Source organism: Erythranthe guttata, chromosome 5, assembly GCF_056151865.1.
Source record: "Erythranthe guttata isolate IM_541 chromosome 5, IM_541, whole genome shotgun sequence".
Lineage (NCBI taxonomy): Eukaryota > Viridiplantae > Streptophyta > Magnoliopsida > Lamiales > Phrymaceae > Erythranthe > Erythranthe guttata.
Genome location: NC_142537.1, coordinates 14,996,704 through 15,057,651, shown reverse-complemented (window position 1 = coordinate 15,057,651; position 60,948 = coordinate 14,996,704). Strand labels below are relative to the sequence as shown.

Sequence of the window (60,948 nt, the reverse complement as noted above, 5' to 3'; positions counted from 1 at the left end):
CTATTGAGGAGGCTAAAGATACATCATCTCTACGGCTGGACGAATTAATTGGTAGTCTCAAGTCCAGAGAGATGAACTTCGAAGATCAAAGAAAGGAGAAAGGAAAGGCTATCTCAAATGCACTCCAGGCAGAATTAGAAAAGGAAGATGTTGCTCTGGAATATGATGATGATGCAGAAGAATGTCTCAACAATGTGGCATTTCAAATTCAGAAATTCAATAGGGCGTACAGACGAAGTGGAATCAAGCCCAGACAATTATTTCCAGAAGGCTCTCCACAAAATCGACAAACTCAGCCCCGGAACAGATCTATTCCACAGAGAACATTTCCTCAAACATCTTCTCAAAACAATTCAAAAAATTCTTCATTTATTCGTTCAAATTCTGAACCACCTAACTTGGATCATATTAAATGCAGGGCATGTTCAGGATTTGGACATTATGCGAATGAATGTGCAAATACCTTGAGAAGAAGATGAATGAGTCTGATTTGTGCAGTCAGCGATGATGAGGAAGAGCAACCTGAACAGACAAAGGAACAGCAATCCTCTAAACAAGCTCTTTCTGTCAGATATCTCACAGAAAATGCCTCTGAAACAGAATCACAAGGAGTTCCTCTGGATGGTGCAACACTTTCTGAAACACTTTCAGTAACTGAAATTTCGGAGTTTAATACTGATCATTATACATGTTTAAACTCTATTTCTTTGAATGCAGCAGAATCCAGTAATGAAGCAGTTAGTGATGAGGAAGATATGTGTAAGAAGCTGATCTACAACTTGGAGAAGAAGACTCAAGCTCTAGATGCAGCCAACAAGGAAAATTCTTCCCTTAAAGAAACAATCACTCATTTGGAGGTTGGTATCACCAAGAAGGATCTTGAACTGGCAAAGGTGAAAGATGAACTCAAAGAAGCAACTCTAGCAATCAAGAGGATGAACACCGGCACAACTAAACTCGAAGAGATTGTGTCACTGGAAAAGTACAACAAAAAGGAAGGTCTAGGGTTCAAGAAACAAGTGAAGAAACACAAGCCAGTGAAGAAGAAAGAAATTGTATTTGTCAAAGAAAAGGGGTCAGATGGCAAGGAATCTAGGAATTTCACAGTCACCACTTCAGAGTCCAGAATAAGGGGATACATTTGTCATTATTGTTTCTCACCAGGACATATTCATCCATTTTGTGAAAAACTCAGTAGTGACAAAATGTTGTACAAAATGTGCAACATCACTCCAGAGAACACCTCAAAGAAAAAGGTAGAATTTACCAAAAAGGAATGTAAAATCTGGACTCCCAAAGGTAAACTTTTGTGCAAGGCAGTATACACCTCTTTAAATGCTAACATTTCAGGTTCATGGTACTTTGATAGTGGATGCTCTAGGCACATGACTGGAACAAAGGAATTTCTGTCAAACTACCACACACTTAATGGAGGACGTGTAACCTATGGAGGAGGAGCTAAAGGCAAAGTGGTTGGACGTGGAACACTCAGTATTGAGGGACTCCCAAAACTTTCAAATGTCCTACATGTTGAAGGATTGGGGTCAAACCTCATCAGTATCAGTCAATTGTGTGATGATGATCTACGTGTAGAATTTGATAAATACTGTTGTTCTGTGTTTGATAATCAAAATCATTGTGTACTTACAGGTTCCAGATCAATGGATAATTGCTATCAAACAGGTGAAACCATCTCATGTAAGAGCTCAAGAGTAAGTGAAGTAGAGCTGTGGCACCAGAAACTCGGGCACACAAACTTCAAAAATCTGAAGCTGCTCAACAAATACAATGCCATAAGAGGTGTACCAGATCTCAAGATCAAGGATATCCCTATATGTGGAATGTGCCAGAAGGGAAAGCAAACCAGAGTACCACACAAAGTGCTGCAACACGTTGGTACCACTATGTGTTTTGAACTTGTACATATGGACCTTATGGGTCCTATAGAGGTAGAAAGTCTAGGTGGTAAAAAATATGTCTTTGTATGTGTTGATGATTTTTCAAGGTATACTTGGGTGTATTTTTTAAGAGAAAAATCAGACACTTTTGAAGTGTTCAGAAATCTGTACAGGTTTGTGAAAACTCAATTTCTAGTTTCTGTTCGTAGAATTAGATCTGATCATGGAAAAGAATTTGAGAATGCTTTATTTCTTGCATTTTGTAATAAAAAGGGTATAAAGCATGAATTTTCTGCTCCAAAAACTCCTCAGCAAAATGGCATTGCTGAAAGAAAAAACCGAACCATCCAAGAAATGGCTAGGGTGATGATGAGTGCAAAAAATCTGTCTAAAAGGTTTTGGGCTGAGGCTGTCAACACAGCTTGTCACATCTCAAATCGTGTGGATCTAAGATTAGGATCTATGATGACTTCATATGAAATTCTTTATGGTAAGAAACCTAATCTAGAATGCATGCATGTGTTTGGATGTGTCTGCTATGTTCTAAATGATAGAGATCATCTAGCTAAATTTGATTCAAAAAGTGATTTGAGTTTGTTTATGGGATACTCTAACAACAGTCATGCTTATAGAGTATATAATCTAAGAACTCGAACCATTATTGAATCTGTAAATGTGGTATTTGATGATTTTGCTGATCTTCGCAGTAAAACAGCTGAAGATGAAGTTGATGATTTAATTGCTGAAAGAGAAACAACCGAAGAAGTCATTTCTACCACAGATGATCCAGATACAGACAGTCCAGGTCCAAGAGAAGAAGGTGCTGAGCCAAATGTTACCACATCGGACTCAGCACACCATCCAGAAACTGAATTGCAGCCAACCCTTGATGTTTGCAGAAAGGAACCCTCAAGTAGAATTCAGAAAAATCACCCATCTACTCAAGTAGTGGGAGATATCTTTGATGGAATGAGGACCAGAAGAAAAGAGAGAGTAAACTACAGAGATATGGTAAGATTTGCAAATTTATCTTCTGAATGTGCACTAACTGGAACCACTTGTTTTGTGTCCTCAGTAGAACCAAGAAATATTGCAGAAGCTCTGAAGGATGAATTCTGGGTAAATGCAATGCATGAAGAGTTGAATCAGTTCATCAGAAATGATGTTTGGTACTTAGTTCCCAGACCAAATCATGTAAATGTGATAGGAACTAAGTGGATCTTCAAAAACAAAACTGATGAAAAAGGTACAGTGGTTAGAAATAAGGCTAGGTTAGTAGCACAAGGTTATACCCAAATTGAGGGTATAGACTTTGATGAGACTTTTGCTCCAGTAGCTAGAATTGAATCTATTAGATTACTTCTTGCTATAGCCTGCTTTCTTAAAATCAAACTGTATCAGATGGATATCAAAAGTGCATTTCTGAATGGGGTTCTGAATGAGGAAGCATATGTTGAACAACCCAAGGGTTTTGAAGATTCTGCCAAGCCTAATCATGTTTTCAAGCTTAAGAAGGCACTCTATGGTCTTAAACAAGCTCCTAGATCTTGGTATCAAAGACTCACTGACTTCTTACTTGACATACAATTCAATAGAGGAGAGGCAGATAGAACTCTATTTATTAGAAGAACAAATAATCATATCATTATTGTTCAGATATATGTTGATGATATTGTTTTTGGCTCTACTTGTGCTAATCTTTTACAGTCTTTTGTAGATTCTATGTCTCACACTTTTGAAATGAGCATGGTAGGGGAGTTGAATTACTTCTTAGGACTCCAAATCAAACAAACAGGTGAAGGAATGTTTGTAAATCAAAAGAAGTATGCTCTCAATCTGGTCAAAAGATTTGAGTTGGAGTCAGCCAAGCACATGAAAACTCCAATGGGTTCCAGTCAAAAACTGTCCAAGGATGATGTTGCAGAAGATATTGACAGCACTCTATACAGAAGCATGATTGGAAGCCTTCTGTATCTAACAGCAAGCAGGCCTGACATTATGTTTAGTGTTTGTGTGTGTGCCAGGTATCAAGCTAATCCGAAAGTCACTCATCTTAAAGCTGTGAAGAGGATTATTAGGTATGTTGCAGGTACAGTAGATTTAGGGATTCAGTTTTTCAAAGACACAAACACAAACTTGATAGGTTTTAGTGATTCTGATTGGGCTGGGGATATTAGTGACAGAAAAAGCACTTCAGGTGCATGTTTCTTTTTGGGGAATAATCTGGTTTCTTGGTTTAGTAGAAAGCAAAATTGTGTATCTCTATCAACAGCTGAATCAGAATATGTAGCTGCTGGAGGGTGTTGTGGTCAACTAATTTGCATGAAACAAATGTTGGGAGATTACGGGTTGACCAGTGATACCCTGACCATATATTGTGATAATTCAAGTGCTATTGACATTTCAAAAAATCCTGTTCAACACTCACGAACTAAACACATAGATATTAAACATCATTTTATTCGTGATATAGTTGAGAAAAACATAGTGTGGTTAAAGTACATTCCTACAGAAGATCAGCTGGCTGATATCTTTACAAAGGCATTAGATTATGAGAGGTTTTCTAAACTCAGAAAATCTCTCGGGATGTGTACTCAATAACCATGTCCTGAACAATGTTGCAGCACCTCATCAAATATCTTAAGCTGCAACATAATTTATTGAAGCTTAGCTTCTTTAAATAATGACTTCAGTGTGATGAATTATTTTTCTAAATAAGTAACTGGAAGTCTTTCACCTTGAAACGTGATCATGCTTCATGTAAACATTTAGGGAATAATTACACTCACATAAGTCAAACTCCTCTATTTTGATAGTCATATCTTAGTAACTGAGGAACCTTCAAACTGAACACTTGATCATGTTCCATGTGAATTGTTTGACTTGAAAATAAGAGTTTATATATATATATATTTAAAAAAAAAAAAATATATATATATATATATATATATATATATATATATATATATATATATATATAATACAATCTATGCCTGTTAGCCAATTTTTTCTCATACTATTAATCATTAATAAATCGGTTTTTCTATTTTTGTGAAAATTTCGTGAGTGACAAATATTATTTTTATTATTTATATTGAATTATCACTATTTATATGGGTCATGGGGTTCATGGGTTAGTCTTTTATTTTCCACTAAGTCCACTCCTTATTGTGCCATGTGTCACGTTTTGTTTTAAACTGCCAAAGGAAGTGTTATTCTCCTTAATCACACTTTCTCCAAGGAAAACGCACCCCACTTCTTCATCTTCTCCACTTCGATTTTTCTCAGCAAAAATTAGGGCTTATAAATTTCGTGCTTAATCTTTCAAAAATTCACACCTTCAAATCAAAAGCACAAAGAAGAAACTTTCATCTACTGTATCATGGCATCTCCACCTAGAAATCCCCTTCCAGCCGAAGATGATGTCCACAACAATGCTGCAGCACCTGAACCGGCAGACCCAAATCTGGCCATCATTGTTCATCCGGTCAACCTTGATGCTCTTCCTATCAGCTACATTGAGCCGGGAGACGAGCTGAATCCGATTGACCCAGACAACTTCGATTTCGTGGGTCCCTCTTCCACTGCCGGAAGATTTCCAACTCGCCGGTCCAAGCGCATGAACCCCTTCCCAGATCATGCAGACCCTCTGGAAACCCTGGCAGAAGCAGCAGTTCAAGCAGATACATCTCCTCCTCAAGCTGAACAACCTGAGAAAAGTGATGACAGCTGGGAGGTTCCTCTAGCTGCATTTCGCAAAAATTTGCCATCTTCAGATTCAGACAGTGAATCTTCTGAAGACTCTTCTCAGCAGGAAGAAGATGCTGTCCCACCTGCTGCATCACCTGAACCAGCATACATTCCAGATGAACTGGAAGATTCAGAAGATGAAGACACCTCAGAAGAAGAAGAACCAGACTTGGATGGGAAGAATTTGTCAACCCCTTTTGAGGTAAACAATGCCTTCAGTCCTAATTTTTATTTTGAATCTGATTCCATGTTGAGTCCTCAAGTCATGAATTGTTAATTCATTGAGGAAAAGAAAATTTCCAAGGAAGAGTTTGATAGGCATAGAATCACAACTTTTCTTCATCAAAGAAATATTCTTAGCCTAATTGAGATTGCCTGCTCCTATGATCCCACTGTTGTGAAGGAGTTTTATGCCAACTTGCAAACCTCTTTTTTAAAGAAAAACTCTCCAAACTTTGGCAAAGTTTTTGTTAGAATTCAATTTTCTCTTTCTCTCCCAAAATTATCAACTCTCATTTACAAACTCCTACTGTGATAGATGAGGATAATTATGGTGATTTTAATGAGGTTTGTAAAGTTATCTCTGGAAACCGTTGGAGAAATTGGCCTGCACACCCCAGAAAATTTAAGGTTTCTCAACTCACTGCTTTTTACTCTGTCCTGTTTAGACTCACAGTGACAAATTGGATTCCATCCAAAAATGTCTCTGTGGTAACTAAACCTCATGCAGTACTCATGTACAAATTGGGGATGGGATTACCAGTTGATTTTGGCAAACTCTTCTTCAATACTATAGGTCATCTTGCCCAGAAAATTTCACCTTCTACTCATCTTCCTTATCCTTCTCTCATCTATTCCATTTTACTCTCTCAAAACTTGGGCCAAGATGACTCTGAGTATCTTCACACTCCACAAGGCATGATCACTGTATCACAAAATTTTCTAAGAGCTCCTCATGTCCAGGATCTTCCCTGGAATGGAGATAATTATCTCTCAAGTGAATCAGGTCAAAATAATCTGGGTACTGAAGGTGTTGCTCCCAATGTTGACAACACTTCTAACATTCTTGTGTCTGTTCCTAGAGATCTTCTGTTACAGCAGCTTACTCACTCTCTAGCTCAGATTACCTATCACCAAACCATGGTGGACATGCTCCAAAGAGCTCTTTCTGATCAAAAAGGGGGATAAAAAGGTCATGAAGCTGAAGCAGGAACTTCTCACCCTTTGGATGCCAGAGGCAGAGGGCAAGGAGGAGTTAATGAAGAGGGAGCAAAGAATGAGGGTGAAGATCAAGAAGTAGAGGAGAGCAGTGGATCCAGTGCTGATGATGGAGGAGCAGCAGCTGACACTGAAGAGACTTTGGACATTTTGCTTTAAATTGTTTTTCATGAACAATATTTTGATTTTGTTTGATTTTGTTCTGTTCTTTTTATCTTTCCCCTGAACTTTTAATAGGACTGCACTGTGGTTATTTCTTGTTTTAAGTTTTGTTGGACTATCTTGCTGAATTTGTTTTGAATTGTTATTTCTATATTATTTTTGGTATTTTCAAATTCAGGGGGAGTTCAAGAAATATCTCAGGGGGAGTTCTATCTAAAATTTAGTTTTGATCAGAAAGTTAAAAAGGGGGAGTTTGAAACACGTTGTTATTTTTACAAATGTGTTTTAACTCTCGTCTTTTAAACTAAATTTTAGTTATTACTTAGTGGGCTAAGTGTTATGACTTAGTGGGTTTAGTAAATGATTAGTGGATTTAATTGTGGGTTTATTCTAACTTCCTAACTAACCCACTAACCCATTATCTTGAGTGCTCTTGTGGTTGGTTTTCTTGCAGATCATGGGCTGAGGAGTGGAAGCTTGGCAAGTCTATAAATACCAAACTCAAAACTCAAGAATGATGCAGATTTCGAGAACACAAAATAGAGAGCTGAAGTATTTATCTTGAGAATTTTAGAGTGTTTCTAGGATCTGTTGTACGTGCTCTTTATGAGTACATGATTTGAAATCTAGAATTTTTAATATTTTTCTTTTAGTATCTAGATTTGATTGTAAGCATGATCTTGAAAAAGATTCATTCATAAGGAAGAAGTTTTCGCACCTCTTCTGTTTGTATTCTTGGAATACTGATTTTAATATATTTTTCCGTCCTGTAAAGGGCAAGTTCGCAAGTCTTTACTTGTGAACATTTTTTAATTCTGAGCGTTGTCTTTTAATCTTTATATTTCCGCTGCATGTTGTCTCAAGTGTCATAACATTTCAGACAGCATCTCTGTATAATACGAATTCGTGACCATAAATTCTTTCAACTTGCAATACTTGTTGAAGCTAATGTACCGTAATGAAAAATATATTTTGTTACAAACATAATACATCGGTAACGACCGACAAAATTTGTCGGCGAAACTTTTGGAGTTAGGCTTTAGAGGACAAACGAGGGTAGCGAACCTTTAGTTTTTTTCCAAGTATTGCATATTTGAGAATTATTAGTTTGGTGGCTCCATTTTTATAAAAAAAAAATGCTTAATTTGTGTTGAAGGATTAGAGGCTAATCTTAGATAATGCTTCCTAATTAATTGAATTCAGAATTCATGGAATAGCTATATCAATTAGGGTTTTTTTCTAAGATCTTTTTTCCTAGATCTCATATTCTAGTGATCCAGAAGATACATCAACCTTCTTCAAGAGTCTATTACCGTCACCGGTATCGCCGATTGCCATGAGTTGTCTCGTCTGGAATTGCCGAGGGTTGGGGGGCTTACGTACTTTTCACACGCTCAGAGATTTGATCCGAGCAAACAACCCAAAACTCATTTTTCTAAGGATATTACTGTATGACGTTTTTGTGTATGACGATGACGCAACTATTGACTGGAGGTTTACGGGTTTCTACGGCGACCCTGACGATACAATGAGATATAAATCGTGGGAATTACTACGACGGCTTTCTAGGCTCTCAAGAAAACCTTGGTTATGTGCTGGAGTTTTTAACGCCATGCTCGCAAGTTCAGAAAAGAATGGCGGCAGACCAATCCCATTGAAAGATATATATGAGTTTAGTGCGTATCTCCGGGACTCGGGTTTGATGGATCTGGGGTTTTGGGGTTACCCCTTTACTTGGACAAATAATAGAAACATCCAAATACAATAAGAGAGCGGATAGACCGAGCTTGTGCTACAGACGAGTGGAAGAACGAGTTTCCGAACTATCGTGTGGTCCACCTTGAGGCCCTCAATTCTGACAATTCTCCAATCCGTATCGACTTAAAGAGCAGTAGCAAAGTGGGGAGTCGCCGGAGAAGACGTGGTTTCAAGTTTGAAGCAATGTGGTTAAAGTTCGATGACTGCACTAAAGTCATCGAAGAATCCTGGACAGCTAACTCACCTTCGATTGATAATCAAGGTCAGTCGAGTAATCTAGAGCAGTGTAAATGGGGTTTGTTAAATTGGAGTAAACACTCGTTTGGAGGGATAACCAAACGGATCAACAAATTGAAGGAAAGGCTCAATTTTCTTAAAAAGTGTTTAATGACGGATGAAGTCTGCAAACAAATACGTGATTTTTCGTCTGAGCTAGAGGCATTATTGGATAAAGAAGAGATGATGTTGAGGCAACGTGCTAAAGCTCATTGGATGAAGGAAGGGGATAAAAATACTAAATATTTCCATGCTAAGGCATCTTCACGTAGAAAGAAAAATACGATCTTGGGACTTCGGAACGCAACAGGGGAGTGGTGTGAAGACGATGTTGGATTGGAACGTATAGTTACAGAGTATTTTTGAGCAATATTTACATCACAAAATCCATCGGAAGAACAGTTGAATGAGGTACTGACAACCATTGAACCGAGGGTAAGCCAAGAGATGAATGAGGAGTTAACTTGGGAATATACAGCTATAGAGGTCAAACAAGCACTCGACTGTATGCATCCACTAAAATCTCTGAGGTGCAGATGGCTTTCCTGTTATCTTTTTCCAACGTTTTTGGCACATAGTAGGGAATGATGTAACCCGATGGATATTACGTTTTTTTTAACCATATGGAGTTTCCCTCGACATGCAATTTTACGCATATTTGTCTTATACCTAAATGTACTAGTCCCGAAAATATGGCCCAATTCCGCCCAATCAGCCTTAGTAACGTGGTGTATAAAATAGCCTTTAAGGTTATCACCACTCGATTGAAGCCTTTTATGGATAGGATTATCTCAGATTCGCAGTCCGCTTTTGTTCCGTCGAGAGTTATCTCGGATAATATTCTTGTGGCATACGAAGTTTCACATTATATGAAAAGAAGTGTGGTGGATCACATGGCTATTAAACTTGATATGAGTAAATCCTGTGATCGTATAGAATGGTGGTTTTGGGAGAAGGTTATGTTGAAACTAGGTCTTGATGCCCGACTGGTCGAATTGATCATGAGATGTATGACAACAGTGACATATTATTTCATTTTAAATGGAAGTGCGTTTGGTTTTCTTTCACCCAAGAGAGGTATTCGACAAGGCGATCCATTATCGCCTTACTTGTTTTTATTTTGCGCAGAGGCTTTGAGTGCGCTATTCCGACGAGAAGAAAACAATGGTAATATATCGGGCCTTGCAATTTGTAGAGGCGCTCCAAAAGTCTCTCACCTCCTTTTCGCCGACGATACGATGATATTCTGCAAAGCTAATGAAAACTCAGCAAAATGTATCAAAAAAATCCTTCAAAAGTACGGAGATGCTTCAGGCTAGGAAGTAAATTTTCACAAATCAAGTATTGTGTTTAGTAAAAGTAAAAACTTACAAATAATTGATAGGATTCGAGAATTCCTGCCTATGGTTGTGGTGAAAAAGCATGAAAAATACCTTGGTCTACCCTCGGTTGTCGGTAAATCAAAGAGGGAGGTCTTTACTAATGTTCGAGAGAAAATTTGTTCGCGGCTTCGAGGGTGGAAAGAGAAATGGCTCTCTAAAGGGGGTAAGGAGATTCTGATCAAAGCAGTAGTCCAAGCAATTCCGACATATGCAATGAGTTGTTTTACACTACCTGTCACCTTTTGTAAGGAGATCGAAAGCTATATGGCAAAATTTTGGTGGGAAAGTTTGCATGGCAGAGGCATACATTGAGCCACATGGAAGGAGTTGTGCAAAAGTAAGTATTTCGGTGGAATTGGTTTTAGAGATTTGGAATTTTTTAATAAGGCTCTCCTTGCCAAACAAGTGTGGCGTTTGCTAGAAAAGCCTGATAGTCTACTGAGTAAGCTTCTTAAAGCTCGTTATTACCCGAATACAAACGTTCTTGGTGCTCATTTGGGTTCAAATCCATCCTATACTTGGAGGAGCTTGTGGGGCTCGATAAAACTTCTTAAAACAAGTATTCGTTGGCGCATCGGTAATGGGAGACTAGTTAAAGTGTGGGGTGATAAATGGCTCCCGAGAGAAAGTACTTTTCAGGTCTTTACACCAAGAGGTGATTGGTCGTTGACTATGAAAGCTTGTGAACTTATCGACGAAGGAACGGGAAATTGGAAATCAGACATCATTCATGATATGTTCTTCGATGAAGATTGCAAAGCCATTCTGGCCATTCCCCTTGGTAATCAATTGCACTCGGATCGATACATTTGGCATTACAATAAGAATGGTATTTTTTCGGTTAGGAGCGCTTACCACCTGGCTGCTAAAAATGAACAAGACGAACATGGCTGGTTAGGTAATAGTTCGAACTCCTCGAATAGAAATAATTGAAAATGGATTTGGGACCTTAACCTCCCTAGCAAGATCAAAATCTTTCTTTGGAGAGCCTGTAAAAATCTTCTACCTACGGCTAAAAATTTGAAGAACCGAAGGATACTGGAGGACTGCTGTTGCGTAACATGTGGTGAGAGGGAAGAAAGTGTTTTACACAATTTGTTCTATTGCTCTTTCACACGTCAAGTTTGGGCACTAAGTGACCTCCCTCGGGCGATCTATCATACGTTGGAAATATAAGTATATAAGTGGTTGCAAGGCGTTAGAAAGAAAGCTGATTCCAAAATGTTTGAAAAAATTGTCCTATTATGCTGGGCTATTTGACATGCTCGAAATAAATGAATCTTTAAAAGGAAGCAAACTGAAGTAGTAAAAATTGTAGCGTTCGCGGAGAAGTACTGGAAAGAACTTCATGCTGCCACATCCGTAGTGTTGCAGACGTGTGTTCGAAGTGATAGAAACTTGGTGCGTTGGGAACCCCAGGAAAATGATGTGGTGAAAATCAACTTCGATGCAACAGTTAATTGTGTGGATGGAGTTTGTGGATTAGGAGCTATCGATAGATCGAGTTCGGGTGTATACTTAAGGTGGTTAACCCTGTGTGTGACACAACCTCTAGATCCTACTTCGGCGGAAGCCAAAACTGTTTTTTTGGCGGTCCATTTAGCTCGCGAAAGGAATTTGTCGAAGATCATCATAGAGGGCGATTCTTCTGTGGTTATCTCTGCCATAAAGGGACCTTCTGATTCTCGAGCGGGATATGGAATTATCATAATGGATATTAAACGCATTAGCGAAGATTTTGAAGAATTTAGAGTCCAACATATACTCCAAGAAGGGAACTAGGTGGCTCACGAAGTAGCATCTCTGTCAAAACAGGGCCAGTGTCTTTTATTCGATCTTCCTCCACTAATACATTATGTAATCTCTCTTGAAATGTGTTAGAGAATGAAAATTGATTTTGTTTCAAAAAAAAAAAAAAACCTTTTTGTTTAATTAATTAATTTAGTTAATATACAAACATACCATATAAATCTTCTAGATCTAAAGGTCATAGATTATGTTAGTTTCTTTGTGGCCCCGACTCTAGTTATACATGTTCTATTAATTCCTATTTTTCCATTTTTACAAGAATTGTATATCTAGTAACAATTTCTCAGCTAAAATTTCACAACTATGCATTATATTGCACATTCGATAATTATTAATTTGATAATTATTAATTTGATAATTATTAATTTAAATTTTATTTCATTTCTGCATGTTTGGAGAGTAATTAAAGGACATTTAGCGAATAAATAATTTAACAAATTACTCAAATATTAAATATTATTGTATCATTTTCCTTATTTTAATTCCAATATTAGCTAATTTTTCTTCATAAATTAAGTTTGAGGCAAAGAAAATAAGTTCAAAAGGGACGGTTGAAATTGACGAAGACTTGAACATTCAGCAATATAATAACTGGGTGTTTTTCTTCGTCGATATATCTTTGAAGCAAAAACCCTAAATAAATGCAAAAGGTACTGTTGAAATTGACCAAAACTTAAAAAACCAACAATATAATAATGAGCTTATGCATTTACTATCCCTGTGAAAATTGCAATTGCGCGATTCCCCCTTCATAAAAGAAATAGCAAATACCACATGTCCACTAACTGCGCGATTCTCCTTAATAAACGAAATAGCAAATACCACATGTCCAACGGTCGCCTGGAATGCCAGGCATACGGCCAGCCCCCAGCACCCTGACGGAGTACGCTATGAATCAGTTCAACAACTTGGACTTCCTCGACATTTCTTTAGTGGACAGGTTCTATATCCCGATGGAGTTCAGTCGCACGAGCAATGGTTTTCGTAGCATGAGGTGCACGACCCTCATGAACGAACAGTGTCCGAATGAGCGGCAGGCCCCGAGGATGCAACAACTCGTGCACCGTCTTTCACACCAATGACTACTGCTGCACTAACAGCCAAAGAAGTTGTGGGCCCACAGGATATTCGAGGTTTTTTAAGAAGAGGTGCCCCGATGCTTATAGCTACACCCAGAGTGGCCCGACGAGCACTTTCACTTGCCCAGGTGGTACCAACTACACAGTTGTCTTCTGCCCATGATCAATAACTACTACTATAGTTCATATATATATATATATATATATATATATATATATATATATATATATATATATATATATATATATATATATATATATATATATATATATATATATATATATATATATATATATATATATGTTGGCGCCATATTTCCGGCTATTGAAGATCGAGGAAATCCGCCAAGTTTTGGAATTAAAAGATTGGCAAAGATTTGTCTTCCATATTTATTTTGGAATTTATTAGAGTACTTAGATTTATTTCCATGTATTTTATTCTAGTTAGGTATCTTTTGTACTTATCTAGAATAGATGTAGAAATCAACTAGGATTCTATTACCTAGTTAAATAGATTTCTTGGGGTTCAAGTTAGGTCTTTGGGCTTATTTTCGTGGCTATATAAGCCTCCAAGACATACAAGAACCGTGGGCATTATTTGGGAGAAAAACCACTTCATAGCATCAAAGTTTTGCCAAGGCGTTCTGCGGAGCAGGACTGTGCCATCGTTGCACTGTGCCAACATATACAGATTTGCTGTATAGATCTCAAGGGAGATCAGCCGCGTTTTCTGAAGGGAGTTCATGTTTGAAGAAATTTCAAGGCACGCGGAGTGGAGCTGCTAGAGAGAGACACAGAGTTCAAGTTGTGTACAAGAACGGCATATTACATAAATAGGGAGTCTTTAGTGTTTTTAATAAGTCCTATTAATGTACACTGTAAATCTGAACTAGTGAAATCGTGTTTGCAGGTCCACGTGGATGTAGGGCACATTTGTGTCTGAACCACATTAATTTCTTGTGTTCATTTATTTGCTTTAAGTAGTTTATAACTGTGTTAACACAAGAATTATAGTTGTAACTGAATACTGTTTCCACAACTTAACTGTTACAACTTAGGTTAATTGATTTCTATAGGCATATAAATCAACAATTGGCATCAAGAGCCTCTCACTAGATAAACATAGTGTGTGATTTTGGGAATTTGATTTATTTGCCATTTATCTTCCATAGGAACTATGTATGCTCATATGGAAGGCGGTTCCACGACTCGCCCACCACTGCTTACTGGAACAAATTACTCTTATTGGAAGACCAAGATGAAGATGTCCATCAAGTCAATGGATGAAGATGCATGGCGCACAGTTCTGACTGGCTGGAAACGACCTGTTGCCACTGATGAAAAAGTAATTCAAACTGAGAAACATGAAAAAGACTGGAGCAAAACTGAACAGATTGCCGCAAATATGAATTCCAAAGCATTGAATGCCATATTCAATGGAATTGATATCAATCAATTCAAAATCATCTCAGCATGTGAGTGTGCCAAAGAAGCATGGGAAAAATTACAAACAGCTTATGAGGGGACAACCTCTGTTCGATTATCAAAACTTCAGATGCTCGCTACTCGCTTTGAGGATCTTCGAATGGAAGAGAATGAAACAGTAAGCGATTTTAATTCGAAACTATGCGATATCTCGAATGAAGCTCATGAGCTTGGTGAAACCTATCTTGAAGTCAAGCTTGTTCGTAAAGTGTTGAGATCAATGCCAGACCGATTCGCATACAAGGTCACAGCTATTGAGGAAGCAAGTGATGTGGACTCATTGCGACTTGAAGATTTGATGGGAAATTTGGAGACATTTGAGAACAAGTTGAACATCAGCAAAATAGATAAAGAAAGAAAAATTGCTCTACAAACAGTCGCTGTGACAACTTCATCAGTGCCCCCAGTTCCCATGACAGCACTCGAAGTCAAGCTAACAAAATCCATGTCTCTAATAGCTAAAAACATCGGAAAACTCGTGAATATGAATGGACATCCTACAAGTTTTGAAAGAAAACCCAGAAGTCCTACAAATAAGCAAGAAGTGAGGAAGGGGATTCGATGTAGAGAATGTCGCGGCTATGGTCATATTCAAGCTGAATGTGCAAACACTCTAAAGAAGCAAGGAAAATCACTTGCCACAACCTGGAGTGACAATAACTCTGAATCTGATGATGACAGTGAAGCAAGTGATGCTGAAACGAGTATTGACTTCTGTGGTACATGCAGGGTTACTTGTGTGACACAAGATGATGTCACATGCACTGAGCCACCACACCTCAGGTATGCTACTCGTAATCTCGAGAATCATAGAAATTTAAACACAATTTTTTTGCCCACAGGAGAAGAAGATTCAGAGGATGATGAAGAATGCTCCATCGAGATGATTCAACAGCAACTGAATGATCTTCTAAAGCAATGTCATGAGGTTGGTGATGAAAACAAGCGTTAGAAGGAGAAAGTAAAGGAACTGAAAGATATTGACAATCTAAAAGAATTGCTGAGACATTTGCGAAACAACGATTGCAATAAGACAAGGCAGATCAAGAAAAATCCTCCTCCAATGAAAAATGCTGAACCCTGCCTCAACCTGAAGTGTGACAACTCCCCTGTCGCAACAACGTTAGAGGCGTCAGTCAGTAAGTTAAATCGCACTACGATTCTTCCTTCGAACATGTTAGATGAAATTTTAAATGCTCATCCCTCAAATCCTGATAAACTTGGTCTTGGCTATATTGGGAGTAAGTTCGATGGTAAACCTAATCCAAATCGAAAAATTAATTTTGTGAAAAATACTGTCAAACCTACTCCACAACATGTTGCCTCACAGTCTTATACCAAAAAGTTTGTGCCAACTTGTCATTTCTGTCACAAAGTAGGACATGTTAGGCCAAAATGCTTTAAAAGATGGAAATTGATAAATAAGAGTTTAGCATATCAATCATCCAATTCCGCTGCATGGGATCACAATTCCCAAAGAAGATACTCTGATAATAAATGGATGAATAAGTATAATGCAAACTGCTTTCCTGCTATTCTTTCTTTAAAAGCATGTACTACGAACTCCTGGTATTTTGATAGTGGTTGCTCCAAGCATATGACAGGTGTACCTAATTACTTAAAGAACCTGCATAATGTGTCTGGTGGACAAGTTACTCTTGGTGATGGAAACAAGGCCTTTGTGAAAGGAGAAGGTAACTTGGATGTTGGAGGATTACCTAACCTTGACAACGTTCTGTATGTAGAGGGTTTGAAATCAAACCTACTCATCGTAAGTTAGCTATGTGATCTATACGACTCAGTGTTGTTCACCAAGCGTAAGTGCGAAGTGTTTGATCGAAACCACAGGTGTGTTCTATCTGGTTATAGATCCTCTGATAATTGTTATAAAATTGATCAAACTGACCAAGTTGAACAGTGTCCCCTCGCCACCTCTGATATCACAGATATGTGTTGTCATCGATTGGGGAATTTGAATTTTCAGGATCTAACACGAAATATCAATGCAGGTTGTGTGAAAGGTGTTCCCCAACTAAATTCCAATACACCAGATTTATGTGGCGAATTTCTAATTGGGAAACAAATTGAGAGTATTGGAACAGAAATACCAGAAGACAACATCACAGAAGTATCAGTGCCGACATCTTATGTCACAACTGAAGATGTTACCACTGGTAAAAAAGGTATGAAAACTTGCAATAAGCCCAAGGTTGACTACCAGGAAATGGTCAGGTATGTCTATCTCGCTTCCACTGTTGAACCAAAAAACATCAAAGAAGCAATTCTTGATGAATTTTGGGTGTTAGCCAAGCTTGATGAACTTGAGCAGTTTTCTCGAAATGACATGTGGGAACTGGTTCTGAGCAATGACAAGGTAAAGTAACTAGATGATGATATATTTATCTCACAGAGCAAATATGCCAAGAACGTGGTAAGTAAATTTGGGTTGAAAAAGGCAAAGCCTTTAACAACACCAATGACCTCAATTGAGAAGTTATGACGAGATTGTGACGGCACAGACGTTGATTCCACACTATACAGGAGCTTGATAGGAAATTTGGTTTATCTTTCTGCTAGTAGATATGATATTTGTTTCAGCGTAGGTATTTGTGCTAGGTACCAAGCAAGCCCTAAAGAGAGTCATTTGAGTGCTGTAAAGCGCATTATCCTATATGTTAGTAGAACACCCGAATTGAGAAAATGGTATTCAAAAGATACTAACAATTGTCTTGCAGGGAACAGTGATGCTGACTGGACTGGAGATGTGGATGACAGAAGAAGCATCACAGGAGGTTGTGTCTACATGGGTAACAATTTGGTATCTTGGTACAGTAAGAAACAAAATTCCATTTCCTTATCTAATGTTGCGTACATAGCTGCAGGTAGTTGTTGCACTCAACTTCTTTGGATGCAACATATGTTAAATGACTATGGCTTTCATGAAAAACTCTTGCATATCTTCTATGATAATGAAAGGGCTATAAATATCTCAAAAAACCCTGTCCAGCATTCTCGAACCAAACACATAGATTTTCGACACCATTTCATCAAGCAATTAGTTGAGCCGAAACGTGTGACTATAGATTATGTGTCCACAGACAATCAACTAGCTGATATTTTCACAAAGCCTCTTGATTTTCTTAGGTTTGATTCCTTGCGTAAAGCGCTTGGAATTTGCCATGTGCAAAACTGAATTTTCTATGATAGTGCTATTAATACTTGTGTCCGGATTGCACTTGATTTTTTTTCGGACATTATATGTGTCACCTGCTCATGTGACATCATTTTTTTTGGGAACAATAATGATGGGAGTTTTCATTTTGACTAATGGTTGTGTGTTAGTTTTTGTGAATTAATTTGTGTTTCCACAGTAAGCCATGATAGAAGTGTGCTGCCCCCTCTATCGGGAGTGATCAATGTCTATGACCTCATTCATCTCAAAGATCATACCTCTATTGGGAGAATTATGCTACCGCATATGCATCCCTGACTTCTATTTAAAAGCTATGTGGATTCTTAAGGAGGTTGCCCTCCTAATGTTTGCTTGAACATCATATCAACAAAAAAAGGGGGAGGAGAAGAAAAATAGTTCGAATTCAAAAAAAAAAAAGGGAGGAGGAGAAGAAAAATAGTCCAAAAAAAAAAAAAAAAAAAGGAGAGGGAAAAGTTGGGATGATATTCAAGCATATATTAGGAAATTCTCCTTGAAGTACACGATCGAATTGCTGTGCTAATTGCATACGCATTCATAACCCTAATAATATTACCTAAATTATTGTTTCTTGAGTATGGTCATGGGGTTATAGTTATATCGTGCATCCAAGAGCTTGCTCGGTGGCCTTCTATTGTGATTCTCTTTAAGATTATAAAATTAATTCATGAAAACCAAGCCCTCAACTTTTAATCTTGTGATCTTCTTGATTTTCTTTTCCTTAAAAGATGTGATTTTTTAAAAAAAAAAAAAATTTGATTTTTTTATGGGCTTTGTGAAATTTTTGGCTCCTAGTTGTCTCTCGCCACGTGGCTATGGCGATGTCATCTGCCTTCTCTATTTTTTGATGTTTCGTGTGGAGAATATCTTGTTTGTTATTGGTCACGGATTTTGTGGGATCTTCTTCTGATTTGAAAATATCCGGTATTTGAAGAGTCCTCTCTTTTTCTGCCTCTTTTCTCGATCCCTGTGCTTTAAATATCTGCCCCTTCTAGGATTTCTGAGTTTATTGTGGCCTCTGGCTGACTGTTGACACATGACTGTCTTGATACGTGATATGTTCGAATCTCTGAAGAAGCGTTTGGGAATATACTTCTGTTTTATCATGATGTTTGTGGGATCTGTTATCATCCTATCTTTTGGGCTTCTATGATTTCTCAATATTTCTTATACTCGACCTCTCTCTCCAATATCTCTCTATGTTTTTCAAAAGCTACTCGTCTCTTCTCTTCTCTGTGCTCCACAGATTTACTATGGAAAGAGACAAATCAGTCGAGGAGTCTGAAATGAGGAAGCACAAACAACCGTGCATCGCCATCCGACAAGAAGTCTGGAAAAACGTCAAGGTCTGTGACGACAACAGTGGTCTCTGTAGTTCCCATCTCTCTCGTGGCAACAATACCGGAGCCCATACACATGTGCAGTCACCAGCCCCAAGCTCCAAATAAGGTGTTGTCTCTGATCCGCTGGACAATATTCTGGTTGAAAGTGATCCTTCCATGTTTAAGCCAGAAGATGTTGGTGGTGAAGACCATGTTGCAATTGAAGAAGCTACTTTCAGCGCCCATGCGCAGCTTCCCCGGCCTCAAAGGAAGTTTGAGAGCAATTATGGTCTTGAGGATGAGTCATATGCTTCGAGTGGCCACCAATCTCTTTCTGAGCAGACCTATGCTACCTTTACTGCCGTACATCCAACTAGATCTGAGTCATCAGAATCTTCACCAGAGTTCTAACTTTCTGTTGATTCTCCATTGTTGGGTCTCGCGGTTACTTGCGAAGGGAAATTTTTCAATGTGGCTCCTGAATTGAATAAAGTTTTTTACTGGTGTAAGAATCAAATCACTGATAAGCCATTTGTGTCAATGACACCATAGCTGTTGTGATCACTATATGCTGGGTTTCTCTGAAGCGTCACTCATGCTGTTTTTATCAACATTGGGGAGTACATCTTTGCTCAAAATGGAGCTCTTGCTAACTCTCGCAGAAAAAGTTGGAGTGATTCCTACCTTTTCCCTCGTTGATCTAACATACCTTGTCACCACATTTCTTAGAGGTTGCTCTCAAGGCGAAGAAGAGTTCACTTAATGAATCTGGACCCATGACATATGGTTGCTCCTGAAATTGGTTGTATCAATGAGAATTTTACGAAACTTCTCGTGAGCATTACATCTATAACTCTTGCCTTGATCAATGACGTTTATAAGTGTCCAAACGGGGTTACTTCCAAACTTCTGTTTCTAAAGATACTCTGGCCTCTATTCTCACTGCCAAAGTGTTGAAAAAAGTGGCCTGGTCCGAAATCTGCTTTTCATGTCTTTAAGCTGGCTCAGCTGTATTCGGTCCTGTTCAAGATAGGCATTTCGAACTGGTTTCCCACTAACCACAATGTCACTCTCAATCCCACCCAAGCTGAATTTTTATGGTGCATCACTCATGACCATAAAATCAATATTGGTGATTTGATTTTCAATCAAATTGGTGTGTTAGCCAATTCCCGAACCGAGCATGAGCATCTACTGTTTCCTTCTCTGATCTATCAGCTCTTGATCAAACAAGGCCTGCCCACTCGTGATGCCACTCTGTTGGATCCTCCTGGCCGTCCTATCACTATCCATGGAGTCTATCCAGGCTCAGCTTGCTCAGGGATTTGCGTCTATTCAGGAACAGCTGCTTAAGACTTTGGCACAGTCTGGTCAGAAAGGGGGAGTAGCAACAACTCCAGATGCACCAGCAAAAACTGCCATACACAAGGGATAAACTTCAATGATGAAGCAGCAGTCCACAACCGCAAGGCAAAGCGTCCAGCAGTTCTCATGATAATGATCAGCTCTCCGACTATGATTACTAAGGGAAGTTTCCTTAGTAAAACCTTTTTGTTGTCCTTTTTGAACTGCTTAAATTTATGTCTTATTTAGGACTGTTATAGTTATGATTTATTTCCTGCCTTTTGGATATCACCTTGGTTATCTTTACGTTATGCCTTGGGCTTGTTTTGGATAACTTTGTGTTGCAGGATATTTTTCTGTTACAACATCTATGTGTTGAAACTTCTATTGTACTAACAGTATGTGATGCAGGGGGAGTTAATCATTTTTGCAAAGAGAGAAAATCTCATATGCAGGGGGAGTTCTTGTTAAATATGGATTCTGACCAATCTATGCCAAAGGGAGAGATTGCTGGCGCCATATTTCCGGCTATTGAAGATCGAGGAAATCCGCCAAGTTTTGGAATTAAAAGATTGGCAAAGATTTGTCTTCCATATTTATTTTGGAATTTATAAGAGTCCTATTCTTATAATACTTCTATTAGGACTTAGATTTATTTCCATGTATTTTATTCTACTTAGGTATCTTTTGTACTTATCTAGAATAGATGTAGAAATCAACTAGGATTCTATTACCTAGTTAAATAGATTTCTTGGGGTTCAAGTTAGGTCTTTGGGCTTATTTTCGTGGCTATATAAGCCTCCAAGACATACAAGAACCGTGGGCATTATTTGGGAGAAAAACCACTTCATAGCATCGAAGTTTTGCCAAGGCGTTCTGCGGAGCAGGACTGTGCCATCGTTGCACTGTGCCAACATATACAGATTTGCTGTATAGATCTCAAGGGAGATCAGCCGCGTTTTCTGAAGGGAGTTCATGCTTGAAGAAAGTTCAAGGCACGCGGAGTGGAGCTGCTAGAGAGAGACACGGAGTTCGAGTTGTGTACAAGAACGGCATATTACATAAAGAGGGAGTCTTTAGTGTTTTTAATAAGTCCTATTAATGTACACTGTAAATCTGAACTAGTGAAATCGTGTTTGCAGGTCCACGTGGATGTAGGGCACATTTGTGTCTGAACCACATTAATTCCTTGTGTTCATTTATTTGCTTTAAGTAGTTTATAACTGTGTTAACACAAGAATTATAGTTGTAACTGAATACTGTTTCCACAACTTAACTGTTACAACTTAGGTTAATTGATTTCTATAGGCATATAAATCAACAATATATATATATATATATATATATATATATATATATATATATATATATATATATATATATATATATATATATATATATATTGTCTAAATAAATTATGCAAGGACATTATATATAAATAATTTGTTTAAGAGACGATATATTGTTGTCGTTAAATGTAGTGCAAGAGAAATATAGTTGTAACGTACCTTATATATATAGTGGGGCTTGTTTATAATAAAATTGTTGAAGTACTCATTTCGAACTGTTGGAAATTTAGATATAATCAATTATGTTCGGGTAACTGATCTACCTTTTGTATTGGTAAAATGTAATATTGTATCAAATTAAAGTTGTTATTGAAGGGCTTTCCAATTGCTTAAAAATGTAATGTTCAAACTGTGTGATGAGAATATTATTTAATGAAATGAGATTATAATTTTCTGTTCCAATATCAATTTTCAAGCCATACCATAACTTTTGTCTTAACAATTTGGGGGAGTTAGATACTACACCTACTTATTTATATTAGACATGGATACTACCCACTAAGTATATATAGACATGGATGTATGTGTAATTATGTGTTTGTTTGGGATCCAAGAAGCCTATTGCAGGCTTCGAAGACAAATTTCACTCCGTATTGATGTGCGTACGAATATCTTACAAACTCGGATGATCTGCCAAGAAGTTCGTGATCAAAGTATTATCTACCTAACGATTTAATTGATTTGATTTCATGTTTGAATATGTTGACTTCACATGTTGACTTTCTTGTCAACAACAGTTATAATAGCCTTGTCCTTTTTTTTGACATTTTTACCCCTATGTTGATTATATATATTGTGTAAGGATTTAAAGCTTATATGTGGCTCATTATTTCATTCGGTTGTATTTTTTGCTTATTTTTCTTCTTAATTTCTCTATAATGTTGAACTCTAGGTGTCATCATGAGCCCAATTTCAAATGACAATCCTAACCAAACCACATTAGTAACTGAATGTCTAATTTCATTAGTTAAACCAAATACCTCAAAATAGGGCATCACATCAGCGTAAGCATCTCTCTCAATCTAAGTTACCGAATATCTAGTTTCTTTAGTTAAACCAGTTATCTCAAAATACACATCAAACAGGTTAAACATCTCTCAATGTAAGCCAAACCCGCAACATATTCAAACTCTGTAAATATGCCTCCATAATGGATTTTAATTATAAAAAATGATTTGCCATTATAACCTACAAAGAAATTATGCTCAAGTTAGTAAAATATTAAAATAAGCTAAACAACTGCATAAATAGTCATCCAAGGATTATACACATCATAAGGAGATAGTAAATTTGTACTTTTTATTTTGGCTGAAATATTTCTAAGTACTACAACTTCACACACACGCACACACACACACAAACACACACACACACACACACACACACACACACACACACACATATATATATATATATATATATATATATATATATATATATATATATATATATATATATATATAGGGTGGGGACTGCAAAATATACAACGACGAGTAAAGCTAATCGACCAAGTAGTATCGGATAATAAGATGTTCGGATGTAAATATTTAAAGTGACTCATGTCTTAAAATAATATGAATTGAATCCCCCTATATTTAAAGAAATTAAGAGTAATGATATCTAGTACTATATTCAAACATATTTTTGCACATCACATCACATCACATTATCATACTTAATATTTCAAATATCTCTCTACAAAATATCACTGAATTAATATTAAAGAATGTCACATTCCTTTTATTTTGAATCATCATTACTTGCTGAAAATGTTCGCTTAGAAAAATAAGAATGAATTTGCACGTATAATCACATAACATGCACGAGATTTGTACGCGATTTGCACTTGAATTCGGTTGGGACAATTGAAGGCCTCTTGAACGACGAAAACTAACCATATATATATATATAGACACACACACACACACACACACACACATAAACAATGGAGACACGAAGGTTCGGCTGCTTATGATGCCAAATTAAAGACAAATAATAGGGACCAAGATAATCGTGTCATGATTTACATGGTCAAATTGAAGGCTCGGCTACTTACGATGTGCTCAAGAACTTTGAGCAACGGTGGAAAAAAGTGACTGAATGCTCTGAGTTTACAAAACTTTGCAAATAAATACTAGGTCGGCATGATTATAATTTAGTTGTTGTCGAACACATTCCACAAATAGCTAGTCCTTGCGGCACTATTTCGAATAACCACCAATTATTGTGGATCTCTAAGGAAGATGATACTAAAAAAATGGCATATTCAGGTGATGCACGTCTTACTACTGTATAAAAATTCTCTATTCAAAACTAGGTGATTTAAACTTGATCTTGTGTGTTACATTGATTTGAACAGATTTTTCGATCTGTGGATTCAAAATCGGAGGAAGAGTTCCCAAAATATGTCATGGCAAAGGAACCAAGTTTTCAAATTTATCAATTGCTAGAATTGTTTAACTTCTCTGTAGTCTTCTACAAATAAATTTATAAATATTTTATTGATTGTAGAAATTTTGTTTGGAAAAAATGGGCAACGGATAGGAGCATTCAAATGATGTATATCAATGCAATAAGATCTGATCACGCTTCATATTCGATCATCTTTCACACATCTTATACAAAGCAGATAGAGTGCCTCTAAATATATTTATCTTCAGCTGATTATACAAATAATACACCCTTGTGTTATATAATATTAATCGATTTGAATTCCATTAACATGTATGTTTTAGATAATCACACGAAGAAACAATTAGATTGCTCTCTTTTAACAACAATAGTAGACTTGAGGTAAGTTGCTAATATATGTTATTAGCAAGACATTTCAATAGTATTTGGCCTAAATTTCCATTTGAACCTAACTTTGGCGCTGTAATATGAACTCGACGAAAATATTTGTTAACTTTTTTGCCTAATAACTTTCTTTTAACTAACAACTTTTTGAGCTCTTTCTATTGCATCAATGTTACATAAATGTACCACAACTGTTATTGTCAGGTGCTAATAATTTAATCCCAATAGAACTAGCTTTAAAGATTGCCAGCAAAATAAGGGCAACTGAGAAATTCGTTGTTTATATTATCATCCACATGTGGCCGGAGGGTAAACCTTATTCCCACTGTACAAAAATTTCTTTATTGACAGGTATTTCAGTTTAGAGAAAGAAGTGCATCAAGTGTCTGCTCATCAATATTTTAAATATAAAACATGTTTGGAGAACTAATTGATTCGTTACTTTTTTGCATTATGTTGAATCTTTTATTGTCAATGTTCTACGTGTACATTATTTTATGTAATTGTTCACTGTTGCAAAGTCAAACAATGCAAATGATGTATAATATTATTACTCAAGAGCTCAAATCTATCAATCTCAAGAATTCACATCCAACCGACTATCTGAATTTCTACTGTCTTGATAATCGAGAGGAAAGCCATAAAGAAGAAACGTCTAGCATAAATGTAAATAATGTAATTGTTCTTCAATTTAATGTATTATGTTTGCATAAGTATTTTGTATGTTCCGTTTGAACTGAAGTGACACGAAACACTTACACAAACACAAATCCCTTATTTTACATACTGATACGTTTATCGATATAATTTGTTTTATTGAAAAATCAAAGGTGTTACCATTGATTGAACGAGAGATCATCAAACATGTTTATACCATGGAACTAATATACATGTCTCCAATTTTTTATTTTTTTTTGGTTCAAACATTTTTATCTGTTTTCAAGTTCAGGAATTTAAATTTTCAATAATATATATTTAAGCACCATTATAAAATTGCAAGATTCGACTTCAGGATCAATTAGACGATCTATGTTATATATGCATTCCAAATGAATGATAGTAGATGATGAGTATGTGATTATTGGTTCGGCCAACATCAATCAACGGTCCGTGGCGAGATATATGGATACATAGGTTGTTATGGGAGCTTATCAGCCCCATTATACATGGACCAACGCGAAAAAACACCCACTTGGTCGAGTTAGTCTTTTCTTTCTTCTTATTTTTATTTCTTTTATATCAAATATAAACGAAGATCCAAAATTTTGAAAAACAATATTGACAATTGTAGGAAATTTATTCTTTTAAAAATAATATTGACAATTTTGAAATCTCATGTGCAACATCGGACTCTAACAATCCTGTTCTAGGGTGGAATATATCTTTGGTAGGGGAAGAAAACCCCTTCATTTACGAGATTACTTCCACAGAGCTTAGGAGCAGTTTATTGAGGATAGTCCATATTTCGACGAGCACATTCTAAATAAGTATTTGTAACTTAGTTATGTCATCCACATGTTAGCCTTGATAGAACAATGTTCGTTAATTTTCATTTGCACGTCGAGAAGAGCTGTCGACCCATAATCATCTAGACCGTCAATCTCTTTGAACATTTGATCCCGTTCATTATCGTTCGCCAAAGTACTGAACAATATGCCCTTCTTTTTTAACTCGTTAACATCCTCTGTATTCTCAATTAATGTTTTCATGAAAGTAATATACGATGCCACGGCATAGTCGGTATTGGATTCTGAGGACATTTCGAAGGCTATAGTGTTGGAGAAGAACACTTTTGAATTGCTAGGGACATGTAGAATAGGAAGACAAAGCTCCCCATATAAGAAGTTAGAATTAAACCTGATGTCTTTCAAGCAATTAGAGCTCGGGCTAAAGTGGATGCCCTTTGCTTTAAGTTCAGTCACTGAATGGCGTGGGCTACTTTGAATTTTAAAAACAACTCTTCGACTATAGTTATTTTGCCGGCCGATATTTTGTGATCTACTATTAGCACGGATCTCCACTTTGACAAGAGTAATGCGATGGGCTTAAATAAGATGCAAAGGTTCTTCCCCTTCTTTCCATGGAACTTCTGTGATTCTATAGTCCGCAAAATTTCTATCACTCAAGAATGTGCATAGCAGTTCGTCCCCATCCTCAACTGTTAAGTTGATTAGGAGCTTGATTATCCAAAACGGGATCTGATTCTCCAACATTAAGAAATCACGAAGCATGGACACAACTGTTGTGCGTCCCAGCCGAAGAACTAATAAGTCGACCTCTTTTACATCGAACTTGATAATGTGCAAGACGCAACAAGCGTCACGAAGCATCATTTGAGCCAATGCATCATCGAACTCATGTGTCGAAATTCCACCGTAGAAGTATCTGACCTCATCAATCCGCTCGAGGATTTTGCGACGGAACAAATCTTTGTCATTTGAGTTCAACGTCAGATTAACGATCTTCTCCTTGAGTTGCTCGGTCTCTTGGAACCCTGACGACTGGCCGTGGTGATATGGGCTGATGGAAAGAACCATGGGATCTGATATGCATCTTGTTTTCTCGCACATGATGTGGCACTCTGTGCAATATTGTTTGCCTATTTGATACTTTATTGAGGATAGTCCAAATTTCGACGAGCACATTCTAAAAATTAGAGCTGAGCTTCAGTGTATTCTTTGAGCTGAGAGAGAAGAGAAAACAACAAAAAATGAAACACGAGGATGGTAGATCTTGTTTAGATTTAGATCTTGCAAATTTAGTTAATTACTCTTTAGCATGCTTATTAATAGGGGTGTGCACGGCTCGATTCGGTTCGATTTTTGGCTAAAATCGAACATGAACCGTGTAACGCCCCGCAATTTAATAAGCATTTTACATGAAATTATATTGAGTAAATTGATAATTTTCATTTCATGAATTGACTAGTAAATATTTATTGCATCCTAACTGTTTATGTGATCTATAATATTTGATTAAATGTGATTAACTCGATTTGATTGAATGATTTAGTAATTTTATTTATGTGATTAAATGAATTATGTGCTTTAAATGAATAATTAATATATGATAATAATGATATTATTTTTAGATAATATTGATTTGTCTCTTATGTACATGCTTAACTATACCAATAAGTGACGCGTGCATTGCACGTGGTTTATGATTTTTGTTAATTATTTATATATTTATTAATAATTTATTTTGTTAAAATTAAGCTATATTTAAAATAAATATTTAATAAATTAGTGATATGAATTAGTATTATGTTAATGGATTTTTATGAATAAGTTTATGACTAACCATTTTTATTATTCTAGTTCAAGTGTTATATCTCTTTCGTACTGTTAATGTCAGTACAATTACTGTGAACCACAACAATATTATTATTTTTTGGATTTTTTTGATTTTGTTTGATTTGTTGACAAGTCAACGTAATTATGTTATTTTCGTTGATGGTAAAATTGTTGTAAACACAATAATATTACTGTCCACCAGATCAATATTATTTTTTAGCCTTTTTGCTTTACTTGATTTGTTGGCCGATTAACGTAATGTTATTACTGTCTATTATTGCAATATTACTATAAACACAGTAATATTATTGTGGTTGAGAGTAATATTACTATCATTACAGTAATATTACTGTCAACCACATCAATATTAATTCTTTTGGCTTTTTATGATACATGCCTTTGTTGAACAGTCAACATATTAATATTACTCTATTACACATAATAATGATTTTTGTTGTGCTAATATTACTGTGGTTGAGAGTAATATATCAATATTACTGTGTTAAATTGTAGTATAGTTAATATTATTGTGTTAAACAGTAATATAGTTAATATGACAGTCAACCACAACAATATTACTTTTTAAACAGGCAAAAAATTGTTGAAGAAAAAAAAAAAGTCTACGCCGCCGGAGACCGGCGTTAACAGCCGGTCAGCCGCGACAGAAAGAAGAAAAATAAGAGAAAATCGAAAAAGTCAACGCCGGAGACCGTGGAAAAAGCAAGAGAAAAAAAGAAAAGAAAAAAAAAGTCAACGACGGAGATGTTAGAGTAGGTGACCAACAAGCCAACTTGTGGTTGTGGTCTTTCCATTTATTCTTGTAATAAATAATTATTTTTCGTATTAATGATAAAAACACCTTGACATTCTATCCCTTTGTCTCAAACATAGATATAGTCCTTACAGTTATTACAAGTACTAGTAATTGATCTTTTAGGATTGTGAGATATTTACTTTAGTATTATAACTGTTAAACGTGTTCCTAGTCAAAGGATTACGCCACCAATGAGGATATCGGCATTTCCCATTAAGAGACCTATAAATTATGTATTTATGGGCCGATCGTCGCCGGTGTTGGCCCACGCGCCTAAAATACTATCGGTAGTATTTTTCTCTTATTTTATTCTTCCATTTTTCTGAATTTTACGTGTCTAGTGCCACGTAGTTAGTTGATTTCGGTATACGAGGTGAAATCCGAGAGGAAGAAGATCAAGGAGTCAATCATCGAGAAGCAACCGCCGAGCAGACGTCGCATCCGCCGCAGTCGCTTCACCACCGCCGCTCCCGACTGCACGGATTGGTTTCCGTGCCAGTTTTGCTTCGATCCGAGTGCTTGCCTCACGCCTCAAGAGCTAAATTTTCGAATCCGATATTCTTTGGGTGCTAATTTAATTAGATTAAATTATATGTGTTTGTATTCGCAGTACGTTTTTGTGAATTAATATATGTTTCGTGTTTATATGAAATTCATGATTTACTGCGAGCATGCTATGTGATTTATTGTCGAATAAATTAATACGCATGATTGTTTTTAATTATCGCTAGAGGCGAAAAAGTACGCAATTAATTGTTTTAATACGAATCGAGCATGTGATTATGTGAATTAAATTGTTTATTTCACAAAAAAAAAAAAAAAAAAAATTCCGCTGCGTACACGTGCCCAATTCCCAACAGGAGACCGGCGGTCAATAGCGGTGACGGATGAAATTGTACTCAAAATTGAGTTTCTGGTCAAAATTGAGTAATTTGTGAAATTTGGTGTCAATTGAGATTAAATTGAATTAAACGATGAAATTGGAGCATATTAAAATGTGATGGGTATTTTAGTCTTTTACACACTTCTGGATAATATTTGAACTTTTTTGTAAAAGATTTTTTTTATCTGAACCTCTTATGAATAAGTATCCCATGATGGACTCATTTGTAATGTAGCCTTATGTTATTGTAGATTTCCGATCATATTGATTGTGCTTGATCTTGATGTAGCTGAGTGCATAACAAAATATTCATATTCACTACTTAAAAGAAAAATCAATCTTTTCTTTTTCTGGAGGGGCGACTCCCGCTTTTGGTGCCTTAATTAGTTACGCCCCCGCTTTCATCTACCTTAAACAATAAGAGATTTACTTTTAAATATCATCTTTTAATTTAATATATAAATTTATTGAGGGCAAATTTCACTTTTTCACTTCGTCCTCTGACCTCGAATCACTTTATCCCCTCGTAGTCTCAATTTCATCGATTTATCCCGTGCACTTTTACAACTGTCCCAATGTAACCATCTACATCAATTTTCACGGTTTTGACATTGAAGCCGTTAGTCAAGGTCTGGAAATTACAAGAATGGTGAATTCTTTGTTCAAGTTCTTTTGTTTTTAGTCTCAATTCTAAACTTTTTTCCTTCAGTTCCTCATTTGCATGTGAAAAGTGTTCAACCATTTGTTGAAGCTCTTCGTTTTTTCTTAAGCTCTAACATCCTTTTGTTGATAACAACCACAACCTCGAGCTCGTTCACACAAAGGATGATCGACCCATTTGAAAAAATCACAGTAACTCTCTCGATAATTGCAGGACGTGCATATTATTTGTGAAAGCATATTGAACCTTAAAAAACTTATCATAGCAATTGATTCTATTTTCATTAAAATTAGTGGATGAGTTCCCGCTTATGCATCTTCTTCTCATGTTACTTGAGCCCATACTTTATGACTGTGGTGAACTATTTCCAGCCATACCTTTGTTGTGGAAGAAAACAACCAAAAATCACGAAGAAAGCTGCTGGTTTTTTCTAGGGAAAGTGATTTGGGAATTTGATGGAAGAAGGAGTGGAAAAACGATGCAAACTATTTAATTCAGGGTAAGTGGGCGTTTCTAAAATTTTCAGACCTTGCCCAAACAGCCTCAATGTTAAAATCCTGAAAATTGATGGAGAAGGTTGCCTTAGGCAAATTATGGGGGGGGGGGGGGGGGTGTAAATCGATGCAATTAAGAATATGAGGGGTAAAGTGATTCGAGGTTAGAGTATAAGGGTGAAATGGAATTTGCCCATTTATATATGTTTTATCCTTAAATTTACTGTAGATATAATTAATAGAATTAAAAATATTCCACAAATTAATTATTTTGATCTAAACAATATCATTACTTGTATCAAATTCTCCAAAGTTTAATCAAAATCAAATTATAAAGCTAAACAAATCTACTTAATTTTGAATAATATATTATTTAAATATTAAACGTATTTTGATAGCTACGTATGATAGTGAATATTAATAAAAAATATAATCTGAAAAGTTGCTCTAATCCACCCAAAATAAATATTAATTAAATTGTCTTGTGACAATTTTATAAATGTGAAAATATACGTTATTCATCTAAAGCTCATACGTTATTTACTTACAGAAAAAGGAAAATTTCTAAAAGTTTGTTTTAATAAGAAAATATATTATTTAAGGTTTTGAGTAGCTTAATAATTATGTGAGATAGTACAAAAAAAAAAATCAAAAGTAATTTGTAATATCAAGGATTGCATACCACTTAACTTAACCTTGTATATTTTTCCGTATTTTATATAGCACCTCAAATTTTAGGACTCCTTATTTTATCTAATATAATAAGGTGTGTAATTATTTTTTTCAATTTTATCTATTTATTTTTATTTGAATTTTTTTTCTTTATTCTCTTCACATTATTATAAATTATTGAATTTTGACAAATAAAAATATATCATAAATAAATTATTTGAGCTAAATGATGACTAAAATATAGTCAAATAATATCTTATTAGAAAACTCTCTGAATGTAATTTAATATGAATAAAATATGTTGTCAAACTTTAAATTATTTTAGAAGTTTTAATAGAAATAAAATATTAAAAAAATACTTTCAATATGAAAAGTTACTTGTATAAAATATGTAAAGTGATTCGAGGTTAGAATACAAGGGTGAAATGGAATTTGCCCATTTATATATGTTTTATCCTTAAATTTACTGTAGATATAGTGATTAATAAAATTAAAAATATTTCACAAATTAATTATTTTGATCTAAACAATATCATTACTTGTATCAAATTCTCCAAAGTTTAATCAAAATAAAATTAGAAAGCTAAACAAATCTACTTAATTTTGAATAATATATTATTTAAATATTGAACGTATTTTGATAGCTACGTATGATAGTGAATATTAATAAAAAAATATAATCTGAAAAGTTGCTCTAATCCACCCAAAATAAATATTAATTAAATTGTCTTGTGATAATTTTATAAATGTGAAAACATACATTATTCCTCTAAAAACAACATACGTTATTTACTTACAGAAAAAATAAAATTTCTAAAAGTTTGTTTTAATAAGAAAATATATTATTTAAAGTTTTGAGTAGCTTAATAATTATGTGAGATAGTACAAAAAAATATCAAAAGTAATTTGTAATATGAAGGATTGCATACCATTTAACTTAACCTTGTATGTTTTTCCGTACTTTATATAGCACCTCAAATTTTAGGAGTCCTTATTTTATCTAGGGGTAATGGCAAATAGGCCCATGACAAGGGCACTTAATTAAAAGAGGGACATCCAACTTTTTTGTCTTTCAAATAAATCCAACTCATTGAAACTTATTTGCAAATAAGGAAAATCCCATTATATATACCAAAATTACCCCCAATTCATTTGAAACCCAATTTAACTCCAATTTCATAATTTACACCCCAATTTAGCCCAATTTCATCAATTAACCAATTTTAACCTTAATTTCAATTTTGACCCCAATTTTAACCCTAATTCTTATCAATTCCACCAATTATGCTCTAACTTCCTTAATATTACACATTGACCCCGGATTTAAACAAATATATCACATTAACCCCCCAATTTTTTTTTCAGAAAATATTTTTTTTTTTGAAATGTTTTTTTTTCCGGCCAGATTTCGGCGTTGACTTTTTTTTTTTTTTATAAATTTGTTTTTTCTTAATTTTTTTTAATTAATATTACTGTCTTGGCTGCTAAATTACTGTCTTCGGCAGTTATTTAACTGCCGGAGACAGTAATTTAGCTGTTAATTGATTTTTTTTTCTTCAAAAATATTTTAATTAATATTACTGTATTCGTTGCTGTATTACTGTCTCCAGCAGTTATTTAACTGTTGGAGACAGTGATTTAACTGTTAATTGACTTTTTTATTCTTAAAAAAATATTTTTAATTAATATTACTGTATTCGTTTGCTAAATTACTGTCTCCAGCAGTTATTTAACTGTCGGAGACAGTAATTTAACTGTTAATTGGCTTCTTTTCATTTTTTTTCTTAATTTTTTTTTAATTAATAGTTCTGCCTTAGATGCTAAATTATTGTCTTCAACAGTAATTTAACTGTCTTAGACAATAATATTAATAATATTATTGTTCGGAAAAATAATATTCATAATATTACTGTTCGGAAAAAATAATATTCATAATATTACTGTTTGGGGCAGTAATATTACTGTCTGAGACAGTAATTTAGTAGCTAAAACAGTAATATTAATTAAAATATTTTTTTCTTCTAAGAAAAAAAAATTCAAAAAAAAAAAAAAAAATCAACGCCGGAGACCGGCGGTCAATGGTGGTTGACCGACCGGAAAAAATTCATGAAAAATAAAATTTTCAAAAAAAAAAAAAAAAAAAAAAAGTCAATGCCGGAATCTGGCCGGAATCTGGACATTTCAGAAAAAAAAAATATTTTCTGAAAAAAAATTGTTTTGGGGGTTAATGTGATATATTTGTTTAAATCCCGGGTCAATGTGTAATATTAAGGAAGTTAGATCATAATGGGTGGAATTGATAAGAATTATATCATTGAGGGTATTTTAGACTAAAGACATGGGGATGGGCTTAATTGAGAGACTGTTTTTTTTTTGACCAAAATGCATTTAAGTCACATGTGATGGGCCTTTTTGCCATTTGCCCTTTTATCTAATATAATAAGGTGTGTAATTATTTTTTTCAATTTTATCTATTAATTTTTATTTGAAATTGTTTTCTTTATTCTCTTCACATTATTATAAATTATTGAATTTTGACAAATAAAAATATATCATAAATAAATTATTTGAGCTAAATGATGACTAAAATATAGTCAAATCATATCTTATTAGAAAACTCTCTGAATGTAATTTAATATGTATGTTGTCAAACTTTAAGTTATTTTAGAAGTTTTAATAGAAATAAAATATAAAAGAAATACTTTCAATATGAAAAGTTAATTGTATAATTAACATTTGAATGAAATATTAATTAAATTACGTCATTGTCTTTTGATTTCTATACGCTCTAAAATATATGTACGGATGATTTTGTCCCTACATAAAATGGAAGAAATCTTCCTAACATTCCTCCTTTTATAGATAGTATAGAATTTAAAGGGTTTCATAAGAGTTATGACGTGGTAATTGTTTTTTGAGTAAATTCAAGTCTATTACAAGGGGGAGTATGATATGGTAATTGATCTATGCAATTTATCTCTAAATAATTAGGGCAATTTGTAAAGAAGGATATGACAAGGGAGTTAAATACACATTGGTCCAGACAAAAAACAATCGTCCAAATAAACATATCCTCATGTCTTTTGTCTAAACTACCCTCCATAATATATTTTTTATCAAAACCATTCACTATACTCTAACTTTCTCAATATTACACATTAACCCCGAATTTAAACAAATATATCACATTAACCCCATTTTTATAATTTTTTGAAAAAATATTTTTTTTCTGAATTTTTATTCCCAGAGAGATTCCGGCGTTCAATTTTTTTTTTTAACTTTTTTTAATAGAATTTTTTTTTAAATTACTATATCCGACAGTAATTTAGCAGCAAAGACAAAATAATATTAATTCAAATATTTTTTTTAAGAAAAAAACAAATTCAAAAAAAAATTCAACGCCGGAGACCGGCGGTTGACTGCTAGAAAAAGAAAAAAATTTCAAAAAAAAAAGTCAACGCTGGAAACCGGCTGTCTCCAGAGGTGGCAGGTCAAATTTAGGGTCAAAATCAGAATAAATGGTCAAAATTGGTTAATTAGTGAAATTTGGCGAAATAGGGGTATAAATTGTGAAATTGGAGTTGAATTAGGATTTCAAGGAATTATGGGTAATTTTGGTATATATAAAAGGATTTTCCTTATTATCAAATAAGTATGAATGAACTGAAATTATTTGAAAGGCAAAAAAATTAGATGTCCCTTTTATAATTAAGTGCGAAGGGCCGTCTTCTGAATTGAAAGAAAAATCTTTAGTAAAAATATTAAAATATAAACGAGGAGTAATTTAAATAAGGGTCCATTAGATATAACCCCCTTAGTCTTATAAATAATAGGAGTAGACTCAAACTCAAATTTGTCATTTTGAAAAAAATCCATATTTTTCTAAATTCCATCAGTACCCTCAATCAAATCCCACAAATCACGTTACTTTACCTTTTGAATAATATCAAATCCCTCCCTATTTTCCCGTTAAAACACTATCCCCACAAAAACCCACTACCCAAAACTTCAACCTCCAAAAAAAAACCAGAAAAAATATACGGTGAAGATGGCACGCTATACGGTGGATCGAGGTCACCATCTGCACTTGCGCCGCCACCAGCACCTCCACCGCCACCACCTCCGCCTCCAAGATCGTCACCTCCACCTAGACCTCGACCGGCACCACCTCCGCCTCCAAGGGTGCGACACTCGATTTAGGAGTGAAGCCAAGTAACTTAAATGCCCAATGTCGTTGTTATCGTCGTTGGCCACCGGCGGCCGCCGCCGTCACTTCTTAGATATAGGGTTTTGATGATTTTTCGGCCCATAGTCGATGAACGAGATTCATAGTCGAATTAGATCTATGGGATAGTATATTAAATGATATGGGATAGTCTATTAATATTAAAACACAAATCCTCCACCGTCACTTCTCAGATCTAGGGTTTTGATGATTCTTCGGCCCATATTTTCGGCCCATAGTCGATTAACGAGATCCATGGTCGAATTAGATCTATGGGATAGTCTATTAAATGATACGGGATAGTCTATTGATATTAAAACATATATCCGTCGCCGTCACTTCTCAAATCTAGGGCTTTGATGATTTTTCGTCCCATAGTCGATTAACGAGATCCATAGTCGAATTAGATCAATGAGATAGTCTATTAAATGATATGCGATAGTCTATCAATATTAAAACACAAATCTGCCGCCATCACTTCTCAGATCTAGGATTTTGTTGACTCTTCGGCCCAATAGTCAAATAACTAAATCCATAGTCGAATTAGATATATGGGATAGTCTATTAAATGATATGAGATAGTCAATTAATTTTAAAACACAAATCCGCCGCCGTCAATTCTCAAATCTAGGGTTTTGATGATTCTTCGGCCCATAGTCGATTAACGAGATCCATAGTCGAATTATATCAGTGGGATAGTCTATTAAACGATATGGGATAGTCTATTAATATTAAAACACAAATAAACATTGATAGTCTATTAATTTTGGCATTGATGTGTATTAATTTGGCATGGTCTATTAATATTAAAATACAAATGAACATTGATGTTACTGTTGTAAAATATATGAATACTCTTGATAAAAAAATATCTAGTAAATATAAAGCAAGTCTATAGTTGATTAATTATTTGTGCTTTTTTTCAAGTTGATGACACTTAGTTTATTAATATTAAAGCACAAGTAAATATGTAATAGTTTATTAATTTAACACTGATAGTCGATTAATACAGATGTAATTCGACTATGCATCTCGTTAATTAACTATGGGCCGAAGAATTACCAAAACCCTAGATTTGAGTAATCCTAGATTTGAGTAACCCTAGATTGGAGCAGTGACAGTTGCGGTGGCGGCGGCGGCGGCCAACGACGATATCACTCCTAAATTGATTGTTACGACCTTGGAGGCGGGAGCGGCGGAGGTCTTGGTCGATTTTGGCGGTCTTGGAGGTGGAGGTGGTCGGATGTGGTGGTGGTGGAGGACTAGGTGGTGGTGGAGGTGTTGCTTATGGCTTTGGAACACCTCTTTATAGCAACCAACCCACCAAACCTCAATAAAATCCGTACAAATTCGCCATCGAAAAAAAACCTAAAATCATGAAACGAACTTAAAAATGCAGAATACTAAAAAATGATTAAATAGACTGCAAATACATTTGAATGACAATAAATTAACATCATCAAAAATAAACTTAAAAATGCATAATCCATACAATCAATTAAAAAATACTAGGAAATATATTTCAATGTACTACCGAGCACATTAAAATCAACTGTTGTAAACAAATAAACCAACTATCAATCGGGGTCAAACTTCATGAACTCAACCATACCAGACATTTATTTCGATTATTGCGTAAACCAACTACGACACTCATATAAAACAACTCTGGTCCGACTGCGTGAACCATCATCTGCCAACTCTGTGAATCCTCTTCCAAACAAGCATCATCAGACAAAATAAGGATGTATATGCGACGACGTAATTTTTTTAAAAAACGATCTACTTTACTACCAATAGAATCAACGTATCAACACAAATCTTATAATGTCTAACCACCATAACACAACAACCCCTGCACAAGACATCGAAAAAAAAATTGAAAAAAAAATGTTCAAACTCGCTTAACGACGGACAATGATGAAACGCTCAGATCCGAACCTACTTCCACGCCGGTGAAAAATTCTTCAAAGCCGATGGAAAACGATGAAACGATGGAGAAATTCTTCAGAGCCATCGTACACGATTTGATAATAACGAAACCGTCAATATACTCACGTAATTTTATTCCGTGATTTTAGGCAACGTATCAGCAATCTCATATCACGTAGTTAAGGAAATAAATGCCGTTCAAAAATAAAACAGGGGTATTAACGGGAAATTAAATAATATATTGTGCCAATTTGGCATATTTGGGTGAATCTCAAAAAAGGAAAAATTATATGAATCTACCTCATTAGAAAATCTAAACAAGGGGGTTATCCCTAATAAACCCTTTAAATAATGTAATTTAAATCACGTATTCTGAGAAAAATATTAATTAAAGCATCTTACAACTTTAGCAATCTCTTTTGTTTCTTTGCCAAGTAACTCATTTTCCATATATCAATTTATGTTAATTTTTTTTAGTTATCCATGAATTTATGTTCTAAAATAAAACAATTCAATAATGGAAAGATTAGCAAGAATCCCCTCATCTAAATAATTAGAGAAAACCTCATAGCTAATATTCCACTCAAGTGATATTTTCATTATTTTAAAACTATCCTTAATTGTCTAATATACTCTTTCAAAATCCTAAATATTTTTGACGTTATTTTCTGCCGTTTTTTTTTTTTTTTTGTTTCCTCTTTTCTTATCTTCCCACTCTCTTCTCTTTCTCTCTCTTCTTTTTCCCTCTTTACAAGATCTAATCTGAGTGTTTGGTGATGGTCCGACGATAGGGTGATTTTAGAAGGCGGCGTCGAGGCGGCGCGGGCGGAGGTTGGCAACTGGGGCTTCAAGTGGAGTCGGGGAGTAGGGCGACGGGGGCTGCAAAATACACACTCAATGTAGTTTTGTTTCATTCAACTTGTTCGTTATGGATTTTTAATCTAATTTTGCTGCATATTTTTTGATATGGGTGGCTTTGTTTTGGTGGTTTTGAAGGTGGTGGTTCTGATTTTTTTTTATTGTTCGGATTGCGATTTGCTTCAATTTTTTTGATATGGGTGGCTTTTTGTTTTGGTGGTTTTGAAGGTGGTGGTTTTGTTTGAATTGATGATTCGGATTGTGATTTACTTTATGTGTATAAAAAACCTTAGAATATGGAAGCGGGGTGGTGATGGTGTGGTGTGGCGGCGACATGGTGACGATGAAGAGCAGATCTAGGGTTTTTGGGTGGATTGGGCTGAAGACTGCGCAAAAAGAGAAATTCACGCAGGCTGGACCCTTAATCGACTACGTGTAGTTTATTAATCGACTATGTTCAATAGTCAATTAAGGCTTAATCGACTATGTTTGGTCGTCGATTAAGGTTAATCGACTCCAATCTTTAAATTTCTTTTTGAATTTTTTTGTTTATTGATCCAACTGTATAAATCAATTATAATATTTATATATTTTTTGTTCTTGTAAAATATAGTTAATTATGTATTTTTTTTTTAACTGTGATTTGTTATTTTTAGTAGTCAGATTCTTAACCGACTATGCTTCATAGGCGATTAATATACCTGATAGAGAAAACAAATTAAAAAACGAAAAGAAATAAAAATAAAATAATTTTTTTTTAAAGAATTTCTTTAATCGACTATGCTTATTAAGTATAGTCGATTAATAAAATTGATACCAAAAAAAGGTTAAGAAAACGGAGAGTGAAAAAAAAAAGTTGATGACCAACGCGTGACGCAATGACGACGTGGGCGCATGACACAGTGATGATGTGGCGGGTGGGAGCAAAATTGGAAAAAATAATGAATAAAAATGGGTGTGGACTTTTCACAAATGGAATAAAATATTTTGGGCCTCTCTCCATTAAAAATGAATAATTCCAACTACTCCTCATCAAATTTTTTACCAGTTTATGTTTGTGATATTCTCTCTCCCTCAAGACTTTGAGACAAGCAAAATTAAACTCGTTCATTTGAGAAAGTACGGTAAGAACTCGATAAATTAATATTCGATTAACTAATAACTTCTTCCGGTCCCAACTCGGTTAAAATCATTAGTTCGATAATTTAATATTTCGCTAAATTAATAGAATTTTGTTGATCCTAATTGTATTAATTTATAGGCTTTTAACTGTATATAATATATATATCTAAAGTAGACTCCTCTTATACTCGAGAACATGGTGAGATCGCGGCAGTTGAGGTGGTAATCGTTTCCCTCCATGTCGTAAATTCTCCTTACTTGTTGAGTCGAATAATCGTAGAAAACGAGCTTAGTTTCCCCCCTCACAACAATTACACGGCTTCTCCACAAAGCCCCGACCGGCCTCGTCACACCTAAAAAGGGTCCGACACGCGTCAACCAAGACCGGTGCTTTAAACCTTTCAACTCCCATCTATCGAACAAGTAATTTTTGTTATATTTGGGTGTGTGTATTTTTAAATGGGAACGAACAAAATTTGGACAGAAGTTTGACAAGAAAAATGTAGCCAAGGCAAGAACTCGGTTCTTTCTCCTTAAGACAAACTTGCCCCGTGCAGTGCTCTCGGTTTACGGCAATCGTCTCCCAAGATACAACGACTATTTCAGTTCCAACAAAGTAGCACACCAATTATTGGAACACGGCGAACGAAACGACGTTTAGGACTTTATAAGACACGAAGAAAAGGACTTGGTAATGCAACAATATGCAATGATATGCTATGATGAGAAGTGAATTCAATTAATGTATTGAATTCCATGTGTATAATTAATTAATCAAATGGTGGGTTTTGGAATCTATTTATAGATTTTCAAAGGTTATGACCACAAGCCACAACTCTTAGGAAAATAATTTCATGAAAAGGTATCACACCTTTTCTCATGAACTACACACCTATTCAATTTAATAGGTGCTTAAACACCTCCATCTTTTTCAATGGTGGCATTTCACTTTATTATTTTCCACACTTAAATATTTTAAATGATCCATTAATTTATTATTCATCAAAAATTAATTTTGAGAATTTAAATTAAACCACTTAAATATTCAACAAAATACATGGGTTTTTTTGTCTTTTAATCTGAAGATATCATGTGGGGTAAAACAGAAAATTTTAAGGACTCAATTGAACTTTATTTTATACTTACCCAAATTCTAAATTAATTGAAATAGAGTTGTGTGTTTGCTTCTTCCATGGGAGTGGGTCTTCTTCTTCTTCTTCTTCTTCTTCTATAGGAGTTTCTCCCCATTAATATTTTTCAAAGAAATCCTTTCTAATGCTTCGAATGCTCCACTATGCAGGCAATTCTCTCTCTTTCTTTCTAATTCTCAATATGTTTTTGTGGTTTACAGTATATGTTGAAATGAATTATTGCACTGTAGATATATGTCTGTGTGAGAAAATTCAACTATGATAACAAAAGTGGGATGCAGTGTAGATGAAGCAGTAGAAGAAGAGCAGAGCAGCAACAGGTGGAGTCGCGTGGTGTGCAACCAGAAGGAATTTGTGAGGAAGATTTTTGCCCAATCATCCATGGCCAGAGATGTATCGTACGCAAATTCGTCCAAACTTTTGAACATGTCTCTCTAATTCTCTAATCCAAATCACTTCCATCTTCCCGATGAACACAATCGTACCTCCAACAGTTCTCCAATCCAAGACCTAACGAACAAGACTAAGAGAAACGATTGGACTGAATATGTTGATGACGATCAGGAGGAACATCGAGGAAAGTTCCAAATTGAGGACCAAGATCGCCTCACAAGGTATTTGATTAAATTGATGAGAGAAGATAACCCCTTTTTTTTTTTTTAAACTTGGATTTTTTTTCAAAAGTTGTTGTTAGTTCAAAGAACAAATTAATGGGGGAGAAAATTCCAGTGAAGAAGAAGAATGAGACTTTAATATCTTTCAATTTCACCCCTTGCAACTTTCAATCTTTCAATTTCATCCTTTGGAACTTTCAATTATAACCCCACATGATATCTTCAGATTAAAAGACTAAAAAATCCTCACATTAAGCATGTGCATCGCACGTGCGCCGGAAAAAAAATGAGAAGATTCGCCAGAATATTCCCCTTAGGCGGTTATGTGCGTCAAAAAAACGAGTTTGGGTGTGCCCGTGCAACTTTTTTTAGTTAAGGTGGCAAAGCGCAAAAACGGGCAAAGTACATGTGGCAAAATGCTATTAACCCAATAATAAATAATAAATTATAGGGGAAAGTACAGTTTGCATCGTTGAACTATGATGTTTGTCTCAAACACCACCTTGAACTATTAAACGTACCAATACGACCCCTATTATTTATGGTCAACGGTAGACAAACTAACACCGTCAGTTTTGTTGTGCATTTACTCATTTACCCTTAAAACTAACTCCATCAGCAAATCACCACCTCTCTCCGGGCTTTTTAATTTTATTTTAAAAAGTCTATCTTCTGTTCCTTTTCTTCTTCATTGTGAGAGAGGAAAACATGGCAATACCAACTAAGTGGGATAATTACAGTTTTGGTCCCCCATGTTTGTACAGCTTTCACTTTTGGTCACTCATTTACCGCCGTCAACAAATTACACACTAATGTTGTCACATTTTAACACATTTAGTCCCTCCGTATGTTTGACCGTCAAGTAGTAACGCCAACTGTTGAATTAGGGCTGAATTTGGGATTTTTCATTGAGAAAATTGCACTCATACCCCTGCATTCTTTTAAAATATTCTAAAAACCCCTAAAATATTTTTAACCCTAATTTAACCACACTTTCATCATTTAATCAATTTGACAAACGACCCCCATTTTTACCACCATTACCGCTGACCGTAAACCGCCGTTGATTTTTTTTTTTTTTTTAATTTTTGTTTCGGCATTGACTTTTTTTAAGTACTCTTTTTAACGCCGTTCACCGACATTGTAATGTTGAATTTTCTATTTTTCTTGATTTTTTTGAACTTTTTCCTGTGACTTTTTTTTTGTCGATCAACACAATATTATTATTGTATAACAAAATAATAATATTATTTTAATATCTAGTATCGTAGTATGAAAGTTACAAACTTTTAACAAAGTTTTTATCTAAAATTCCGAGGCCTAAATACATTTTTTTTAAATTCTAAAGTTCATAATTTCTTCCCCTCATTTTTTTTTCGTGGAACCGCCAATGCATCCCAAATTTCTTCCAAAAAAAATATGAAGAAGATGAATTAGGCATGTGCGGAGTAATTTGGAAATGAGATAACCACTCTAGTACAACGGTTTTTAGGGTTAACACTGGCCGTTAATTATTATCTTTTTTTATTTGTCTTAAAAATTTCCCGTCACTGAGCTGCGTTGACGTTTTCTATTTTTCTTTTATTTTGACTTCTTTAATGATATTATTTTTCTCGCTGATTATCATCTTTGACTTTCTTTTTTAAATTATATTATACCCACTACTCAACAATTTAAATAAAAATCTATATAAAAAAATGTCAACGTTGTTAACTTGACATTCAACATTGGTCAACAACGGCAAAAAAAGATCAATCGAAAAAAGAGTCAACCGAGTTAAAAAGAAAATCAACGTCGGATTACCCGATTTTGAAAAATCGGGGTCATTGGTTAAAATTGGTTAATTGATGAAATTGGGGTTAAATTATGGTTGGATAAAATTTTAGGGGTTTTTAGAATATTTTGAAAGAATACAAGGGTCTTATTGCAATTTTCTCAAAGAAAAACCAAAAATTCAACCGTTGACCGTTACTTCTTAACGGTGAAACAGACGGAGGGACTAAATGTGTTAAAATGTGACAACATTAGTGTATATTTTGTTGACGGCGGTAAATGGGGACCAAAAGTGAAAAACGTGCAAACTTGGGGGACCAAAATTGTAATTATCCCCGACTAAGCTTTTCCAAATTCTCTACCAGCAGGTAAATTAACACAAATTTAAGAAATCCAACAAACTTCAGTTATAAACCCTTGTTTATAAATTTAGTTTGATTTTCGGCAAATTAACACAAAATTCAAGAAACCCATAAAACCTCTCTCTATTTTCGGAAGTGAAATCAGCGGATTTGTGCGGGGATTTGGCACGGGGTGTGAGTTGTGTGATAGTGTATTTTGGGCGGTGTTGTTTGGGCAGTGAAAGATTGGGTGGCAGAATTCGCACAAGGGGCTTTACGGTGGCGTGAGGTTTGTGAGAGTGTATTTTCCGGCGGTGATGTCTTGGCTGTGGAGTGGTGGCGGGACTGACAGTTAAAGAGGAGTGGTGGTGACGGTGGTTTTGGTGAAGAAGGGACAGTGCAGTTTCGATCATCCAGGTCAATTTGAAGAATTCAATTTTTTATTTAGGCACCCATGTTTTCTACCAGTGCATTTCAGTCCCCTTCGCCGTAAATCATTCGTTCAAAATTCCCCGGGAATGAATGCATCGTTTCAAGTTTCAAATTTTGGAGCGAATAAAGCAATGCAGCAAGCTTCGGCTCTCAATCCAAGGCAAGAGTCTTCACGCCTATGTCATCAAAACTGGCTTAGACCAGCATCTACCCCTCTATCCCAACGCACTCATAGACATGTATGGCAAATGCTGTCATCTGAAAGACGCCGTCAAACTGTTCGACGAAATGCCGGACCGAGATTTAGTCTCTTGGGCATCAATTTTCACCGCGCACAATCAAGCCAGCTTCCCCCGGCAAACCCTCTTCTTGCTCTCCCGTATGTTGTCTAGGGATGGTCTCCAACCGGACCATTTCATCTTCGCGAGTCTCGTTAAGGCTTGCGCTTGTTTGTCCGCCTCGAAACTTGGTCAACAGCTGCATGCCCAGTTTGTCCTATCGCGTTTTTCTGATGACGACGTTGTTAAGTCATCCCTAGTTGATTTTTACGCAAAATGTGGATTGCCCGATCAAGCTAGTAAAGTATTCCACTCAATTGTGTCCAAGAATGTGGTTTCTTGGACTAGCTTGGTATACGGGTACGCAAGGATTGGAAGGAAAAACGAAGCCCTCGAGCTTTTACACGACATGCCTTGTAAAAATGTTCACTCTTGGACAGCTTTGATATCAGGCTTTGTGCAAGGTGGGTATTGCACTGAGTCCTTTCGACTTTTTAATCAACTGAGAAGTGAAGGAATCGATATTGAGGAACCGTTTGTTCTTTCGAGTTTGATTGTCGGTTCGTCTAGTTTAGCCATGTTAGAACTCGGAAAGCAACTTCATAAGTTAGTCTTAGGTTTTGGATACGAGTCCAACTTATACGTCAGTAACGCATTGATTGATATGTATGCTAAATGCAGTGACGTATTATCCGCAGAGAATATTTTCGATAGTTTGAGGGAAAGAGATGTTGTTTCTTGGACTTCTATTATAGTTGGGATGGCACAGCACGGGCGAGCAAACGAAGCACTGTCGTTGTACGACGACATGACTAAAGCTGGTTCGAGACCAAACGAAGTGACATTTACTGGGCTAATATATGCGTGCAGTCATGTCGGATTAGTCGACAAAGGCAGACAGATTTTCGAATCCATGATTGGGGATTACGGGTTAAGTCCGTCTCTCCAGCATTACACATGCTTAGTGGATCTCTACAGTCGAGCAGGGCATATCGAAGAGGCTGAGAATGTGCTAAACACGATGCCGTTCGAGCCCGACGAAGCTGCATGGGCTGCTTTATTGAGCGCATGTAGTAGTCAAGCTGGGAAAAACGAAACAGGGGTTCGAATTGCGAATCACTTGCTCCAGTTAGGAGTAGAGGACCCCTCGACGTGTGTATTGATGTCTAAAATTTACGCAAGTGCCACTATGTGGGAGAGTGTGTCTACTGTGAGAAGATTGATGATTGCTATGGAGTCGAAGAAGAAACCTGGATACAGCTGCGTTGACTTGGGAAAGGAGAACGAAGTTTTTTATGCGGGCGAGACGATGCTGCATCCTATGAGAAACGAGATTGTGGATTTATTAAAGGAGTTGGATTCGGAAATGAGGAAGAGAGGTTATAAACCGGACACGTCTTTGGTTTTGCACGATATGGGAGAGGAAGAGAAGGAAAGACGGCTGTTTTGGCATAGTGAGAGATTGGCTGTTGCTTATGGGCTGCTTAAGTCTGCTCGCGGCGCGCCTATACGTATAATCAAGAATCTGCGTGTATGCGGCGATTGTCACACTGTTCTGAAGTTGGTGTGCAGCATTGTCGGTAGAGAAATTGTTGTTAGAGATGCGAATAGATTCCATCGTTTTAAGGATGGTGCGTGCTCTTGTCGTGACTTCTGGTAATAATTACGAGAATGTGTCGTATATGATATGTTACCTTCGTTTAAGTATCCTGGCTGTTGGGCATTTTTTCGGTGGCAACTGTTTTTAGATATCCATGTATTGTAATCCTCTGTGGCTGAGCAAATATTATAAACAGTTGAGGAAAGGAGGAAGAAGAGTATTATCAGTTTAGCCGTTCAGGCTTAATTAGATAGTGTGTGAGAAAGACAGTCGCATTGCATGAATAATAATATATATATAACAATATTATTATTAATATACACTAGCTAGCTACTATTAATGCTGGAGATAATATAAATTATAATCAAGTATACATGTGGTTTATGAAAATTATGTCATTTTTATTAAAGAATTAAATGTATTTATGCAGTACTGAATTGCAATTGAAAAAAGATAATTCTCTCTCTGAGACATTTTATCAAACAGTTGATCAACATTGAGATTCTCGGCATTTAACCCAACCCCATACAAATCATCAGGATCCTTGGCAGCTAGTAATTTCTTCACCAACGAATTTGTCACATAATCTCTCTATTTTAGTTTCTTTCTTTGAGAAACTTCAATATTTCAGCTTTTCGAGTACTCGTTTTCTGCAAATGGGACCCGCAGGAAAAGGTGTGATTTCCACAATCAAACAAGGCCCGCACATTGTTACAACACACAGTTTCTCCATGAGTATTTGACACTCCTGCAAAAGAAAAAAAATGAAAAAATGAAGAAACAGAAGATGCAAGAACTAATAAATAGAGAGTTATAACACAAATTAAGTTAAGTTGAAAGACTCAGGATTATTATGTATTACCTTGTGGGAAGTGGCATCTCTAAACTGATCATCGTCCGGCAATAAGGATGCGACGATGGCTTTAAGCAAACACCTACCTTCTGATTTAGAATGAATTTTGTAATGTCACCTCTAAGTGTACTCTTTCTTTCTCTGCACAAAGTTAATTCAAAAGAATTGGGATTATATCATTGGTCCTTGTAATTGCATATTTTCGCATTATCAAGCGTGTCTTAAAATCCTACTTAAGAGATCATTACAAACATTTGTAAAGAAAATGAGACTCAAACAAACAGAAATGCATGGAGACAGTATTCGACACTTGTTAGCAGAAAAAACAGAGTGGATTACAATAGTTTGAACTGACACTATGAGACGAATGGCAATGATGTTAGCATTTTTATCTCACTCTAAAGCATCTCAAAAGTTAAAACAGAACATGCCGCCACTTTATAGACAAGAATAGATTAAATTCACGTAATCAAATACAACACGTTTACGACATTTCATCCCATCCTTGAAACAGTGAGGAATCAAATAATTTATCACATATTTGAACAAATATGAATGTTCTTCTCACATAAACATAGAGCAGATAAAGTAATAATTGAAAACCCCAAATCCGGTTTCCAGCAAAATCACAAGACGAAGTCAAAGCAGATGACAAAAACCAAAAAAATGTCAAATCAAAATCAAGTACCTAAATTGTGTTCTTGATCTTTTAGGTCATCTGATTTGCAATCGAAATACCATACTTGCATTTTTCATAATTTTGCAATTAGTATGGAATGCTTCTGATTTATCAACTATTAAGTCGGAACTTATGCATTTTGTATTCCACTATTTAAAACTAATGGTGGGGGCTTACTTTTCTTCCCTTGTTTGAATTGAAATTCCAAAATTTATCATCTGATAAACAGTAAATTGGGGTAAATTGTCCACTAGAAAATGAAGAACAACAAATTACCTTATTTTTGTTTTTCGAAGATCTTCCGCAAGGCATGTTTGAATCTAACGAAGAACATCCATCGACAATTGAAGACAACAAAACATCTGCTCAAGATTGGCTATGGCGGATCGATCAAGAGAGAGAGAGAGGAGAGAGATGGGGGAAGGGGCGCCATCGGATTTTATGATTTAGGGATTTGGGGGAAATTTTTTGTTTTAAAAAAACACATTTGGACTTTGGTCCCTCATGTTTAGGGGTGAAAGTTGGATGGATCGAATCGAAATTAACCTTTTCGGAAAATTTCTAAAAAATTTCGTTAGTATAATATTAATTCCAATTCCAATTTCAATTCCAATTACAAAATTTTTGGAATATAACAATTCATTCCAATTCCAAAAGGCCTGGAATTTTCGGAATTTCGGAAAAAATCGGAAATCACATAAGATTTAAAAATATCAAAACTTAGGCAAAATTTTCTAAAATGTTCATAATTTTTCAAAAATAAGAACATGTAAAACTAATAACTGCTAAATTTCACTTCAAAAAAATAAATAAAAATAAACACGACATAATATCCAATAAAACTTATAACAATAATTCATTATGTCAAAATCCTAAAACAAAAAGTATAGGCGTATTTTCTGAAAATAAGTATTATATAATATATATTATTTATAGGTGTATTTTTCGGAAAAAAATCGAAATTTTTCGGAATTAATTTTGGAATTAAATCGGATCGGAAATCGAAAATTCCAAATTTATTTTATATAATTCCAATTCCAATCCAAAAAGATCGGAAAAATTCGAAAATCGGATCGGAAATCTGAAATTCCAAATTTATTTTATATAATTCCAATTCCAATCTCAATCCAAAAAAATCGGAAAAATTCGACCATCGGAATTTCGGAAGTTGGAATGAAAAAAGTTGTTCCAAAATCGCAACTTTTCGGATCGGAACCGGCGGAAATTGGAATTTCCGTTCCAACTTGCACTTAGGGGTGTGCACGGCTCGGTTCAGTTCGGTTTTTGGCTAAAACCGAACATGAACCGAATATATTGGTTTTTGTAAAATTAAAAACCGTGTATGTCGTTTTTTATCGGTTCGGTTTCTTTCGGTTTCGGTTTCTTTCGGTTTCGGTTTTTTTCGGTTCGGTTTCGGTTATTTTTCGGTTCAAGAGTAACTATATATTCAAGTTGTACAAACAAAAGAATACAATTACAATTACTTTCACAACTTACTAATGCAATGAAAATAAAAAATCTTTAATTTCATAGGAGTTAACGTAATTTAGATGATGTATTATGCTTCATTTTTTTTCCTACTTTCATCTACCACATTATTAAAACCATGAACTCAAGTAAATTATTAATTACTAAATCAATAAAATACAATGCCCCAATTTATGAACAAATGCTTAGAATGAGACAAGTAATTGAAAGATAGAAAATAAAAATTAGGGTAAAATAATACATAATATATATAAAATAAAGTCATTTTATAGTTTCGGTTCGGTTTTTTACCTTTCCACCATACCGAACCGAATAATTCGGTATTTCAAAAATAAAAAACCGTACATGCGGTTTGCTATTCGGTACGGTTTGAAACGGCTCGGTTTTTCGGTTCGGTTTTTCGGTTTTTTTGTTTTTTTGCTCACCCCTAACTTGCACCCCTACTCATGCTACAATAATTTGACACTTTTGGTCATTTACGTCAATTTACCCTTAGCCCGTCAGTTACGGTAGTGATGGGCACATGTTTGATTCCGTTAGTTTTAACACAAAATTGACAAAAATGACTCAAAGTGTTGAATTTCTGAAACACGGGGGACCGAATTTGATTTTGTGAATATGGAGGACCAAATGCAAAATCGATTCAAACTTAAGGGACTTAAGGGATGAAAACTGTAGTTTTCCCGTAATTGATTATTACCCTTTATTTGCCGTACGTATGTACACCCTTTATTTTTATAAACTTGTTAGAGCGAGTATATATGAAATACCATAACCGTGTGGAATCATTTGAGCGAGGGGTTTCAAATTCATAATTCAAATCCATTGATGTTGTTTGGATTGAGCCATTTGACACGGGATTTCAAATCCATATAACATCAGTGGTTATATGTGGCTTTTTCTCGTGCTTCGCAAGTATGATGAATCATGGAGTCATCTCAGAATGCTACCTTCTTTAGCACAGTTTTTCCTTATAAGATTTTGGTGACCAGAACTACTGCAAATTTTGAAAATATAATTATTGGGTTAAGTGCATTTTGCCCCCTGATCTTCTGACATTTTTGCACTTTTACCCCCTGAACGGAAAAAAGTTGAACGAGCGTACCTGAACTTACTAAATTGCTGCACCAACAACTAAAAAGTCAACTTTTAGCCCACACCGCAGTAGATTCGGAACACCATTTTGCTTCAATCAGTTCAAGTGTCGGAATTTCTCCAATTCCATCTGAAATCTCCTTTAGATACCGACACTGACGAAGCAGCAGTCGCTTGAGCTTGGGGAAGTGATCACTTTCACTTACCCAACACTTGAGATTTGACAAATCAATCACCAAATGCTCAAGCTCGAGAAATTGCCCTTCACTTGTTTCCCATGTCTCGCCGAAGAATCCGTTCCATCTAATTTTAAGCACTTGAAGATTAGGGAGCGAACCAATAATCGTCATAACAGGTATAACTTTGCTCCCCCACGATAAATACGAAACGGTTATTTTCAATCTCTCGAGTTGCTTCAAATGTACGAGATTTTCAAGATGATACTCCTTTTCTCCCGTGTAGTCAATCGCCAAAGCTTTAACATTTGGCATCATTTTGAGGATGGATTTAGTGCATGTAAGTTGGAGCTTTACCATGCATGAAGCTTATAATGGTACGGGTGGTTGAGCGACGAACATTTGATAGGCAATTTAGATCACCGTGGTTGATAAATATACGCCGCTGGTTTTCTATGGGAACTTGTCCATCCATGATATGTATAAGAAACTTTTCTTCTGAGGATTTTCTTATGCACGTACAATTCCCGCATGAGATCGTGTACTCTGCAACTTGTGATTTTCCCATCAGACTTCCTCTTTGAGACCGTAACAAGACTTCGTTTCACAAGATCCTCCAAATATTCTTCTTCTGCAGCCACTTCTAAGCTTCTATACACACTAGATGGTTTGACAAATCCTTCAGCTACCCATACCTTGATGAGTTTCGAGACATTGATATCGTGATCTTCGGAAAAAGCTCCCTTGTATAAGAAACACGGCCTCAAATGATGTTGCAAATGGACGTTGTAGCTCAAAGATAGTATCTCTTCAAACATCCCATCTTCTTCTTTGGCGGTGGCTGATTTTACGTTTTCTGCAATCTTCTTCCATGAGGCTTGAGTCTTACACACCTTGGATAGGACTCCTGCAATCACCACAATTGCAAGGGGTAGTCCGATAATTTCCAATTCCAGAGGAAAATCTTTTTCTTTAAACACTTTCTTCCGAAGCAAATTCCAGCTTCGATCCTCACCCAGGAGATATATCCATCTTATAAAGATGGCTAGAAGAGTCGGGATAAGAAGTCACATCCGACAGCCTTGTGGTTAAAATAATTCGACTTCCATTGTTGTCATCGGAAATATCCTCCTTACATCATCCCATGCCTTTGTACTCCACATATCATCCAATACAATAAGATACCTCTTGCCTTTTAAGCTCTTGTTATTGATTCATTGATGGAAGCTAAACAACCTTAGGACAAGATCCTGTGCCTTGTACAAGGCCAAAATGCAAGACTGGCGACGTTTTTTTTTCGCGACGGTTATGTTTTCGTCGCACGTTTGCGACGTTTCTGTGCTTAAATCGTCGCTATCAAGTTTTAATTTAAAACCCTAGCGACGATTCGGGATAAGCGTCGCTAGCAAGCGACGAAAAGTATACAAACGTCGCCAATACGGAAAAAAAAAAATATTTTTTGTGGCGACGAAAATAGTGTTTCGTCGCTACGTTACATATTTTGTGATTTTATATTTCAGATGTTGCGACGTAACAGGCGGAATAGTCGCAAATATTATTAAAAAAAAAAATATATATACGTTGCGACGTTTGTTCATAAACGTCGCTAGGAGTTGCCATTTATTTGTAATTTATTTATATGTTGCGACGGAAAGGTAAAAACGTCGCAAAAGTTTTAGTAATTTTTTTTTTTTAGTATCCCGGCGACGATATTAACAAAATCGTCGCACGAAATGTGCTCAAAATTTTTTTTTCGAATTTAGTAGCGACGAATTCTTTAATTCGTCGCTAGTTCTAGGATATAGTAGCGACGAAAATAGGAAACGTCGCAAAGATTGACTTATTACTCAATCAGGCCCTAATTAGATCTATTTCCTCCCGGCCTTCTCTCTCAAACTCTCCCCCTCTCCATCTCCTCCGATCTGCCCTCGCCGTTGCCGTCGCCGACCGCCGCCCACCACCGCCGTCTGACGTGGAGATTTTCTTCGACTCCATCAGACGTGGAGATTCAACTGGAGATTCAAATGAAGGCAATGCAAGAACAAATGCAAATGAAAGACGAACAAGTGAATCGATTGGAACAACAATTGAACGAAAACCGAGAAACAAATAAAGTTAAAGATGAAAAAGTTGATCGATTAGAACAGCAATTGCAGGAAACCCGAGCTCTTTTGAACAACTTGCTCGAGCGTTTTAATGGTGGAGTATAAAAACGAGATGAAATTAGTGTGCCTCTTGAACTAATACATTTATGGTTTCAAGTTTTTATGTAATTTTTGAATTGATGTTCGTGTTGTATTTTGATATTTAATTGGTAATCGTGGTTTTTAATATTTTTGAGTAAATATGGTTTTGGTTTTTTTTTTATTTTTTTTAACAGGGGATTTTATTTGTAATAAAAAATAATTAAAATAAATAAATTAATCAAAAAAAAAAAACGTTTGCGACGAAATATAATTCAGTTTTCGTCGCCAACAAAAATAGAACCGGGCGACGAAACAACTATTTCGTCGCCCACAGATTCGGTGAACTTGCGACGAATTAAACAAAATTCGTAGCAAATACATGCGACGATATTAGTTTTCCGTCGCTAACAATAAAAAAATAATTTTTTTCAGAAAATACGGTTTTTGCGACGAATGGGTGGTTTCATCGCCAATCTTTGCGTCGCAATTGGATTTTCGTCGCTGACTTTGCGACGGGGCATTACGCGACGAATTTTTAATGATTTGGCGACGAAATTAAATCGTCGCTAAAGGCGAAAAAACGTCGCTACGTGACGAATTTCGTCGCGAAATTTCGTCGCCAGTGTTGCATTTTGGCTTGGTGTGTGATCTTGTGATACAGTGGCCCAAGCACGAACCTGGAAATGCTCGATGATCAACGGATCGTGTTAAGCATTTCTAGCTAGAGTAGTCTTACCAATACCTCCCATGCCAACAATAGGGATGACTTATAATTAATTTCGATGATTGTCCACAAAGCCTCTCAAGTATGGCAATTAAATTGTCACTAAAACTAACAATGGCCTCTTCGATTATGTCTAACACCATTCTAGCAATTGAATCAATTTCTGTTGCTACTTTGCGAAGTTGGGATTTGAACTTAAAATTCGATATCCACTTCATATATCCGTAACCAACTTTCTGCAACATAAAAAGATTCAATCACGTCTTCTGCGTGATACGCTACATCCGTGATTCGTCCTTCCAAACTGCTGTTGAATTTATGTGGAAATTTTTCAAGAGACGCTCTCAACGAACTTGTGTATATTTTTTCGCCAACACGAGTTGTTGCTTTTCATCGCAAGGAAATGAATATATATCACAATTTACGGAACAAGAGTCTATGGTTTTTTCCAGCGAAAGGAGAGCAGCAAAAGCCATTTTACTCCTTTTTACAAGATACAATAGAAGAAAATGAATAGCATACCCTGAATAAGTTTCCTTGTTAATTTATGTTAAAAAAAAATAAAAAAAAAATTGAACCACCAAATAATAGTACTAAAAAAATATCAATTGTCAATTAGCTTCAACTACTGTTTACTTTCAATAACAATTGGTCATAATACAACTGAGATTCTTTTAAATATTATGAAGACAAGCTGTCGATGGATTCTTTTCGTGATAATTACAGCTTTGGTCCCTGTACTTTACACCTGAAATGATTTTTGTCATCAAACTTTTAGGCAATGTTTGGAAGCGTTTTGGAACTTATTTTGATTTCATTTTGAGGAAATATTTTTTGGGAAAATAATTTGAGAATGAAAATAATGTTTGTTTGTATTTTGGAAGGAGACAAAATACACTGTAGCAGTCACATCATGTTTAAAAGTGTTAGAAAAAGGTAATTTAGAAGAAAAAAATTGAAAGATGAAGTGATATTTATTTGTTTTTTAGTGAAGACATTTTTTACCGTAGCAGTCAAATCATTTTACTATAGCAGTCACATCATGTCTGAAGGAGAGAGAAACTTTTGAGATTGTTTTGAGAAAATTATTTGAGAAGTGTAATAAATATAATTTTGTTTTGGGGAATCAATGAAAACAAAATCAAAACATTACCAAACAATGCCTAGTCCACGAAATCAGTCCTCAAATTTACGATTTTTTGACAATTTTAGTTTGACCGTCAGGTTTTCCACTGATGTTGGATGGAACGGTCATGTGCGCGTCATGTGACGTCCATTTGGCAGAAGAAAAATAAATTGAGCTGGAATACACATAATCACACCTTATTCTTTCTCATCTATTTCCCTAACCCAAATTCTTTTCAGATCTCCAATCCTCAAAAGTCAAAATACATTTTTTTGCTTTCTTACAATAACTTCTTTACATGACTTCAAATTATCGACTTTTTTTTTTTTTTTTTTTTTTTTCTTGAGATATTCAATAATGACATGCTGAATATGCATTAAGATATTAATCGTGTTCAGTCACAATAGAAGGAAAATTGTTGGATGCTTCCCACAATGTTCATTTCTTAAACAATTATACAACTATGACACTCGTTGACTTCTCACAATAACGACCAAGTCAAACAGAACTTGAACTATTCCACATCCTCCACATATCAATACTATGGAATTATGTAGGGCTGGACATAAGTCGGTTTTATCTGCTGACAAATCCATTTACGATTTTTATTTTAATTGTCGATAATCAATATTTAGTTGACACATATAGTAGTACCGATAATTTTAAACGACCAATGTAGAAATGATTGGTTTGTAATTTCTTATTATTTAAGAAATCGGTAAACCGATAATTATCCAACCATCCAACTTTTCTAATAATGAATATTAAGTTGTGGTTAGTCTATATCCATCTATATATATATCCAACTATATATATATATATATATATATATATATATATATATATATATATATATATATATATATATATATATATATATATATATATATATACTAGGCATGTGCAGTGGTAAATTCAAAATTTTGGCAGGGGTGTTCGGAATTGTATAGCAAAATATATATATAACATTTAATAAAAATGGTGAATCAAAAGTTTACAGGTATTCAGGGGCAGCGCCCCTGAATTTCTTTTTAATAATATACACATAAAACAATACAAATATGTAAATAAAATTAAAACTAAAAAAAAAATTCAGCAATTTTTAGGAGAATTTTGGAAATATTTAGAAAATAAAAATGGTGAAAGTGTTAAAGGATTGGTAGAAGTTTGCTTTTTTTAACACAGTCCTTGCATTGTTTTAATTAGGCAAAAAAATTCCATGATAGATTGAAATTTAGTAAAAAAAATTAAGTGCTAAATGGGGTCGAACTTGTAGGTATAAATATAACAATCTGCGTAAATAGTTGAATAAGAATTACACTTACTTGGAAGTAGAAATTAACCGGAAATATGAAGAACGAAAAATCGACTGAGGCTTGCAAAAGCAATGTCCTTAAGACAATATTTCCGGGCTGTCTACGGTGCAACAGTCACTCCCGGTAGTCTCCCAAGATACAACAGTCGGATACTTCGATATTTGCACAAATTCGAAGCCCACGGCGAACTAGAAACGTAGGAACGAAATTTTGACAGAAGAGTTTTAGGAAGATATTCACAAACGTCTTATTATCTCTTATGCAAAACTGATCAGGTTTACTCGAGTGTTACAATAATATTTATTATGCTTGATATTTGTATGAATCATTAATTTGTTTATAAATCCGAACTCAAGTTCGAGCCTTTGTCGAGTCGGCTCGTCGAGTTCGCGAGCCGGCAAGGCTCGTTTACCACCCCTAGTTCGACCCCATTTAGCACTTAATTGTTTTTACTAAATTTCAATCTATCATGGAATTTTTTTGCCTAATTAAAACAATGCAAGGATTGTGTTAAAAAAAAGCAAACTTCTACCACTCCTTTAACACTTTCACCATTTTTATTGGGGCTTGCTATTATCAGTGCGGTTTTTTCCAGCTACAGTGCAAAATAATTCATTTGTCAAAAAACACTTTAACCTTTTACAAAATCCTCTCAACCTCCAAATATTTCGACTTTCGTAGATCGTGATTTGTTTTCGTAGAAATGAGTTAAAACCCAACGATTATCAAGATGGCCAACATCGATCTCGTAAATGAGGTAAAAAAATACGTTTTAGTGTGATTTTTTTCGATTTTCAGTCGTTTCGTGTAGAATATCACGAAATTATTCAAGTCATTTCGTGGTGTTTTGCACGAAATGAACACTTTATTCGTGTTTTCCAGTCATTTCGTGTACAATACTACGAAATGATACCTATTATTTCGTGTAAAGTCACACGAAATATCAGTAAAACTGTTTTGTTATTTATTTCGTGCAGTACTATACGAAATGTATGCATACATTTCGTGTAAAATTACACGAAATGTATGCATATACTTCGTGTAATTATACACGAAATACCTAGTATTGTTATTAATTTTTTTTGTGCAAGTATCTAACCTTTTTTTTGTATTTACGCAGCCATATGACGACAATTTGTATTTTGATCCCTCGGTTTTGGATAAAAAGGAATATGAAGATTTCTCTCACTTCTTCCAAGTTGATATTGTGTTCGGCAGTAGGGAAGAATTAATCAACTGGGCGAAAGAAACTGCAGTTAGTCATTGTCACCGTTTGATTTGTCAGTCTAGAAGGGAGAATGCACAGTACATGACGTGTGACAAATACGGACATGGCCGACAAACGAATATCGATGTGGAAGATCCTAGAAACTCAGGAACAAAAAAATGTGGTTCCAAGGGTCGCCAAACCTCATCTGGTGCAAAGATTCCTAAAACAAAGGTTGAGAGAAGCACTGATGGAACGCCTCAATCGAAGATGAAAGGTCGTGGTTCTCGTATTCCCACACAAGAATCTGCTGCCCCTACAATACCTGCACATGAAGGAATCGACTTTTATTCTTTCGTGCCCAGATTTATGGTCCGTCTTATTCAAGATTATGTTAACGTGATGGCGGATGGCAACTGTGGGTACCGGTGCGTTGCTCAAGCCGTGTACGGGGATCAAGAAAGATGGCCGCAAGTGAGAGGGGAGTTGCTTATTGAGTTATACGAGCATGCTAGTGTCTACACGGCGATGTTTGGCAGTACCGGATACGTTGAGGTCATACGCAAGTGTGACTGGACCTCAGGGCCTTGTCCACAAGCTTATTGGATGGACATGAATGAAATGGGATTGGCCATTGCTACCAGATACAGTGCATTAGTGGTACTTTTGACTCAAGTAGGGAGTATGACTTACCTTCCTATGTTTGGCAGTGGTCACTTATCATGTATGATTGTTGTGACATTGCACAACAATCATTTCATGTTTGTTAATTTGGTCGCAAATAGTCCACTACCATCAATCCATCCGGCATGGGTACACCATAGAGCTAAAAACTTGAGGCACTTACTCAAAACGTACAAACCCCGACTACTCTTGTACGAACAATTAAAGTCTGGTCGGTAGTTCAATTTGTAGTTGTATCTGAAATCTAGTTCAATTTTATTCGTATTTGAAATTTAGATCAATTTGTAGTTGTATTTGAATTCTAGTTCAATTTGTAGTTGTATTTGAATTCTAGTTCAATTTGTAGTTGCATTTGAATTCTAGTTCAATTTGTATTTGTATTTGAATTTTTAGGTCAATTTTGTATTTGAAATTTAGATCAATTTGTAGTTGTATTTGAATTCTAGTTCAATTTGTAGTTGTATTTGAATTTTTGTGTCAATTTTGTATTTGAAATTTAGATCAATTTGTAGTTGTATTTGAATTCTAGTTCAATTTGTATTTGTATTTGAATTTTTATGTCAATTTGAGTGTCTGAAATAAATTGGTTAGTTAAAAAATAAATCAATTAGTTATTTCGTACTGAATTTTCCGAAATGTCACTTCATATTTCGTGGAAAAATCTACGAAATATGGTCTTCCATTTCGTAGAAAACTCCACGAAATATGGTCTTCCATTTCGTGTACATTTACACGAAATACACGATTTTTTTTAATCTAACAGTTTCGTCCTTCGTGTTCTATAACAATAAACACCGCTATTTCGTGTGAAAAGACACGAAATTATTGAGTGTATTTCGTGTAATAATACACGAAATAGCGGGCGATTTGGTTTTTTTTTTTGGAAAGTTACAAATGAAATAAATCGCACTGCAAGCCGGTAAAAACCGCACTATGAATAGCATTTCAGTTTTTATTTTCTAAATATTTCCAAAATTCTCCTAAAAATTGCTGAATTTTTTTTAGTTTTAATTTTATTTACATATTTGTATTGTTTTATGTGTATATTATTAAAAAGAAATTCAGGGGCGCTGCCCCTGAATACCCGTAAACTTTTGATTCACCATTTGTATTAAATGTTATACATATATTTTGCTATGCAATTCCGAACACCCTTGCCAAAAATTTGGATTTACCACTGCACACGCGTGTTTAGTACGGTGTTAAGTTTATTGTCTTGGTTTACACAAACAGCCGACAGTTCAAGATGAAATAATTCACTGATTGGCTAAGTAAATCCGATAAACTTTAACTAGGGAAGGTTCAAGATGAAATATTTCACCTATCCCGATGCCGTACTATTCCTAAAAGAATTTTATGACAATATGGTCTCATGAGATGAGGTTGGAAGAATAATTTTATTCATGTGGGGGATTGTTGGATATTTTAATTGAATAAAATAATTAGGGTATTTCAAATAGGTGCATGTTTGGAATGAATGGGTTTCTTTCCAAACAACACATCTATTTATGAAATAACTCTTTTCAAAACAACATATCCTTTCACAAAAGGACTCTTAAATTTCTATAAATTAGATTACTTTGTGCAAATATTTTTAATGATCGTAAATATAAACCCATTAATAATTCAATAAAATATAAAGCATAATAAATATTATTGTAACACTGGGTTATAGTAACATGACTACAATCATATTCGAATATGACTATTGTTGAATATGATGGCGGGTCAAAATTGGGGTCAAAATTAAAATTATGGTCAAAATTAGTTAATTGGTGAAATTGGACTAAATTGAGGTGTAAATCATGAAATTGGAGTTGAATTGGGGATAATTTTGGTACATATAAGGTTTTCTTTATTTGTAAATATGTTTGAATGAGCTGGAAATATTTGCAAGACAAAAAAGTTGGATGTCCCATTTTGAATTAAGTGTCATTGTCATGGGCCTATTTGCCATTTGCCCTTGTTTTATTTTGTTAATGTTAATTTTTATTTTTAAAGGACCTAATGATATATGCTTGAATGTTCAATTATAATTTTGGATGCACAAGATTTTCGTTTTATTTATATTTTGTAAGAAACTTTATTTTATTATGATTTTATTATTATAAAAATTTGGTTAAATTTCAAATTTCCCCCTTGTACTCTCAATTGCATCGATTTGACCCCTGCACTTGAAAATTTATCTCAATATGGCCCTCGTTGTTAGTTGTCGACCTTAACACCGTTTGATCTAATTTCTGAAATTACAAAAATGCCATCTCTCCCATTTTAAATAATTATTAAAATAACAAAAAATAAATAATAAAAAATTCAAGACAACGAGAAAAACATAGTCCACGACGCTAGCCACAATTTAGTTTTTATTTTTAAAATTATTTTTAATAATTATTTAAACTGTGAGGGGTGGTTTTTTTTTGTAATTTTCAGACTTAGATCAAACGGTGTTAAGGTCAAAGGTCTCAAAACAAACGGCGAGGGCCACATTGAAAAAAAAAATCAAGTACCGAGGGGGGAGATCGATGCAATCGAGAGTAAAATGGGGTAAAGTGATATCAAGCCAAAGTATAAGGGGGGAAAGTGGAATTTACCCTTAATTTTATTATGTTATTATGATATATAAATGATATGGATAAAATTATGTTTAAATATATTTATATATATGTTTTGAGTATTTACAAATAATATCTAAATGTATATTACATTAAATTTAGAAAATTGATTTATTTCCAATTAATTGGCAATTAATTACCGCCGCACCGATTAATCGTGCGGTGGTGCCTAACCGACTTGGGTCCGATTCCTGCGTTTTACAACCTTGTCTATAACTAGTATCTCACCCGTGCGATGCATGCTGGTCACCACCGAGAACAAAACTGCTATTCAACAATTGAGGGTCGTAATAAAAAATATGTCAAAATAAATATAAAACTAATATAAGTTAAGATGTTGAATTAAAAAAAAATCGGTCTCAAAGAAATATATATTTTTTTTAAAACTTAATGCATAAAATAATCTGCTCGATATGTCTCCTAAAGACGAAAATGCTAGAACTAACTAAATTAATGGAATAAAAAACACCGCACCATCTCGTAGGTCCACATAAGTCAAAAAGTACAGAGTAGTTAACCTGCAAGTCAACAAAATACACACTAATGTTGTCACATTTTAACACATTGAGTCCCCCGTCTGTTTGACCGTCAAGAAAGTAACAGTCAACGGTTGAATTTAGGGTTTGCCTTTAAGAAAATTGCTATAAGACCCCAATATTCTTTCAAAATATTCTAAAAACGCCTAAAATTTTATCCAACCACATTTTAACCCAAATTTCATCAATTAACCAATGATGCCGATTTTTCAAAATCGGTTAATCCGACATTGACTTTCTTTTTAACTCGGTTGACTCTTTTTAGGATTGATTTCTTTTTT

The 60,948-nt window shown here is 35.2% G+C and overlaps 4 protein-coding genes, 1 long non-coding RNA gene and 2 pseudogenes across 5 annotated transcripts; 4 read left to right on the top strand and 3 right to left on the bottom strand.

Moving 5' to 3' along the window:
* The first annotated feature begins 8,364 nt into the window (after positions 1-8,364).
* On the top strand, positions 8,365-9,428 carry LOC148770724 (uncharacterized). The gene is made up of 2 exons (XM_088818025.1): positions 8,365-8,725; positions 8,827-9,428. Exons 1-2 carry the CDS (start codon positions 8,365-8,367, stop codon positions 9,426-9,428), a joined length of 963 nt encoding a protein of 320 aa, XP_088674151.1.
* Positions 9,429-9,754: 326 nt separating this feature from the next.
* LOC148770723 (uncharacterized) lies at positions 9,755-12,226 on the top strand. The gene is made up of 4 exons (XM_088818024.1): positions 9,755-10,359; positions 10,447-10,730; positions 10,851-11,337; positions 11,734-12,226. Exons 1-4 carry the CDS (start codon positions 9,755-9,757, stop codon positions 12,224-12,226), a joined length of 1,869 nt encoding a protein of 622 aa, XP_088674150.1.
* Positions 12,227-13,098: 872 nt separating this feature from the next.
* LOC105956934 (thaumatin-like protein pseudogene) lies at positions 13,099-13,495 on the top strand (annotated as a pseudogene).
* A 12,846-nt stretch (positions 13,496-26,341) lies between these two features.
* On the bottom strand, positions 26,342-27,376 carry LOC148770722 (UPF0481 protein At3g47200-like). Its single transcript, XM_088818023.1, has 2 exons — positions 26,962-27,376; positions 26,342-26,859 (listed from the first exon to the last, which is right to left on the bottom strand). Exons 1-2 carry the CDS (start codon positions 27,374-27,376, stop codon positions 26,342-26,344), a joined length of 933 nt encoding a protein of 310 aa, XP_088674149.1.
* A 16,315-nt stretch (positions 27,377-43,691) lies between these two features.
* On the top strand, positions 43,692-46,234 carry LOC105958582 (pentatricopeptide repeat-containing protein At4g14050, mitochondrial). Its single transcript, XM_012982583.2, has one exon. The coding sequence runs from the start codon at positions 44,198-44,200 to the stop codon at positions 46,043-46,045; it is 1,848 nt and encodes a 615-aa protein (XP_012838037.2). The 5' UTR covers positions 43,692-44,197; the 3' UTR covers positions 46,046-46,234.
* Positions 46,235-46,437: 203 nt separating this feature from the next.
* Positions 46,438-47,962, bottom strand: LOC148770721 (uncharacterized). The gene is made up of 3 exons (XR_016031137.1): positions 47,794-47,962; positions 46,848-46,979; positions 46,438-46,733 (listed from the first exon to the last, which is right to left on the bottom strand). It is a non-coding gene; the product is annotated as an uncharacterized LOC148770721 (long non-coding RNA).
* Positions 47,963-50,147: 2,185 nt separating this feature from the next.
* LOC148770720 (putative late blight resistance protein homolog R1B-16) lies at positions 50,148-53,662 on the bottom strand (annotated as a pseudogene).
* Between the last annotated feature and the right edge of the window lie 7,286 nt (positions 53,663-60,948).

What these genes read in the sequence shown, in the direction of transcription:
- LOC148770724 (XM_088818025.1), top strand. Translation starts at nt 8,365, where the DNA reads ATGAGTTGTCTCGTCTGGAATTGCCGAGGGTTGGGGGGCTTACGTACT. An exon ending in TGCGTATCTCCGGGACTCGG is followed by an intron (nt 8,726 to 8,826) that starts GTTTGATGGATC and finishes CTTGTGCTACAG; the next exon opens with ACGAGTGGAAGAACGAGTTT.
- LOC148770723 (XM_088818024.1), top strand. Translation starts at nt 9,755, where the DNA reads ATGGCCCAATTCCGCCCAATCAGCCTTAGTAACGTGGTGTATAAAATA. An exon ending in ATCAAAAAAATCCTTCAAAA is followed by an intron (nt 10,360 to 10,446) that starts GTACGGAGATGC and finishes AATAATTGATAG; the next exon opens with GATTCGAGAATTCCTGCCTA. An exon ending in GGCAAAATTTTGGTGGGAAA is followed by an intron (nt 10,731 to 10,850) that starts GTTTGCATGGCA and finishes TTGCCAAACAAG; the next exon opens with TGTGGCGTTTGCTAGAAAAG.
- LOC105958582 (XM_012982583.2), top strand. Translation starts at nt 44,198, where the DNA reads ATGCATCGTTTCAAGTTTCAAATTTTGGAGCGAATAAAGCAATGCAGC.
- LOC148770722 (XM_088818023.1), bottom strand. Translation starts at nt 27,376, where the DNA reads ATGGTTCTTTCCATCAGCCCATATCACCACGGCCAGTCGTCAGGGTTC. An exon ending in ACTGCTATGCACATTCTTGA is followed by an intron (nt 26,860 to 26,961) that starts GTGATAGAAATT and finishes CTCTTGTCAAAG; the next exon opens with TGGAGATCCGTGCTAATAGT.